Source organism: Ostrea edulis, chromosome 2 (genome assembly GCF_947568905.1).
Source record: "Ostrea edulis chromosome 2, xbOstEdul1.1, whole genome shotgun sequence".
In the NCBI taxonomy this organism is placed as follows: domain Eukaryota; kingdom Metazoa; phylum Mollusca; class Bivalvia; order Ostreida; family Ostreidae; genus Ostrea; species Ostrea edulis.
Window position 1 is genome coordinate 61,525,359 of NC_079165.1, and position 72,089 is coordinate 61,597,447.

At 34.9% G+C, this 72,089-nt stretch overlaps 3 protein-coding genes and 1 long non-coding RNA gene across 14 annotated transcripts in view; 2 read left to right on the forward strand and 2 right to left on the reverse strand.

The window, feature by feature from the left end:
* Positions 1–10,543: 10,543 nt before the first annotated feature.
* Positions 10,544–31,563, reverse strand: LOC125682378 (serine-rich adhesin for platelets-like). Of its 3 annotated transcripts, none has more exons than XM_048922909.2 (7): positions 31,432–31,563; positions 31,214–31,308; positions 25,762–25,897; positions 24,806–24,897; positions 19,720–19,932; positions 17,908–17,996; positions 10,544–17,017 (listed from the first exon to the last, which is right to left on the reverse strand). In XM_048922909.2, the coding sequence occupies exons 2-7, from the start codon at positions 31,298–31,300 to the stop codon at positions 14,116–14,118; spliced, it is 3,519 nt and encodes a 1,172-aa protein (XP_048778866.2). In that variant the 5' UTR covers positions 31,301–31,308; positions 31,432–31,563; the 3' UTR covers positions 10,544–14,115. The 3 variants fall into 3 exon arrangements, with proteins under 3 accessions (XP_048778866.2, XP_056010683.1, XP_056010684.1); XM_056154708.1 differs by having other exon boundaries at positions 31,428–31,558; XM_056154709.1 differs by lacking the exons at positions 24,806–24,897; positions 25,762–25,897; positions 31,214–31,308; positions 31,432–31,563 and adding an exon at positions 23,323–24,795.
* LOC130051838 (uncharacterized) lies at positions 16,440–17,552 on the forward strand. Its single transcript, XR_008800105.1, has 2 exons — positions 16,440–16,576; positions 16,683–17,552. It is a non-coding gene; the product is annotated as an uncharacterized LOC130051838 (long non-coding RNA).
* Positions 31,503–60,168, forward strand: LOC125682381 (sodium/bile acid cotransporter 7-like). 8 transcript variants are annotated; one of them, XM_048922917.2, is made up of 13 exons: positions 31,503–31,628; positions 31,997–32,079; positions 35,022–35,158; positions 38,952–39,027; positions 40,807–40,845; positions 41,030–41,065; positions 42,364–42,385; positions 44,412–44,556; positions 45,210–45,310; positions 45,651–45,776; positions 46,783–46,933; positions 47,764–47,837; positions 59,994–60,168. In XM_048922917.2, exons 1-13 carry the CDS (start codon positions 31,526–31,528, stop codon positions 60,053–60,055), a joined length of 1,155 nt encoding a protein of 384 aa, XP_048778874.1. In that variant the 5' UTR covers positions 31,503–31,525; the 3' UTR covers positions 60,056–60,168. The 8 variants fall into 8 exon arrangements, with proteins under 8 accessions (XP_048778874.1, XP_048778871.1, XP_048778876.1 ...); XM_048922914.2 differs by having other exon boundaries at positions 47,764–47,833; XM_048922919.2 differs by lacking the exon at positions 47,764–47,837.
* A 4,788-nt stretch (positions 60,169–64,956) lies between these two features.
* LOC125682379 (RNA-binding protein 26-like) overlaps positions 64,957–72,089 on the reverse strand; it is a 34,095-nt gene continuing 26,962 nt past the window's right edge. For both annotated transcript variants that reach the window (XM_048922910.2, XM_056154710.1), the window contains 7 exons: positions 72,005–72,064; positions 70,441–70,545; positions 70,016–70,120; positions 69,475–69,693; positions 68,231–68,317; positions 67,935–68,057; positions 64,957–65,902 (listed from right to left, as the gene is read on the reverse strand). In XM_048922910.2, coding sequence (XP_048778867.1) covers positions 65,810–65,902; positions 67,935–68,057; positions 68,231–68,317; positions 69,475–69,693; positions 70,016–70,120; positions 70,441–70,545; positions 72,005–72,064 — 792 coding nt within the window. In that variant the 3' untranslated portion in view covers positions 64,957–65,809. The remainder of the gene's footprint in view (positions 65,903–67,934; positions 68,058–68,230; positions 68,318–69,474; positions 69,694–70,015; positions 70,121–70,440; positions 70,546–72,004; positions 72,065–72,089) is intronic.

Below are 72,089 nucleotides of genomic sequence, written 5' to 3' on the forward strand. Positions count from 1 at the left end.
CCTTGTTATACGATGCATTTTCAATCAGTATTGTTATAAGCCAATTCCAGACCAATGTCAATATAGAAATCCTTAACATGTGTGTATATGGTATGCATGCGTATATTGTATCATGTAGTTATGATGTTTAATTGTTAAAATTGTATATGCTAATCTAATGTGTGAAATTAGGTTAATTATATTACCTATTTTAATACCTTTTACCTTTTCATTACCTTTTATAGTTTTATTGCATGTATTTCTACACACAATAAAAACAAGTAAGGTGAGATTGTATCCCCCTGTCTACAACCACGCCTATTTTGAACCCACCTTGATAAATTTCCACCTTGGTTTACTGTTGTTGATATATTATTGTAAAGTACTGTGATAGTTTTGACAACCTATCAGATTAACATTATCTTGTACATATGACAAGCCAGAGTAACTTAATTCCTTTCTATATAACCCTCTTCCTCTTCTTCTATCTTTGAATGAATGCCTATTAGAGTGGATGTGTGAGTAAATGGTAGATAAAATACCCTGTACCTCCTAGTCAGGCGGGTCTGTAAGGGCATGATGTTAAGACCCTGACTGTCATTATGTGAATAAATGTTGTGTGAACCTTTAAAAAAAATGTATATGCCCCTGAGGGTCCTTGATTTGTGAATAAATATAATATTGTATAAATGTTTAAAATGAACACGCATTCAAATCGACTTATTTTCATAAAAATATATATGAATAGATGAATAAAAATAGAACACACAAAGAGAAAAAAATAGAAAGACATTTATACATTATTACTGATTTATATTCTCTATAATCATAATTAGGATTGGAAATAGTAAAATTTTATCATCGTAGTATCCAGGAATACAGATAAGCAATCTATTAATTCATAGAAATATATTTGTGTATATAACGAAATAAAAACACCTTTGAACTAGACATTTCCTCGTGAGTTACCTCTGAACTAGAAAGAGGGTGTTGCACAGAATTTCCCTAATCGGAGCTCCGTGCCAACATTCGTGACGTAGAACTGACCTTCATTCATATTTATACTCATTGCGCATTTAAATACCTGAAGGATTCCCCAGTACTAGGGACAATCCTAATACATTTTATGTGTCAATACATTATACATGTAGTCTAAAGATAATTTTTGAAATCGTGAAAATTAAATTGTCTTCTTTTTTCCCTGAGTATCAGATACAATGTATACGGTTACATGTTACGAGTGTATCAAGTATTTGATATTCAATACTACTACAGTCCAAAAGCTCTTATACTCGTATGTTTTATTTTTTACAACCAACAATTGGCAACTGTACATGACTCTGGCCACAAAATAATATATGGGATGTTTAATACGCATTCATAAAATTCAACATTATTCAAAGTACATGCACTTGTAAAAATTGATTCAACATAGCAATTTGCTACTGGAATACATATAAACTTAATTTGTTTAGCGGTTATTTACCTCGTTTGGCCTTAAAGTTTTTCTTCCAAAGCTTTGCAAAGTTCACAACGGTTTTTCGTAAAAGGCACCATGCCTTTGTCAACAACTTTCAGAAAAACATACAAGTTCTCGTTAGCAGCCTTGACTATCAAAACACAGGTATTGCATGCTGTATTCGGCGTGTTTGTTGAGAGTCTTATTCACAAACTAAACAATGTCCAGGTTGGGAGCTTATTTCAAACTCGGAACATGGTAATAAACAGAGATTTGACATGAAACATTTATAAAAACTAGAAGCGTGTTTCAATTAAGAAAAAAAAAATCTAGATGGAAAAGGAATATATAAAAAAAAATGTGTTCGTGAGGGAGTCGAACCCGGTTGTTTTAAAAATATAAAACATCTTTACATATATAATAGTCAACGACCTTATCCACTGAACCACGCAGTAAACCATACATTACTAAGGAAAATTAACGTACAGGTGAAGTAGAAAATAATACTAGTGAAGTCGTTTCGATTTTTTTAAATTAACAACAATAACAAAAAAACAAAAAAAAACAACAACAAAAAATGCCCTCGTGAAACAAAATTTCAAAGCGACAGTTTTTTTTAGAGGAAAACTCGAAGAACGTGCTAAATTTATTTTGTTTCACGGAGGCGGTTTTTCTGAAATTCGGGGATACCCCTCCATTTTAACGCTAAAAATCATATTGAATCAAGAGATACGTTCCAATTGGTTTTATCATATATTTGAATAACTTCAATTTTTCGATCTTTCATGCAACACCTTTAGGGAAATTAACACGAGACGTGCAACACTTTGTTTCCTCGTGAGTTACCTCTGAACTAGACTCGTGAGTTACCGGAGACTGCGTACTCACGACATAGTAGTACTTAAAGACCGAGAAAATAAGCACCGCCTTCAAATTTACCTGGTCTGTGAACTCTTGTCAATCAGGAAAAACCAAGCTTCAGATTGGATGCTAGTAATTGATGGACATTTTTAAAAGTACTAGTCTTTGTGTATAACTGGCGATCGAGGCGTCCGTGCAATCGTTTGATGCTTACCGCGTAATCCAGCTCGATAAGGAAACGGTTTAGGCTTTTTCATGGAGAGAGAGAGAGAGAGAGAGAGAGAGAGAGTCACACAATAATAGTAGTAAATTTTGCATCCAATTACATAAATTATAATAGAATATAGTAAGTAATGCTTAGAAATGGGTACCATTGATAATAATTATTGTGGATTGTTGAATATGATTTACACGCACATCGATTTTATGCTAAACAGATTAATTATGAGTAAATACATTGTATGTTAATGAAATCTTGTTCACACCCAGTTGAAAACCTCACTAAAGCCGACCGGTTGAAAACATCGGGCAGAGCTCAATTAAGGCAGGTGTGACAGATTATATTTATAGCATACAATTTTAACAATTAAATATAACTACATGATATAGTATGCACATGAATACCATATACACGTTAAGGATTTCTATATTGATATCATTGGTCTTGAATTATGAGCGAAAAATTCTCAAGCGGTACGTTAAACAATAACCATCTTCGTGGCTGTGTATTTTCCCCCCTCCAATCCAAACTTAATTAAAAATTGACGATGATAGAAATTAAAATAAATAAAAACGTATTTACCTGGATAAAACGGCGACCTATCAGAGACACCGACTTGTATCATAATACTTCAAACGAACCACGCTAATATAACCTCGTATCATATGTACTGAATGTTCAATTTCTATTTTAAGACATTCCACTAGAATGTAAAAGGGGAATCCCTTTTTCAAACAGCATTTGAGTTTTTGTGCATTACATGCATTTATCAAACTTCGTATACAATTTATAAAATGTAACCACCCCCCCCCCCCCCCCCCCCCCGTTGGAAAATATTAACCAAAGAAAACAGATTGTTATGTGATATCTTATCACCTATCCCTCCCCTTTCGGTTTAAAAGGTACCATCTATATAGTCGCACCTTATGAAAATTTTCTATCATTCTCTTTTTCTTCTAGAAAAAAATATATCACAAATCTTGCTTCTCATATCTAAGATATCCAAAAATTTAAATCTCTATTTTAGCAAACAAAATAACTTCTAAAACCATAGAAAAATACTCACAATTTTTTTTAAACCGGTATCTTTATAGGTGGGGAAAAAGCCGTCAGTAGTCGTTAAGATAGGGATGCGAATATGAAGAGATTTGATACACCTGTCCCTATATACAGTATCACGTATGCGTTACTATGGTACCATATTAACAGATTAAATATCAATTTTTACATCATGTTAAAACAATTGTGCATTTTATTTTACCCTTTCAGAATGACATCTGATAATTTTCACGCAGAATTCCGAAGAGTTCAGTACAAAAATCGCTGTCATACTATGCATATAAGACTAGTGATATGACTAGTAATATTTGATGAAAAATACTGATCACCTAACCTAAGCATTTCGCCGTGTTGAATAGTACATGGTTGAGTATGACGGGGAGTTATGCTAAAATGTGTGTAGTAACATTGAACACGTAATGACATATAGGCAACAACCAAGAATCATGTGCTGCATAGCTCCTTATAAATGTAGATTGTTCATGGCAAGACTGCGCATGGGCGGATCCAAGAATGCGCCTTTAAAGTTGCAAGAGTTACTGCTCAAGAGCAAGACTGCAGGACGGGTAGCTTCAGTCTTGAGCTTCATTAATTAAAACGGTTTAGTCAAGTCCAGGCGGTTTCAGACACCAGGAGGAGGCTTTGTGGACTTAATACTCTAATTAATTGGTAGCGCCAGTTGATAATCATATTGATATACATATGTGGTCATGTTTTATTATTTGAATTTCTCAGTATGGAATCATAGTTTGATCAATATTATAATTTACAATTACATAATACTACATTGTAAATTGATAACTTTTCAATTTAGACATACATATAGTAAAACTCTGATATAGCGAGTTTCTACGGACACTATAAAGATTCGATATAAGCGTAATTCGCTATACGTTTATAGCGAATTCATAATTAAAATATAACAAATTCATTATAAAACTGATTTGTTCTACACGTATATCAGTTGTATAAGAAAGCAGCAATCGATGTACTTGCGTTTGTATTGTCTCTAAGAGAAATTAAGCCTATGTATTTTCGAGAAGAACTATTCTATACAAGAAATATACACACCGATTTATATATGATAATTTATCTTGAGGGATTATTAAGTCACGCAAGAACATGTCAAAAGAAAAATGTCAACAAAATTATGTGCAATACGTACAAACAGTCTATCTATTTAAAATGAAAAAAATATCGTTATAAAAGGTGATTTTTACGTTCATTTTAAATTCAAGGGGAATATGAATTTACTTCGTTATATCCGTAAATTCGCTATATCCGTGTTCGTTATAAACGTAGATTTTTATATAGAATTTATAAAGAATTTGCCGGGGAAATCGAATTCACTTCGCTATAGCCGTACTTTCGCTATATCTGTGTTAGCTATATTCGAGTTTGACTAATTTTAGTAATTAAATTCACTCTGGTGACAAAGTGCATATATTTTGACTTGTTATTTGTATTTCATAAGTAGACCTATAAGATGATCAACTGACAAACGAGTTGATGGTGCAGGGGTTTCAACAGTCTCGTTTAAAGTCAGCATTTCGCAAATTCTATGGTCGTTATAACGATCTAGTTTGCCAATACAACCTATCATTGGGCAAAAGCCGCAAATGCTGTCTGACGTGTTTCATACCGATTGTTAGGCCGTTCTTGGCACACTGACTTTGACTACGAATAAATCCGTTTACCTGTTTAAGATGTAGGACTTACGGCAGGTGTGACCGGTCGACAGGGGATTCGTACTCCTCCTAAGCACCTGATCCCACCTCTGGTGTGTCCGGGGGTCCGTGTTTGCCCAACTCTCTATTTTGTATTGCTTGTAGGAGTTATGAAATTGATCACTGTTCGTTATCTTCACCTTTCTTGGAAAGGCATTATTAATACACGACGAACTGTCATTAATCTGCTTATCAGGTTTCGAGATCATCTTTAGTAGGACAGAATCAATTATGAATAGAGATAGTTTGCACAATTTCAGCATAATGAAAAATACAAAAAGACTGGTTAAAATAACAAACTTAATTTTAACACTTTAAAAACAATGCTACTTCATATAGATTGTGGATATATGGAAAATCATTGTATAAAAACAGAGAATATAGAAAATATCGGCATAGGATTTATTGCTCTTGACAACAATTTTTAATAGGAAATATAAACTTTTCAAGTATAAAATAGTTTACCAAATGTTTTATTGTACTTGTGAATAAGAGCCCTGTAAAAGATTAATAAAACTTTTGCAAAAAAGAAAAAAAACCGCACACATGACGTCACATGAGGAGAGAGCTATCTTAAATTCCACAATATCCTTTTCAAAAAAAATTTCTTAACATTTTTGTGACTGTTTATAATACTGACTTTATATTTTTGCTTGGGGAATTTCATTTTCACATGTTTGTTTCTGTTTATAGTTTTGTTTTCACAATTCAATTTCAACATTTTTATTTCTGTGAATAATCATTATTCCGGTTTCTTAAAAGTTATGTCGAAAAAGTTATTTCTAAAGTTATTGTAAAAAGTTTATTTTGAAGTGATAACCCATATAAGATCATTTTCCGATCGACAGGGGGCGACGATCAAATCGGCGTATTAAAATATTTGTAAGTGCAGTGAACCATAGTCATTGATATTCCGTCTATGTCCAGATATATAATCAAATAACTTGTAGTCTATTCAAATGATAAAATCCTAGTGCTATTTTGGGTCATATGTGGGTATTCTAGTTATACCCGCACTTTCTAAAGAAAGTTCGGGTATATTGTTGTTACATACCTTGGTCGTATGGAGCGCCAAATTAACATAAACTCAAATAATTGAAGATATCTTCAATTATTTGAAGATATCATCAATTCAATTACATGTATTGCTCTCTTTAATTGAATTAATGCGCGCATTAATTCAATTATTGCTCTCTTCAATTTAATTGATGAGAGCATCAATTTCGTAGAAATATTGCTCGCAATAATTAATTTAGAGCTCGGTATAAATAATTTGATGATCTCTTTAATTCAATTGAAGATATCTTTAATTATTTACAATACTTTTGTATAAGGAATTAATGCGCGCATCAATTCTTTTAAAGAGAGCAACAATTCAATTAAAGAGATCATTAATTCAATTGTGGATATGTTGAATTGAAGATATCTTTAATTATATAGTTGCTCTCTCTAAAAGAATTATTGCTCTCTTCAAATGAATTAAAGATATCATTAATTCAATTGAAGAGAGCAATAATTTAATTAATGAGCGCATTAAATCAATTATTGCTCTCATCATTTGATTTAATACGCGCATCAATTCAATTATTGCTCTCATCATTTGATTTAATGCGCATTATATCAATCATTGCTCTCTTTAATTGAATTGTAGCGCGCATCAATTCAATTGCTGATATCATTAATTCATTTGAAGAGATCATTAATTCAATTAAAGCGCGCATCAGTTCAGCTGAAGAATTAATGCTATCATCAATTCAATTAATGCGCGCAATAAATCAGAATTGAAGATATCATTAATTATTTGAAGATATCTTTAATTAAAATTGTTGCGCGCATCAAATGAATTGATGATATCTTCAATTATTTGAGTTTATGTTAATTTGGCGCTCCATAGGGTCGGAGTGGCCCTAATCTCAGCGAGATTCGACGGGGCTGGATAGCGTCAGTCCAAATATCCAGCCTCGACGACTCTCGCTGAGATTACCCTGGTCCGTCCCTCTGTCACATTTTCTTCTTCCTCAAACTCCTCTTTTATTTTAAACAGTAACCAATTAATCTTTTGGAAAATGATAAGTACTGTCCTGTAGATGTGCGATGCGATTTTGGAAGTTTCAATTTTTACCTGACCGCCGCGGTGGTCTGGCGGTAGAGCGTTTGCCCCGCATGTACATGGTCGGGGTTCGAATCCCGGCCGCGACAGACCTTAGTCGTTAAAACAGTTCCATCGCCAAACGTTCTGTATCGGGTGTGAATGTCACGGGTCCTCGGAGATGACCTTAAAAACGGATGGTCCGTGTCACAGTAGGTGTGGCACGCTCAATGGCCGTAAGCCCCGATCATAAGCCTAAATTTGAAACCCTTCACCGATCTTGGTGACGTCTCCATATAAGTGAAAAATTCTCGAGAAGGACGTTAAACAAGTTTAATCAATCAATATAAACTTGCATGGAGGTTAAAAAAAAAACCCCAAAACAATGTTTTTCTACAAAAACCTGGTTCAAAGAACTCTTACATTTTACCCAGTAGCCAAATTATCTTTATCTGTATGTCAACTTGTCAGATTTATATATGTCAACTTGCCAGATCTTTGTGTCAACTTGTCAGAAATTTTTGTCAACTTGTCATTTATTCAATATCAAGATTCAGGTGGAAATCTGAATTTAAGTAAAAACATGTTAGGTGGACCCCTTTTCGATCCAGTTCGCCTCCATGCACTTGCTGACGCCCCTGCATGTGGTGGCGGAACTATGCCACCATAACGGTGTCCTGAAGATTCAGAATTTTCATTTTCCTACAAACACCGCTGTGCTTAGCCAAATCATCTTTTGGAAGATGATTGGTAGTGTCCTGTTGATGTGAAATAACAAAATTTTCATTTTCACTCTGGGGCCCAAAAATTGGGGTGGTAAAACGACATTTTAACTAAAAAAGAAAGAACCCTGGTTCCCAGAACTCTTCTAACAATTTAAGCATTATCTACATCATCTTTTGGAAAACGATTGACGGTGTCCTGTAGGTTTACAATAAATATTTGGTATTTTCATTTTCACCCCCCCCCCATTCCTCTTATATCTTACACAGTAGCCTAATCATATTTTGGAAGGTAATAAGTGGTGTCATATAGATGTGCAATAAGGTTTCAGGATTTTCATTTTCACCTAGAGGCCAATTGGGGGTTGTAAAAAGATTTTATCTTAATAAAAAAACCTCTTACCAGTAGCCAAGTCATCTGTTGGGAGATGATTGGTGGTGTTCAATGTAATTTTGTACCGTTTGTAAGCTACATGTTCTGGATTAAGATTTTTGAAGATTAAATGTACATGTATATTGTTCAGTAGTGTATCATATGATCGACATGTCTGGGCAGTGCCTGAATCTTTGGACCAGGGGTCATGGATTTTTCAATATCAGTAAAAGCCTCCTTGCTTATCATACCCATGTATCCTGTTTCACTCCTAAAAGGAATGAAATCCTGTTTCAGTTCCACTCCTAAAGTCTATGTGGAGTGCCAAATGTACTTACACTCAAACAATTGAAGATATCCTCAACAATTCAAGATCTCTTCAAATAATTAATGATATCTTCAATTCTGAATTATTACATGCATTTATGGCAAGCCCTTTTACTATTTATTCGAAAAATAAGATATCTCTTTGAATTAAAGAGATATCTCTTATTTTACAGAGATATCTTTTTAAAATGAGAGATATCTCTTAATTTTAAGAGATATCTCTCTAGATAAGAGATATCTCTTTCACTTAGAGAGATATCTTTCATTTAGAGATATCTCTTTCACCTAGAGAGATATCTCATTTATCTTTAGAGATATCTCTTACACTTAAAGAGATATCTCTTTCACTTTAAGAGATATCTCTTTCACGTAGAGAGATATCTCTTATACTTTAAGAGATATCTCTTTCACTTAGAGAGATATCTTTTACTTTGAGAGATATCTCCTTCACTTAAAGAGATATCTCTCTAAGAATTCCTAGAAAGATATCTCTCAAAGTATAAGAGATATCTCTTTAATCGTTGAAAAAGAGATATCTCTCAAAGAGAAAGAGATATCTCTTTCCAATATTCTTATTAGTTTGAATACTTAAGTACTCCTCCCTAAAACGGAAGCCCGCCAAAGAAAATCTTACCATGATGGCTGGGATGTTGCTAAAACGCGGATCTAAAGAGATATCTCTTTATATTAAAGAGATATCTTTTTGAAAATTTAAAGAAATATCTCTCTAACTTAAAAGAGATATCTCTTTTTACATCAATAGAGAGATATCTCTCAAAGAGAAAGAGATATCTCCCAAGTGTAGAGATATCTCTTTTGTTTAAAGAGATATCTCTTTAGACAACAGATATCTCCCTAGCGTAAAAAGATATCTAACTTACAGAGATATCTCTTTAACCAATAAAGATATCTCTCTTATTTAAAGAGATATCTTATTTTATGAATAAATAGTAAAAGGGCTTGCCATATGCATTAATTGAATTGTTGATAGCATTAATTATTCTGCTGAATTGATGAGAGCTAAAATCACATTGTTGCTCTCTTCAAATGAATTTATGATATCAACAATTGAATATTGATGCATACTACAATTCAATTGAAGAGAGCAATAATTCAGTTAATGCAATCATCAATTAATGTGCACATTTAAAAACTGAATAATTGCTCTTGATGTGCACAACAATTCCTTTATAGAGAGCAACTATATAATTGAAGCCATCTTCAATTCAACATATCCACTATTGATTAATGATATCTTTAATTGATTTGTTGCTCTCTTTAGAATTGATATGCACATTGATTAATTCATTATACAAAAGCATTGTAAATAACTAGAGATATCTTCAATTGAATTAAAGAGATCATCAGACTATTTATACAGCTCCAAATTTAATTTTGTGAGCAATAATTCCACACATTGATGTGCGCATTAATTCAATGATTGCATCAAATCAATTATTTTTCTCATCAACTGAATTAATGCATGCATCAAATCTGATGTGCAAATATCTCCAATTATTTGAGTTTATGTTAATTTAGCACTCTATAAGGCTGAGAGGGCCTCAAGAAGGTCACTTGCATATCTTAGGTGATGTAAAATTCATATATTGAATTCAGATTTTGATTTTCACATGTAATGTCACAAATAGAGTGGTTAAACAATTCTATGACCAAATAACATACACCCACTTTTTGTCATTCTGATATTTGTATTCACATAAAGGAAATGATGTTTATCTACAGTATTTATTAAACATTATAAACAAGCAATAATAAATTAAATATCAAAGTACATACATCTAGCACGTGTATAATACACAGTTAATACTGGTATGTCAGTGAGTTATAAAATGTATAAAATCTCTAAAACATGATACAAGTATGGACAAAACAGAAAGAAAAAGAAAAAACCCATGTAAAACACAAAATTGGGTCTACGAGGACCATATTGTTTGGTTTATAATAACTTGTGTTTTCTTTATGCTCATTTATATAATTTAATTAACATTTGATATCTAGAGATGTAAAAAAAAAAATAAAAATTAAAATACCTCCTGCCAATAAAAAATCAGGATTTTAGGTCATCAACTTTATGAAAAATATTAACTAGGATTCAATAAAAAACCATCCAGTAACCAAAACCTCTCCTTAAAAAAAAAAGGGGGGGGGGGTAGTTAACAAATTAAATGTACATTTGTTCCTTTCACAACATATTTGTAAATTATAAGATACAAATTCTTTATATTAATCATAAGTAAAATGAAAACTGACACAGGACAATTTAAGTACAAATATTCAAAACTAAAATACTGTACATTTTACTACCGAATTTCTTTGAACTTCTAAATTACAAGCACTGCAATGTTACTGACAGAAGCAAATTAAAATTCTTATGACTTTGACAAATGATCTAGCATTAGAGTCATGTCACACCCCAGGGTCAAACCAATTGTTTGAATGTTGTTTTGTGTCCCCTTCACAAATTTTTCATTAATATTGACTATTGAGACATCATCATTATTTAGATGGAGTGCCACAAAATTTGAACTAAAGGCTGGTGTACTATCAGTGAGGGTTCTTTATGGTGCCAATGCTTACTTTGACCTCTGTTTTAATATGCCATAGCCAAAGACCCAATGGCGTGGCCTTTACTTCTAATGCTGGCAACTTGACGAAGAAACATTCACTACCTATTTTGAACGTTTTAAGTTTGATGCAGCATCAGGATTGAGAATCAAACGCCTGCCTTTTGGTTGCACACCAACCACTAGGCTACAGCAACCAGTTTAAGGTCTTAATGAGCTCTAGATACAATAATTCTAACACTGCAAAGATACAGAGCTTTAGCATGAATTACAAGTGACCTTGAAATTGTCAAGATAACCTTGGTATAAGATCAGGTGATCACATGCAACCTTTATTTGCAGTGAAAATGTGTATTAGTTTCTCCTCTAAAAATATTGAATAGGCGAGAATGTTCTATCTTTTCTTGACCTTGGACCAGAATTAGAACAATCTTGTGTTATTAGTAGCCATTGAGTAAAGTGTGAACACTTTATCTTTTTTTGTTGTAAAGATATGGCCTGGACAAAAATGGCATACTTTTTCTCCATAGACCTTGACATTGTCCAAATTACTTTGGAAAAGAATCAATTCATCCACAAGGCATAAGCAAGCTTTGTGTCATGTGTGACAGAGTAAGGCTTTTTCTGCTTTAAATACATGTACATGGTCTTATTTTTCCCAGTGATCTAATCAAAATGAACTTGCACTAGGATCAGGCCTCATTTTCATGTCACGAACAACCTCTGAGTCAAGTGTGAATCTCTTCATGCTACAAACTTGTGACCTGAATTGTTTGCATGCATAGAAAAATTATAAAACAGAATCTTAAAATACTCCTAAATTGTTTAAGAATTCAATGAATAAATCTGGAAATGCTAAATGCATAGGCATACAACATTTCCACAATTATTTTTTTTTGGGGGGGGGGATCAATCAACAGCACTGAATTCTTTTTTATATTCAATCATTAATGTCAAAATATCTCATATAAAAAAAATTCTAGAGTTCAATCTTATATCTACCCTCAAACTTCATTGTGGTATCACAGCTTCAAGAATTGTTTCAAGGATAAATTACAGGAAGAATTCTGTAAAATAAGACAATTTTTCAAAATTCCCCATTGATTTTGGTAAAATGTGATATTTCACTAGTTCATAATGGATTGAAAAACTCAAATGTTTATGGTTTTAAACTCGCCAAATAAATCTACTCATGAATGGTTTATACTTGGTCTAGTAATTGCGCTTACATGAAAATGATTTCACATAAATGTAGCTAGGACAACTACAGGTAAAAAAAAAACACTAATAAAATATTCAAAGCTTTTTTAACATAATATTAAAAAAATAATAATTAGAAGTCCTTAAACTTCATATAACAAAAAATTTAAAACATCCTAAACACTTTATAAAGGTTCCTTATGAGCTGAACTTATACTTCAAACTGCTTATGGAGTGTCATTTAAAATGTATATACATGGAACCTAACAACTAAACTAAACTGAATTACAATAATAAATAAATAAAAAAAATTCTAGCCATTTGATGAAGGAGAGGGTAGGGGGAACGAAGTCTTTACAATTCCAAAAGAATTAGAACATATCGTGAGCAATTGCGTAGACTGTGAACATTGAATCACAACTTTTCTTTGGTACTTGCATGATGATTAGGCAATATTTGGAATTTTTCTTCTAAATCAAATAAAACGCGGATACCATTCTGCAGTAATGTAGACCCTTTTCTTCAATCAGTCAAATACAGTAGAAATATTAGTGTTAAAAAGTGTAAAGTTCCGACAAACCCTATCAAAACATACTTTGTATAAAAAAGGGAAATCACTTCCATCATGACGGTATTCTAGAATGAAATGTAGAATATATTATCACTCTAATCCACCCTCTGAAATGAGTGTTTCATCAATTTGTCTGTTGACACCAAAGGTGATCATAAATTTACCATAATTTACAAAACCACAATTTACTATGTCAGCACAAATGAAATGAACAAAAAGCGGAATGAATTAAGTTTGACATGGTTAGGAAATGTTAATTATCCAGCTGTGTGTGCACCTTGCACAAAAATGTATAAATATTTGTCTGGATACACAATTCACTGTAACAAATGTGGTTAAATCACTTTATATTCCATTCAGATTATGGAAAACTAGGCATGTGTTATCTCTTGAATACAGTACATGTCTTTATCAGAGCAAGGTATAATATTGGATGTTTTAAAGAGCGGAGTTGAAAATGACAGAGAAAGACAATTTCATCTAAATTAAACTAATGATGTCTTCAAGGCACAATAAATATCTATCTAATGAAATGTACAATTCATCTATTGTATGGGAGATGGTGTATTCTTGTTTCATATTTTAGATGAACTCCATCAGTCTAAATAATATTTTTATACCTAATACATCCTATTCAAAAGGATAGATTAATTATTTTGAATTATATCGTCATGTAAAACATCAATGACTCACTGTCTGAGAGAAATGCAGGTGTTTGTAATATTGGAATTATCAAACACTTTCAGACAAATGGCAGCACAGTTGCAATCCAGGAAAAAATGAAATTAGTAAAAGTCATCTATAAAATACACTTCATTCATCAGATCATTATCATGAAGAGCTATGAATTTTTTTGAAAGAAAACAGAACATTCACATAAAAATAATTGAAGTTAAGCACCATACATTACAATGACTGGAATCTTACACCACATATATCACGTTCAGTACTTATCAGTTGTTCTTGTGGTTTTTATAGGGCTAAGTGACATATCCAGGTCATCTGTGGAATCAAAAAGCCTCTTTTTCGGTTCAGGCAGGAAGGAGTCTGACCGTGAGATGTCGCCTACTGTGGACGTATTGGAGAGGTAGCTGTTGCCTTTGGCACTGGACTCTCGTACTGGATCCAGGGACTTGGACACCTGGTAGGAGGGGTAGGAAGATGTTGGGGGCAGAATGGTAGTAGATGATGTGGTAGATGAGTGTGATGATGAGAATGTAATGCTCGAGGTGACAGAGGTCTGTGATGATGTCATGTAAGAGGAGGAATTGTACCTTCCCTTGCCCCGGTCATCCAAGGTTGAACCACCTGTCAATGATACAGAATTAGGTAAGCTGCTAGATACATAATTGGTGGCGACAGTTGAGTCATAGCGACCCAGGTCGTTATCATAGGCATGCACAGGTCTGCTATCAACATTATAAGAAGCACCGGCAGAATACTGATCACCCATTGAAGAAAACCTCTGATTGGCTGTGAATGTGTCAGAATCTTTATCATTTAAAGGAAAATCTACACTGTTTGACCTGGTATGAAGTCTGTTTGACAATGGAAGATCAGTTATGTTTGACTTGTTTCTGGGATTTACTCCTATGTCAAAATCAGTGTAAGAAAAACTAGCCTTGACTGGACCCCTTGTACCAACAACACTTGTGGAGTTAGTAAATTTATTAGTAGAAACAGCATCCAGTGCATCTTGTCTGGGAACAAATGAGCTGGTGTACTTATTATGTTCCAGGAAAGGAGGGGGGTTAGCAGTGGAAGATGATAGTCCCATTTCTGATGGATAAGAAGATGATGAGGGATGAGGATAGGATGGTGGTCTCTGTGAAATCACTGTGCTCTCAGATGTGAAGGACTCTAGACTGGCAGTTGCAGATGGTGCATTACCCTTAGCTTGCTGGTAGGGAGCAGAATTAAGAGCAGCAACAGATGTTCCCAAATCTGACTGTGACCTGGTTCTTACTGGTTTTGGTGGCAGAGAAGAGGGTAGATATCGACTGGATCCAGCTGCATCAGAAGAAGGCACACTAGACATACCTTGTCTATCTCCTGGTCTGTATTTACCAACAGCATCCATATTGGAGGAAAAGGCTGGCAAACTAAGCCTTGATTTGTAGCTGCTGTTTGGAATATCTTCTGCTGTGGCAAATTTACCAGACTGTGTTGAGGACTTGGACGGCATAAAAAGATTGTCAACAGATGGGCTACGACTAAAAGCACTTTGTGACAATGGACGTAGGGAAGTTGGCATGGTTGAAGTAGAGATGTCATCAGAACTTTTCAGTCTGCTTGAAGTTTGTGTGATGGAATTGTAAGTGGACGGATAAGAAGCAGAGCTATAACGGCTTGATAAGTCATTCTGAACGCCAAAACGATCATTTTGGGATAAAACGTCTTTTGATGAGGAGTACTGGTCTGCTCCAAATTTGTCATTTTCTCCTGAAACTGTATATCTGTCGTTGACTGTGGACTGGTATCCACCAACTTTGTCCCAGTCTGAAGTTTTCAATGAATCTATAGCACTGGGTTTGTAGGTGGAGATGTTGGAATTCGTGATTGTAGAGTACCCACCAGAAGTGGATGGTTCTAAAGATGATGTTGGAATGTCACTGTAGGCAGAGGAACTGCTTGAATATCTTGTGGACGGAATGTCTGACCGTGAAGCACTGGTTCTTGGAATGTAATCATCAGATGAAGAGTAAAACTTTGATGAGGTGTATTTACTGTCAGGAAGTGACCTGACCTGATCAGTTGATTTTGTGTCGGAGAAAAGTGGATCTGACTTGTATGTGTCTTTCACTCTGAAATCATCCAAATATTCATCATCCACTTTGTAATTGTCTTTTCTGGAACTTGAGTAAGTTGTTGGTTGGGTTCCCAAACTGACTTTTTTTTCAGCCCTGTTCAACAGTTTCATACAATCAGTAAAATCTGGAGTGATGGAAATATCCAAATCATCCAACTCGGATTGAATGGCTTCAGTATCATCCAGTACTTGATCATAACTATCACTCTTTCTGTATTTAACTGGATAGTCCAGGTCAAAACTTTCATTCCTCTTAAAGGAGTCTGTTTCATACTTTCCAGATGAATACTTGTAGTTGTGGTTGTCGTCCTTGGTTCCTTTGGAATCTTGGGAATACTTGGACAAGTAAAAGTCATCTTCATCTTCTAGTCTTGTAGATTTTACTTTTCTGCTTTCAAGGTAACTGTCATCAAGAGAACCTGGTTTTGAAAGACTAAAGCTGTCATCCCCATTGGACAAGGTGGTCTTCTTGCCATTCTTTAGTACACCTTTAATAGGAGAGGGCGATCTCCCATTTGAACTGTTCCGATTTCCTTTTAAGGGACTCGGCATTTCCAAATCGAAAGACACAGTTTCATTTCTTGGCAGATCAAAGGTAACTCTTTTAGCATTTTTTCCAGCACCATTTTTGTCATTTGTTTTATAATCATGCACATCAGAGGTGCTATAAAACTCACCATTTAGGTAATCTCTCTGACTAGATTTATACTCTCCTTCATCTGAGAACAGTTGTCGCTTGGAGGGAAGATTGATATCCACACCATGCTGTGAGGACAGTGGGTCGTCAATGGAACGTTTAATGGATAACGATGAAGTCCTCAAGGACGGATCATCAAGACTGTGTTTGCTAGACAGTAAGGAAATCCGGGACTGGGAGGAGTAGTCAGACTTCCGTTTACTCCTGTAGCTGTCCAGCTCTTCATTCAGTTCCTCAATCAGTTTGTCACTTTTCTCCAGAGCTTTGTTCAGCTGATTGACTTCTTTCTCATAAGTTTGGATCTTGGCTTCAAGTGTTGCAACAGTGTATCTGCCATACCTGTAAATAAATCCATGATTGTGTAGTAAAACTCAAAATTTTATTTCCTTGTTCTTAAACCCAAGAAAAGTCTTTTCAATACAAACAAGACTTTGCTACCGGCTGAATTTTTATCATCTTCGAAATAAAGGCTGACCTTCGATCAAGCTCCGGTGAAAGCATGCACTAGTGCATGCTTATCAATTAAAACTTTTTTTATAACACCTGCTGAGAATCTAATATGGATTTTTGATAATGAATACAAAGAATTTTTGCTCTTGCTTGGAGAATTCATTTCTGTGAACAGTAAAAGAACATATCTATAATTAGATTTATAGATATGTACAACATGAACTTTATCATTATTATCGAAATGAGACACAGTATAACCTAGTAATTGTTTGTTTATGATGATTTAAAATACTGTTGTGGTTTAACTGTGCATTAATGATTATCACGAATACATACTTTGTTTTAAACCAGTGTTTAAAATATATACTTGTAAGTCAAAATGCCTTCTGGGCCCTTGGTTGGTCAATAAAATATCTTGTGACTTTGTTTTTTAAAGTTTTTTTCCCTCAGATTAAGTGTAATACTAATAATATTATTTTGATATGTAAATTTTGAAGACACTACTTGACTAATTTTCGGAGACTAGTACATTGTATTACTTCTGCAGCTTGTTTCAGGGTCTCACATTATTTGCTGATAAAACAAAGTGAAAGATCTGATATGCACATAATTACAGCTTCAAAGGTGAAAAGTACAATGCATTTTTCTTCTGAAAGTGAATGTGAGAACTTCACCTGTTAATTAGAATGCCAGAAAAAGCTAAGATCTATGACTATCATGACATCATTTGCTGTGGCATGCATTTAATATGTTCCCTCATCTGACATGCTGAACCTTACCTGTGTGGTGATCGGTTTCCTATTTCTTGTCGTAGTTTTTGATTCTCTCTGTTTAGGTTTATATTTTCGTCTTTCAGTGAGTTGTTTTCCTGTAATTGTTTAATATAAAAGGAATTAAACTTTATAAACAATTACCACATCAGTACTTATTTTAAGGTAATTATAATCTATAGTAATTGGACCAGATGCACTTTAAATTAGCACTTCTGCAAGGTATGATAATTCATAACAGAGAATTCCATATTGAAGTGTAATAAAAATTAGCACTATTGTTTCAAAACTAAAGGATTCTGGCAAAAATTCAGTACACACACATATGCCATACAGTATACAGGGATTTTCCACACCATTTTGGGAATGGGGCCTGGGCCTTTGGAATTGGGAATTTTAACGGCATTTTGTCCACATTGGGAATTTTTAAAATTCCCAGTACAATAGTGAATACAACATATTTCTTAAAATACACTAGATTTCATGGAAATTTTACTTATCTTACATTTTGTTTTTCATTGCAATCTGGGTTAAATAAACACTTAAAACTCTTTTTCAATGGTTCATGAACTGACTGAACACCAGCTTTCCAATTTCCACGTGGACCATCCAGATCTCATGTGGCTCTTAAAAAAATGTCAGGAAGAGAAAATAGAAAGCATTGTCCCCGTTTTACTTACATCATGGCTAATAATATTGTGTATTTATACTTTTGAACACTAGTTGATAAAAAAATTCATAGAAAAAAAAAAATCAATGGAAATGTCAAAGTATAAGGAAATTAAATTAAAGTTGAATCAAATTTAGTTTTAATCATAGAGTTTCAATACATATTGTATTGCTGTGAAATTTAATTGACATAAACAGTCCAACCATATGTATATAAATTTTTTAAATCATGATCTAATTCATCATGAAACTCTCTGTGATACTATCTATGCCAATACACTTCAGTATGAAAAGCACCAGGCTTGGGAAATTATATTTTCATATCCAATAGAATCATTTTGTAAAGTAAATATATCTCTGAATATACATATATGTTAATATTATTGATAATAGTAAGCTAAATCTTAACTAATGCTACTCTTTACAATGCAGCATACAATATCATCTTTTCTGGTGATTAGACTCTCCAAACGAAGTTCACACTAAAATACATTCTAACTATATGATATTTACCTAATAACTCTCAGATAGGTTAAGGAAATGGATACAATAAGTAAATCAACATTATAGCACGTATCAATCAAAAAGAAAAATGGAGGAAATTCGGATTTATCGAAAAGTTGCCGGTATTTCTAGAGTGTTTTAAAAAATGAACAATGATGGTAGTGCTGCTATACTATTTATATGGAGAAAATTTGAAGATAATAGAATCATGTAACTTGTAATTCTCGAAGACAATGATCAATTTAGTTAATTACTGCACTTCAGGTGGACCGACGGACCAACATTTCAAGCAGGCTAGACCTTCCGACCTTTTGGTTATCATGGGCCTCCAGTCGAACCAATAAATATATTTTTTCCTTTAATAACTCATTCCCTGAATCTTCCCCTTTTCCTTTCACAATGTTGCAAAACGAGACAATTTTTATTTGACTAAAATTGGGAATTTTTGGTGACAAATTGGGAAAAAATACTACTATTTTGCTTTGGGAATGGGACCGAATTTTGGCCCCCTACAACAGGGTGGAAAATCCCTGGTATATGAAAATGTATATCAATTCATATTTCAAAATTTACACTTCAATGTATACGTTTGCACATTTTGCTTCATAGTCAATTTTGATACATGTGCCTCCTTAATTAATTAAATACCTGTTTGACCCGACTGAGTTCAGACTTGACTTTGTCGTACAATTTCTGTGCATCCTGTAGTTTCTTGTTCAAAACAAGTACTCCACTGGCATCTGAATGCTTCAGCTCATCTCGAGGTCCTAACTGTTTTGTACTTCTTTGAACCTGCTGTTGTAAAACTTCATTTTCTGTCCTGAGCAGCTGTACTTCTTCTGTTAGTCTTTCAAATTCCTCCTGAAAGTTTTTGATACATTACATCTTTTAAAGTCTTTTTGTTGGACAAATTTTTGTACTTTAATTTATAGCATAACATAATCTGTCAAAATTGCAATACATGTGTGTTTATAAGGCTATAAAAGCAAATTACAGTACAGATTAAATATACAATGTACTAGTACTAAGTTTAAATTCAACAAGATGTAAATGTGCTGTGAGTCTGATATGAACTTACTTCAGGTGCACAATCACTTGACATTTACCCTTAAAGTGTACCTGTATTGTTTAATTCAAGAATAGCCATTACATGTATAAAATTTCAAGAAGCCCATAGGCCTTAATGGTTACCTAAGTATGCATATTTTTCACTCTTAAGAATTCAATGTGTTAACTATGTGCTTTTTACACTTCTCCCAGTCTGACTAAAGCCAGCATGTTCTATGGTATGGTCTTATTTAAAAATCCATAGCAATTGGTAACTGCATTTACACCACAAATAAGAATTTTTTTGATTTTTCTGTATTTTAAAAGAAAGAAGTGAAGTTAAAAGCATACATGTGTATCTAATTATATACATGTATTAGTGCATTTAAATCTGTGCTTCTTTCACTAAAACAAGTGTGTTGTTACAATTGTAAATAAATCAAATTTGTTTGAAAACAATGAAGTAGAATATAAATATCATGACCTTTTAAATTGGCCTAAAAAAAACTAGTAATGACCAATCTATCTTTCAAGAAGGCATCAACATGGAGACAATATGTTTTGAAGTTGTTACTGTTAAAATTTGTGACACTTCATCAAAAGCTGGTGATGTACAAGTGACTCTCAATGACTCGAACTTCGATCTCTCTAAGTTCTTGACCTCAATTTTTTTCTCTTTATATAACTAAGCAAACTTACTATTGATCTCTTGAACATTCGATCTCTTGAAGTGAAATTTGGGTCTCGTAAAACATATTTAATAATTATCGTTTTTCACTCTCGAAATCTCAAAGTGGTGGTAGCATATGTGTACCTTCACTCAAGCATATAATTATTTCCGTATTTGATTTGACTTTAATCTCTCGATCCCTCAAAATTTTATCAAAGTCCCTTGAACTTCGAGTTATCAAGAGTCACCTGTATATACATGAGTGAAAAATTCTCCAATGGAAAAATAAAACAACATCCAAACATCTCTCTCTCTCTCTCTTTCTGACACATAAACTTTTGAAAATTTGTACTTGTTGTTTTAAATGACTGTCAACTTGTCAAGTGTAGAATCTAACTTTAATGAATATATCAGTGAAGTTCCATCGAGATGTGATATCAGAAAGTTCTAACAACACCTTCGTAGCGAGTCCATTCATATGAACACATATCAGACAAAGTAAAGCTTTATACGTGACCACCAAGCATTTGGGCAAAATGAAACAAAATGCATTTACAGAAAACCTTGTTTAATCCTAATATGCTCAGTACCAAAACAATCCATAGATTGTACACAGTTTAAAGACCCAAAAATAATACTGTATGGTTTCTTCACAGATTACTGGATGTGACTGGAGCTCATCTAAGGTCATTGTTATTTACCTGGACAAAAGATCAGGGTGTTGTCTATACTTTTGATATACACATGGTTTCTGTGGTCATAGTGTTTGTATGGTGGTTGTATCCCTAACAGTAGCTGACACACAGTCTATATGCATGGTTTCTGGTTTCATGGTTTCATGGTTTCACAGTCTATATGCACACCCATGGTTTCTGTGGTCATAGTGTTTGTATGCACCCCCATGGTTTCTGGTTTCACGGTTTCATGGTTTCACAGTCTATATGCACACCCATGGTTTCTGTGGTCATAGTGTTTGTATGGTGGTTGTATCCCTAACAGTAGCTGACACACAGTCTATATGCACCCCCTTTCTCTCTTAATCTCTCTCTTATTCTCATTCATTGGCTGAATGGAATAATTCCTTTTATAAAATATTATAGATCGAGCTATCATAAAGTGATAATATAAATTGACTGCCATGGTGGCCGAGAGATTAGAGCATTCACCCCATATGCGGAAGGCCGTGGTTCGAATCCCGGCGGCGACAGACTTAAGTCGTTAAAACAGGTAGTGACAGTTCTATCGCCAAACGCTCGGTATCATGTGTGAATGTCACGGGTCCTCAGAGATGACCTTAAAAATGGATGACCAGTGTCACAGTAGGTGTGGCACGCTAAAGAACCCTCACTGCTCAAGGGCCGTAAGCACTGAGCATAGGCCTAAATTTGAAGCCCTTCACTGTTCTTGGTGACATCTCCATATGAGTGAAAAATTCTCAAGCGTGACGTTAAGCAAGATACAATCAATCAGTATTAAAGTTACAAGTGTTTAGAAATCAAAGTGCAAATTATTGTTTGATTTCTGATTGTGTAATTTATAATACATGTACATGTATATAGAGGAAAATAAATACAATTATATTCAAATTTCATAGTTCAGGGGACTTTAAAAAAAATGAATTACTAGAAAATAGCAGTTATGTACAAGTCAATGCTATCAAAACTCTGGTATACTGGGCTTCCTCAAGATCTAAAGAATGCTAGTAATTATTGGTCGATATTGTTATCATGGGTAGTTGCAGACCACAGTCTCTGCAGATGTCACTTTACCCGAGATCTATTGTTACATGTAAATGTTTGAATGACAGGCGAATTACCATTGATCACAATACAGGTAAAATTTGGGGGTCTTAACTTAGAATTGGGTCTTTATAACAACAAAATTCAACAATGGTGTTGAAATATGTTCATGTTTTACACAACATTTTGATTAGACTGATGACAAGAGTTACAATATTGATTTTGGAATAAAACAATTTACTTTTGAATTGATTGATTAATTGTATCTTGTTTAATGTCTCTCTCGAGAATTTTTCCACTCATATGAAGACGTCATCAAGACCGGTGAAGGGCTTCAAATTTAGGCATTGCTTGGTGCATTGAGCAGTGAGGGTTCTTTACTATGCCACACCTACTGTGACACGGAACATCTGTTTTTAAAGACCCAAAAAAAAACACCTTATGGTTGCTCCACGGATGACTGAATGTGGGTGGAGCTTATCCATGGTCAATGCTATTTACCTGGAATTTACCTGGCCAAGAGATCAGTTGTTGTGTATATTTTTATGATATACACAGGACATTTCTCAGGTTATTACAAATTATGCTTAGTGTCTTGATTTGTGCAAAAAAAAAAATAATTAAAATTTCTACCTACATGCATACCGCATTTCTATTTCCTGTAAACCTTCAAACTTGGTCATATTTATGTATTGCAAATGACAGGTTTAGCCCATTTCTAAACCTTTGCTTTTTAAAACTTCTAATTAAATTGTTATATATCGTATATAAATAATTTCCTAAATATAATATTACCCAGCGTTTCCGGGCACTTCCTGGTGTCCTGGGAGTTCGCGGTGTCGTGGGTGTAGTAGGTAAAATATCCATGTTTCGAGAGAATAAATAAATCCAAGTAGATCTGTGTACATGTACAATCAAATGAAGAATGATCAAGATACCCCTCAATATGGGCCGTCTGTAGGGTTTCTGTAGCTGTAGTGTTTGAGTAATGGTGGTATCCCAAACAGAAGCTGACACGAAGTCTACCCCCCTCCCCTTCTCTCTTTCTTTAGGGTTTCTGTGGACGTAGTGTTTGTGTAATGATGGTATCCCAAACAGAAGGTGACACATAGCTAGTCTATCCCCCCCTTTCTCTCTCTCCCTTACTCTCAATCATTGACTAAATGAGTAATTATTGTCATACGTATGCAACACTATTGCCATGCCATATTATTTCATCTATATTATTGCTAGTTTTACACATCTCTCTCTCTTTATAAATGTAAAACCGTGATAAATTATAAATAGCTCAATAACTCTCTCTCTCTCTCTCTCTCTTTATCTTTATAAATATAAAGCCGGGTTAAATTATAAATAGAAGTATCTCATTAACTCTCTCTCTCTCTCTCTTTATAAATATAAAGCCGTGATAAATTATAAATAGAAATATCTCAGTAACTCTCTCTCTCTAAATATAAAGCCGTGATAAATTATAAATAGAAATATCTCAATAACTTATTTATGCTTTTTTACTATTGTTTAATTTCTGATTGTGTAATTTATAATCCATGTGGTATCTCAAACATAAGCATTTTTTTTAACTACTGTAACAGTTTTACGCATGGGCAATATAACCATTATACATGTTGATGTGCTGCGCCAATAAAGAATAACTTGTGTTTGTTTGGTTTGTTTTTTATTATTATTGTTTGATTTCTGATTGTTTAATCTATAATACATGTACAAAGATGGAGAGAGAAAATACGATGATAAATTGCATTGTGTAGGGGACGTTAGAAATTAAAATATTCTAGGTGCTAGTCAATGCTATCAAAACTCAGGTATACTGGGGCTTTCCTTCAGATCTGAAGACTGCAGGTCATCATTAGCCATGATTGTTATCAAAACATCTTTCTCAGGTAGCTGTAGACCATGGTCTCTGCAAATGTCAATCAACCTAAGCTCTATTGTTAAAAGTTTGATTGACCAGTGGCTTATCATTGATCACAACACAGGTAAAATTTGGGGGCGTTAACTTAAAGTTGGGTCTTTAAGGTAATCTCCTAGGACCAGTGACATTCACACCTGATGCCAAGTGTTTAACTATAGAACTGTCACTACCTGTTTTAACAACTTAGGTCTGTCGCAGCTGGGATTTGAACCCAAGCCTTCTGCATGTGGTGTAAATGCTCTAACCTCTTGATCACTGCGGCGGTTCTTTTGAACTGAAAGTTATGTAATTGAATAGGAATTAAATAATGAAGTGGCTATATCATTCCAGCTTAAATATTTTTCCTACCTCATATTCTTTGAAGAGGAGATCAAATCTCGCTTTCCGCAGGTCTGGATTACTCATTTTATCTTTCTCATCAGGACCATGGCTTACTCCACCTGTAGAAATAAAATGAACTAGAAAACTGAATCAGTCTGGAAGGGTCTTGCTGAGAAGTTAATTCATATACATGTACCGATACTAATGACAACATTGCAAAATGAGTATATGATGCAAAATACGAGGAATATAATCTGATGAAAAATATCTGAATACAATTGTAAACTTGACCTTTGACCTAATCACCCCAAAATCTGTAGGTGTCTTCCTTTAGTGGTCAACTACTTTGTACAAAACATGACCAACTACTATAGAATATGAAAGCTTGTTGTTGAAATCTGTTCAAGACAATGAGTCACCACAAAAGGATGACAAACAGAGAAGCAGACACCCACAATCTATCTAGATGTCCTCCTTTAATAAACAACTGACTTTCCATGCAGTGTAAAAGCTGCGTGTTAAAAACTTTTCAAGATATTGTATCACAATGAAAATGTATCAAACTTGGATTGAAGGTACATGTATGCTTTGACCATGACCTCACGACAACAAAATATATCATAACTGTCTTTCTTCAAACATCAATTACATAAAGTATAAAAGTTCTATGCTCAACTTTTTTTGTCACAATGAAAACATACATATAAACTGAATGAGTTGAAGGTCTTTTGTGACCTTGACCTTTGATTCATGACCACAAAATAAGAAGATCTCTTCCTTTGATAGTCAACTACCTTTCAACAAATTATGAAATCTCTATGTTGAAAGATATTCAAGATATGGTGTCACAATGAAAGAAATGATAGATGGATAGACAATGCGATTCCTGTAGGACATTCGAGAACAACATGCAAATTCAGTCTGAGAAACAAAGACACCTTACATTTGGCAGAAATGTATGATAAGATATGGAATAATCTTACCAGCAATTCTTTTAACAGGGTTTGCTGGATTAATGGGTGTTCTGCATGCTGGACACTGCTTATTTCTTTGTAGCCAAACATCCATACAACCAGAACAAAACACATGGTTGTTCGGGCATAAAACTGGTTGTTTTACCTGAAATAAATTAATCTCAACTTTGTAAAAGATTGCATAATTGTGGTATGACTGATTTCTACTCTAAGTAAAGAAAAAGATTTCCAATACAACTATATAAATTATACACATCAATATAATTCTAATATACACCTATCATGAAGACACAATACATGGAAGGATTGATTGATTAAATAGTGTTTAACGTCCCTCGCGAGAATATTTCACTCATGTGGAGACCTGCTGTGACATGGGGCCTCGGTTTTTGCGGTCTCATCTGAAGGACCACCCCATTTAGTTGCCTCTTACAACATGCAAGGGGTACTGAGGACCTATTCTAACCCAGATCCCCATGGACTTACATGGAAGGAAGTACATTGAAGACCTATGAGTCAAGAACCTCTTTAATGGTTTAGACACAAAAGGTGACTTGTGGGTTCATTGATATACATGTATGTGACCTGGATTTCCTGTAATAGCATTTGATAATTAACACAATGGAAAACCATTCTAAATCTAAATGTTTTCAGTTAACAATGGTGGTGTTGTACATGTATCTGGTTGGTAGGTGACAAAATGGACAGCTGGACCTCATTGTACTTTGAACCTTTGCAACAATACTGATCCCAATTAATCTGAATCGTTGTTCATCTCCTGAGTCCATGGAAGTACATGTGCTTGACAGAAAGAGAAAAGGGTCACATATATGTGTTAAAAGATTCTGAACCTTGAGTCAGAAAACAAAACATATATAGGTTTATTTGTGGTATTTCACCAGCTTGTGACATCTCAATATGAGGGGAACATTTCTGACATTTCTGATGGGACATAAAACAAACAACTTGATAAAATTGTTGAACTTGGACCACTTAAAAAATTACAAAGGCTTCTGTGGTGTTTGTGAGTTGCAAGATGGTTGGAAAACTGACCATGTTTGGCTGGATATGAGTGGGAGATGAATTGTTGTTAAAACAATAAAAGATATTTTGGTGCAGTTCTGTTTTTTCTTCTTTCTTTCTATGCAATACAAGGTACATGTATCTGGCCTGACAAAACTTTGTCTGGTCTAACAGAACCTTTAAGTTGCTTTAACTTTGTCAAACCAAAGGAGTGATTTAAAAAAATTGACAACTCTGGCTTAACATGTGCAGAACTGGCATTATGATGTACTAAATAAAACAAGTTGTAATGGCTCAATTTTAAGAGCTAAAACATTAGTCTGCAACCGATATATATATATCAGTTGTGGTATTTAATTACAGCGAGTGCAGTAAGCCAGGGAAAAGTGATGGTTTATACTCTATTACTCTAATGACTAAAGTGTGCGAAAAGGTCCGAGCTGAAGCTGAACATTCCATTAGAGATGTTTTCTTGTCACAATCCCAGAAGTCTCTCATAAAAAATGGCAGTTATCTCGAAAAGTCACATCTCCTTCATATCGGATTACGAATTTGCATAAATTATCTCAATTTCATCCTAGTCATAATGAATTGTAATATTGTGACAAGACAATAGATGCACAATACCAAACTCTGTTTTGACGTCATAATACAACTGAAGCAGTGTTGGATCTAAATTAGTAGAAGACTGAGTTTAGCATACACGCATATGATCCAAAATTCACTGTCAAGGAATTTGCGTTAGGTCAGCTAGATAGCTGTACTCTAAATCGCCATTAATTTCCCATTGTTTCACAATTTTCACGAATAAACTAATTAATCAATTTTGTAATGCTCATATTTGATAACTAATGATGTTTCAAAGATTGTCAGTTAAGTATTTAACTTTTTTACGATTGTTTTTGTTGCAAATCAGTGGACATTATCTGTGACATTTTTTCTCATCACCTGCAGAAATGACACGTCACCGGCTTCACACAAAATCATAGTACCCAATTTTCTTAATTGTATTTTCAATATAAAAATATCTTTCATTTAAATGTGTCTGTTAAAGAGATTTCCAATATTTTTTTTTTTTAAATTAACGATATTTAAAGTTAATGCTCAGGGATGTAACATTTCGTGTCAATTTTGTTACATCTCTCTTACCGCTTTGTTTAGATATACAAGGGAAAATTTCGATTAAGCTGTTCTATTTATAGCAAGTATAGATGTCGTAATACTGTTTTAAGAACAGTGGAGTATCAAAATCTAAATTAATTGTTTAAAAAATAATCAACCTCATTTAATCTACGTTTTCGTGTCAAAACGTTACGTCTGTCTAAACATGCCAAATATGACACAAATGAACGACCAGGTGACAAACACCCCTGTTTTTACAACATTCTCTGGTCTTCACTTTCATTTTCAGTAGAGACATGTGCACGTATTGGATCAGTTCCAAGAAAACGATGGACGAGACGAAAGTAGTAGGGGTGTCCTCCACATGTTACATCACTCATTTTTGTGATTGCAAACTTTGTCGTAGATTTAAAGATGTTTCCTGAAACATTTATAACACAGATTCGGGTTGTTTAGAAAGGAATAAAAATTGAATTTCTTTTAAGTTGTAAATATTGAACAACGCTACATTGACACTGGGTTCATGTCTATCTATTTGGATTGATCGTGTCCATAGTTACATCAAGCTCTCCAAACAATTGCCTAAATCTGTGTATTCAAAAATGTTCTTTTACATATGATTAAATTTTTATTTGATTGAGTGAAACTATATTACGTCAAGAAATAACCGTTAAGTAAATTCTATATAAAATTTCTTAAGAATTATGAAAGATGTAACGCGGACAATATTAGAAGAATATATCATCGTAACATAGCCGCCGTCTGGATATTATGGCCTGATTGAAATATAACTGAAAATTTGTAAAAATGTTTACTTATTTTTTTTTTAAAGTTGTGCATTCCTTGAATGAACATTTTCTTCAATTTATTTCAATATTGGTGGTAATTTTCTTATATTTGTGTTGAAGTCTGTATCCTGTTACATCTAGAACAGATGGGAAGGTGTTGAATTCATATAATAGTATTAAGATTTTACAGTATATAAGAATTATAAACATTATTTTTTTTATAAAAGAAGTAAAATGAAAGTCACATTAAAGATTTTTATATGATCTCTTACTTATAAATTTGATTTAAACTTGCAGTGTCCCTGTTACATCACTCTGTGTTAATGAGTTTAATTTTCATTGTATTTCAATTGTTTTAAGTGACACTATCTCGGCCTGCCAAGGTAACATGATCATGATACCAATCTTCAATTTGTTAGAGTGATATCTTTAGTCAATCTAATTAAAATTAGATGTTGGATACGCTCGCATACTCGCTACACAAACATCTAAAAACATCCCATAGAGGGTCACGTCAGAGGTCAAATTCGGTATCACTCTAGATTTATCGGCTTCAACAAACATTCAATGATTTTGCCAGTGGTGATTTCATTGGTCAATCGAATTTGACCTCTGACGTGACCCTCTACGAGATGTTGTTAGATGTTTGTGTAGCGAGTATGCAAGCGGATCTAACATCTAATTTCAATTAGATTGATCTTTAGTTTGAAAAATTGGACACAAAAGCTTTGAGTGATGTAACACAAATTCCTTGACAGTGAATTTTGGATCATATAATGGTGAGCATTCATATATATATATAATAATGGCAATCAACCTTTGCCACTTATACTATGATATAGAAATTCATTATTGTTAAAATATGTAGACTTTTTTTCACCATTATGCAAATGCTGAAGAAGTTAATTATCATGTTAAATAAAAACACCTCATTGTTACACTCTATACATGAGGATTATTAGATAAATTCTTTTGGATAATCCCTGCTTTGCCATGAAACAGTGACTTTTGATGATTTTATTATCCTATTGTGCAATTATCACTACAGATTTCTCCTTTCAAATCACGTATCTAATTCCATTGGTTGAGGCTATTTGTCAGGTGCGCATATATAGGGCGATGGAGGTAGAAAATAAATTTATTTGCCTATTTGTATGCACCTCCAGTTGTAAAATAACACGTTTGTCCATAGTTTCAATTGGACCCCTAAAAACTGCATGGGGTGGAACCCACATCCCTGGCGGAAAATTTCTGGATCCGCTCATAATTATAATATGTAGCTGCACTTGCTCTAACTGTGGTTGTCAACATATAAAGATATGTTTACAGAATATGGCCTAAAAACAATTTCACCTCCCCCAGCCATTCGATTTCTTTGCGCATGACGTCAGCACACAAATACATAAAATCCCAATTGGTGTCAAAGTCGGTATGACTGAATCCTTGCGTCATGGAAAATAAAGTTGTGTAAGGTAGACAAAGCAGTGATAACAGCTGATGTCACTGAATTTCCATTTTTCAATAAGGAATCCACTCTGACTCTCTCATGTCACAACATAAAAGAGTCAGGAATTTTCAATTAGCACAATATTTGCAATCAAATTGCAAAATGTAATTAAGCACATAGAAGATAGATACATGCTTAAATGCTTGGAGCACCATCAAAGTTTGACAGACGTCATTTAGGAAGAACACGGGAATTGTTCGCGACATGAAATGCTTCAGGGAGTTCAACTATATATTTTGACACCCCCCCCCCCCCCATACCGATCTTAATAGAAGATGTTAACAGAAAAACAGATCATTTTTAAGGGCCTTTTCACCTTCTTGCTATTAAATGGAGAATTTTGATGATTTTTATAATCTTATTACATGCAATTTCAGCACAACACAGAATTTCCCCAATTCCTTATGGATTTATTAGCCTATTTGTATGCATTTAAGCTTGTAAAATACAAATAGTAGTCCATAGTTTCAGTCAGACCCCTAAAATGCATGTTGTGGAACCCAGTACGTCCCGGGGGGGGGGGGGGGGATTTCTACATCTGTTCATTATACATGTAGCTGTGCTCGCTCTAAGGATGGAAGCTCCATCAACATTTCATCAAATCAAATCAAGTTTTTAGAAGGTTTAGTTCTGGTTGTATTTGTATAAAGTTTGATGCAAAACGTTCAGGAGCAAAGAGAAGAATTGAATCCACTAAATGAATGGAAGTTTTTTAATTTAAAAAACAAAATCCTCGTAAACATATTTCGTTTTAAGTAAAATTTAACAATAAATATGAATATATAAAATTTAATCTCTTATCAAATCAATTCAGTTCACCTGAACCAAAGGCTTAAGCAAATTGGTTTGCTCGCGATAATTTAAAAGTGGGTTTTTGATGTAAAGTTAGTACTATACACGGGGGTAAAAAAGCGAGTCCTTGGAAACCATTACCCAAAGGCTTTGCTGTAATTATCTTACAGCATTTATGATACATTTATCTTTTTGCAACTAAAAAGTATCTTTTAAAACAATACATTACCTTTCCTAAACATATTTGGCATGAAATCGGCAAAGTAAATGATATTGTTTGGTACTTGTCCTGTCTTGCTTTCACGTCAGCCGCCATCTTTTAAACTACAAGCGGAAGTGGCGCATTGATACATATGTATTAGAAAATCATACAAATTGAAAAGATAAACATAATATCATTCAGATTAAGTAGATACTTAGATTAATAATATAACATTCTCTACCTACTGAGATGCTTGTTCGAATATTCGGCCTATTTTAGGAGAATTTATTTTCCTATTGTGTAGGGAAGAGTCAGTTCCAGGGCACTTCCGGTGAAGAAATGATAATTGTTCCACAATTAATTCGAACAAACTGGTTTCTTTGTGGGATAGTGTTTGTTATTTGTCTTGCTAGTGTTGCACCAACTATAGGAGCAAAAGGAGGTTGTACAGCGCCAATTTGCATCCCCATGTTTAATTATTTACAGCAAAAAACATACTTTTACTCTGAACACAAATGTTACACGTTGCAAATCTACAAAATATACTTAGATCTACTCATCTTTTATTTTCTTTCTATGACTATGTGCGAATCAAATTTTCTGAGAAAACGCAACATTTATTTATCGCCTCACTTATTTATTGGAATACTTTCTTCATAATTGACATCATGAGACACACTGCATGGTAGCTGGCAGCTCCTGTAATATCATTGATTGCCATGCATGAACAGTTATACATTGTACATTGTTATATGTCATTAGAAAGTGTATATGAATTAATATTCACAGAAAATAATTATTAAATTACAGGTATTCTTAGACCAGAAATAACAGTCAAATTTGTTGCTGTATTCATCATCTTTTTTAATAGTGGAATATCTTTGAGAAGTGAGGTAATATTTTATTGATTTGAATTTATTTATTAAATGATGTTGATGCATAATGTTGTAAGAAAAGGAGAACTTTTTTAGCTGTACTGGGAATCAAGCCTGGGACCCCTGCATTAATTTAACATAAGTCAGGAGCTAGTGTAACCACTGAGCTATCCAGGCCGAATATCTATATAGTCCATATACATGTAGCCCTAAATACTACAGACTGCATTAAAGGGACTGGTTAACATTTTTTGAAAGAAATATTTTTCATTTTTTTTATGTTAAAAATTCAAAATATAATTCATTTAATGTTGACAACCAAAATTTGGACTGTGTGAATTCAAGGATGATGAGCAATATTTTAGCCTATTAAATCTGTGTTATGTAAACAAAGACTCAAATCTTTTTATGTAAACAAACAAACCAGTGAAACATTAATTTTGTAATTTAAAGCACTTTTATTTTGTACAATCACAAAGTTTAACTTTTAAATGATACATTTTACCTAAAACATACTTGAGATGTGATTTATATAATTAACTTGTATCAATATTTATTTATTTTGAAAACTTCGAAACAATAACACACCTCAATCTTTGTTTTCAAAACAAATAATAAACTCTCTATAATGAGCTTCTGTCATGATGAATAACCTTAATTTTTTTGTGAAACCTAAACATATTAGACTGTAGATTTTGATCATTTAAAGTGAAAAACAAAATTTGGACGAAAATTGTGAATCAGTCCCTTTAAATTGCCTTCGCTCTCAAAAACATTCAACCCAGACTCTATCACCCCACTGACAAGACAATTAACAGCAGTACATTCAAGTCCAGGGGTGGTCAATGGCACCAAATGTAGTATAGGAAAGGAGAAAAATTTAGGCTGGACTTGGAATCGAACCTGGGATCCCTGCATTACTAGTCAGGTGCTCTAACCACTGAACTATCCAGGCCAATATCTAGTCCTTATTGCCCTAACTATATTTGCCTTCCTTCTTAAATTGTCTTCGCCCTCAAAAAATTATTAATCCAATAATTCTTTCAACCCATGTAGGACAATAAAATTTGACCTTTAAATCCAAGGGTAGTCGCCAGCACCAAATGCAGACTACTGTATAGGAAAGGAGAAAATTTTGGGCTAAACATGGAATCGATCCCAGGACCCCTGCATTAATAGTGAAGTGTTCTTAAGCCACTGATCTACCCAAGCCAATATCCACAGTCCATAACAGCTCTAAATACATGTACTTCATGCTGATGATTTCGTACTACATGTACATGCAATTATAACTTGATGTTTTATTTAACTTGATCTTACATCCTTTGATTATCATGAATTTTTCCACCATTATGGGTGGCAAAATAATGAGATTTTTTTTAGCACTAAAAAAAAAAACTTTTTAAGATGGCAAGCTGTAATTGCATATAAAATTTGTTACAAATCATTAAAAATTATAAATTCACACTCATTCTTAGACATCGATCAACCCTATATAAGTGTCAGTAGAATTTGTTAACTATACCATCACTGGTTCATAATCAGCTTGCCAGTAAATAAAAACATTACTATAACTTTAATTATGTGATTGTCAAAATATACTTTATGGAATGCCAAATTAACATAAACTCAAATGATTAAAGATATCTTTGATTATTTGAAAAATTATTGCTCTCTTCAATTAAATTGTAGCACGTATCAATTCAATTAATGCCCACAATAATTGAATTATTGTTCTCTTCTTTTGAATTGATATCATTAATTCAATGGATGCTCACAATTATTCTTTTAGAGAGAGCTACTAATATAATTAGAGCTATTTTCAATACAACATATCCACAACTGAAATAATTATCTCTTTAATTTAATTGTTGCTCTCTTTAAAAGAATTGATGTACAAAAGCATTGTAAATAATTAAAGATATCTTCAATTGAATTGCAGTGATCATCAAATCATTTATACCAATTAATAAGCTTTAAATTAAATTTTGCAAGCAATGATTCCACCACATTGATGTGCGCATCAATTGAATTGATGAGAGTAATAATACGCCATTTTCGAGATACAAACTCTTCTGTATAGGAGGTGCATTTAGTGGAACTTTGAATGCCTAAGTGGGACAGAGTGGATCTACAGCCAACGAGGAAGACAATGAAATGTATTAAAAGTGGCTTCTCTTTAAATATGTAAATGTGGGAAATACACAATATTATCTACAGAAATGTTTTACCGAAGTGGAAACATACAAACAATGTCATATTTGCAAGAAATATCTTGGATATGGTACTTATGACCAACGAAATAACGTGATAGGATAAGAATTATATGTATTAATTACTCCCTAAATACTTGTCACTTACTTAGTTTGTGTATCAGTCAAATTCGGGTGATCAAACAGCATATGAGAAACTTACTGAGTACATTCACTTACGCAGTGATGGGTATTTGTTCCACCCCCGCGTGTAAATAAATTCTTTGGCGCCTTACTATGTACGGGAGGTCTCCAAAGGGAAAGAACTCTGACGTATCTCGAAACCGGCGTATTGATGTGCCCATCAAATCAATTATTGCTCTCATCAAATGAATTGATGCACACATCAAATCAATTATTGCTCTCAGCAAATGAATTAATGTGTGCATCAAATCAATTATTGCTCTCGTCAGTTGAATTGATGCTCGTATTAATTCAATTGATGAAAGCAATAATTGATTTGATGCGTGCATCAATTCAATTATTGCAAGCAATAGTTAAATTGATGATATCTTTAGATAATTAAAGATATCTTTAATTATTTGAGTTTATTTTAACTTGGCGCTCCATATACTTTAGATCCATTATTTCATCGCTTTGTATGCATATATCTATGCATTCATATAGAATAACTTTAAACATCTTTAGATAGATTTGTTCTATATCTATTAGCAAAGGTAATTAATTTTGTTTTGCCTTTTGTTTTAGGATTTGACAAGAGCACTGGTACAGTTCAAACTACACATCTTTATACAGGGATGGACATTTGTCATCTTTCCATTGGTGATTAATCTTCTGGTATCTTTGCTGAAAGATGGTCTGTTTGAAAAACTACTCCTTCAAGGGTAATATACAATATTGATGATGATCATGATGTTTATATGAGGGTCAATCTAATTAAAATAAGATCAGAGATCTTCTCTAACCCTTAATACACTGGAGAAGAATCTGACAGCATTGCATTTGAGGTAATGTTATTGACCCCAGTCTCATGAATAATTCAATAAATATTCGACCAATACCAATAGCTTGATAAAGAATCAAGGGCCACTCAGGAATCGTTTTACTAAAGCATATTCAGATTGTAAGTTCACAAGAAATGGTGACAATCCATGAAAAGTTTAAACGAATTCCACATCAGTGTTAGGGGAAGAGCAAAGGAAGATCCTAGCTGTTATAAATCCATTATTGTTGAATTTTATATTCTGTTGCGTTCTAACATCACTCATAGCCACCATCATCTTCTTTGGTAATTATTGACATGTGTATGATAATTACATACCTATCAAGTATGTATCGATATTGAGTACTGCAAAACTTTCATGTAGCGTCGGTGGCCTAGTGGTTTGGCTGTCAGACTCTCAACTGAAAGGTCATGGGTTTGAGTCCTGGCCGCAGCAGGGCTGACGTTGTGTCCTTGGGGAAGGCACTTTACACTTTACGAATTTCCTCGCTCCACCCAAGTGTAAAAGGGGTACCTGGCTATAGACAGTGAAAGATATTGTTAGAATGTTAGTGCTCTAGCGCTTGTAACGACAGTTTGCACTGTATGCTTCCCAGGAAGCTGAGAAAGTTCTAGATTGATATAAGGTCTTCCGGGGTAATAATGTATTGTAAAGTGCTTTGAGCAGCATACACTGGAAAAGCGCTATATAAAAACCAATCATTATTATTATTATTATTAGCGAAAGCCATCATTTGATTGGTTAGGTGTGAAAGGTGAAATGACATGACCTCAAACGCAAAGCTGTCAGATCCTTCTCCAGTGTAATGGTTAGAGAGTTTTAATTATATTGTATGAGGATTGTATGGAAACAAGAGGCCCATGGGCCACAATGCTCAGCTGTGTCACATTGGACCTGTTGTTTTTACAAGATTTTTTACCCTGATACAGGTTAGAATAGATCCTCAGTACCCTTTGCTTGTTGTAAGAGGTAACTAAATGAGGTGGTCTTTTGGATGAGACTGCAAAAACCAAGATCCCCATGTCACAGCAGGTGTGGCACAATAAAGATCCCCCCTCCTGCTCAAAGACTGCAAGCACTGAACATAGGCCTAAATTTTGCAGCCCTTCACCAGCAATGGTGGTGTCTCGATATGAGTGGGATGTTAACAATATACAATCAGTCAACCCTCTTTATTCCCACATAAAATATTTTATGACCACAGGGTCATGACTTAACTGAATTTGAATCCACACAACATAGGGTTGCATCTATAACAATGTTACTAAAATGGTCTTTCTGTTGTGTTCTAGAGAACATTTTTTAAAAGATTTTTTTTTTGTCTGTATATTTTATGTACTATCTAACATTTGATCCCCACTCTTAAAATCAGGGTCTGTTGAAATAAAAAACAAGCTTGAATCCACACAACTTAGGAGTATAGATGGTTTTCCATCGAAGCGATTAAGCAAGAGTTATTTCCCATTGGCCGCCATATTGTAGGTTAACATGCCCGGATTCCTTCATTATTCAACCAAAATCAGCCTTGTTATTCTGGTCACTGAGGTGGAGATAAACTGTTTTTCTTATTAATATACATTTGTTAATGCATCTTTTACTTCATAATTGCAATATTGCAAAGATTTCCCCCCATATATTTCTGCCTTACATGTTTGAAATTGGTTGCCCAAAGAGGAAAATCCACCAGTTTGACCTACAAGATGGTGGCCAAGGGGAATAACTCGGGGTTAAAATACGTCATACGAAAACCATCTATTACATACTGATATGATTTAGTGTGATCCCGCAACACACTGTAATGAAACAAATATTTTAAATTTTCTTATATATATAGTCTCATGTAAAAGTTTGAGTCCATATTTTAGGCCCACCCTAGCCTCAGGGACCATAATTTGATCAAATATGAATGTGCTCTATTCATTGGAATGCTTGTATGTTAATATGACTGTGGTTCTTGAAAGGATTTTTCCCATACATGTATATATTCCCATGTAAAATTTTGATCCCTATTGTGGCCCTAACCTACCTCCCAGGACAATGGTTAAAACATTTAACTTGAATCTGCACTACCTGAGGATGAATACTGTTCATCACCCTGTTGTTCTTGAGAAGATTTTCATCCCCCCCCCTTTATATTCCCATATAAAATTTTGAATCTTAATACTACTAAATCTGGTCTTGCTGCTTTCAGATTTTCTCATAGAGTTAAGTAAATTTTTTATCCTCTATTGAGGCTCCATCCATCATGAAAAACTTTTATCCCCCATTGTAACCCCATCTTAATCACCCTTGAGGATTATGATTGGACAAACTTGAATCTTCACTATATTGGGAAACTTCCAATTAATTTCCATAATTTCTGGTCCATTGGTTCTTTAGAAGATCTTTAAATGGCCCCTTTTCAATTTTTTGCCCTTTCTTGATTATCTCCCACTAGAAGGGGAGATGGCCCTTAATTTGAAAAAATTGAATCTCCTTCATCCAAGAACACTTTGTGCCAATTGGTTGAAATTGTTTCGAAAAGAAATGAAATTGTGAAAAGTTTACAACACCAATGCAGACTTGAATGAGGAATTCATTTTAAATTCCGACATGTAATTTAGTGAAAAGCATCACTCGCAAAATAAAATTACTCTTTTTTATTTTTATGTTGCTAGAATACATATAAAAACTCTGATTAAGAGTGTAGCGATCTAAGTGAGTGGATCTCAGGATTTGGTTTTCATCAGATTGGTGATGTTAGATTGTGAAATAATGCAGTTTTGTAAAGTGCTTCATGACATTATAGTTGACATGCCCTAAAAACCTAAATTATTCAGAAAGGATAGTATCATTTTGGAAGACCATTTAGAATAATAAGGATGACACCTTAGATTTATGGACCAGAGCTTTTTCAGTACAACGAAACCCAAAGGGCCAACAAATAGTCAGTAAAAGTAATGTTATTTTTATTCTCAAAAGGTAGCTCCATCTTCATTTAACATCATAGATTTTTGTAGTTAGACTAATCAAACTGTCTTGGGACAGGCCCCATTGGACATATATTACCACTTTAACGATAGAACATTCTATCTAAGGTTTTGCAAAATCTTTATTCAATTAAACTTTGTGCATGATAAAAATACTGTATATCTTTTAGAGGAATTTCATTCAGTGAATAAGATAGTAAATTTGGTAAACTATTGATCCTGAAAAAGTTTATATTTATAGAAAAAAAAATGTTGCCAAAGGTATAACTCCTAATTGATGCTGGTATTTTTTCTACTGTATGTCTATTATACAATGATTTCCCTGATATACACAATTAATCTTTATCAATTTATAAAGTAGCAGTTTTTTCTAAACTGTTGACATCAAAATTGGTCATTTTAACAAGTTTTTATGTATTTTTATTACTCTTTTTAATGAAATTGTGCAATTTAGTGATGTTGACATATACTATCCTTTATGTATGTCTATCATCTTTAAAAAGGTGACAACATGGATATTTTCTTTAGTTTATGATTATATCAAACTATATATTAGTAGGAATTTATACAGTATTTCCACTATCAACCCTTAATATTGATATTTCACATGAGGATGGAGCTACTACTTTAAGTAAACATTCTAGCCCATAAACCTACATGTAATATATATTGAAATTTAGATACTCTTTTTGATGATTTTTTAGGCTTTTGGTTCTTGGATGCATGCCTCCTCCAGTTTCTTCTGCTGTAATACTGACAAAGTCAGTGTCAGGAAATGAGGTACGTGACACTTTGAACAGAATTACCCGAGACTCTAGCTCACCATGTTAATTGGTTTCAAGCATAATGACTGCTACATGTAAGAGTATCAGCTATGTAGGACAGTACTTGTGGCTTTCATCTCAAGTAAATTTTTAGGTTATCTGAGTGACTCAGATGACCTATTGCTATCTGTTTTAATTTGTCCACCATTGTTCATCGTACACAGGATGGGGCTAAGTTAATCTTGCTTAGTTGATCATATGTTGAAAAATTTAGAAGATCTTTTCTGGAAATCAAGCAGACAAACTGTTGGGAAAATTACCTATAATGAGCAATGAGCTTACTTTGAAGTGTTGAAATTCATTTGCACTTTTAGAACTCAAATAGAAAATAGCATTTTGCAATGATGTGTTAAAACTTACTTAATTATATAAGAATTCTAAATTATCAATTGTGTATGATAGTACCGTTGAACCAATATATCTATAGAAAAGTATAATAAATAAAGTGCACCAGTGGACCAAGTTGCATGAAGGTTAGTTATCTAACAATTAACTTTTCATTAACTCTTACATTTATATAGTGTTAAGTAGACATTAACTGTCAGTTAAACTTAACTAACTTTTGTGTAACTGGGTGGAGATGTTTATCAATTATAATCATATTAAATAGATGACTGTGCATGGGACAAAATCATGTTAACCTTGATCGGTACAACAATTGACTTTGTCAATATATCTCTTGATATGTTTAAATAACTACAGAATTGATATTTCAAAACATATTTCATTATGTCCCCTTCAAAGAAGAGGTGCATATTGCTTTGCACCTGTCGGTCAGTATGTCAGTCGGTAGACCACATGTTGTACGCTCAATATCTTGAGAACCATCCCCTTGATCATAATGATATTTCATATATGGATTTGTTATGAGTAGAAGAGGACCCTTATTAATTTTCAGGTCAAAAGGTCAAAGCTCAAGAGTCAAACTGGACATAGGAATATACTGACCACTCGGTGTCTAGAGAACCCTTTGCTTGACAGACATCAAACTTGGTACACTGGTACATCATCAGGAGAAGATGACCCCTATTGATTTTCAGATCACATGGTCAAAGGTCAAGGGTTGAATTGGACATAGGAATATACTGTCCACTCAATATCTTGAGAACCCTTTGCTTGACAGACATCAACCTTGGTACACTGGTACATCTTCAGGAGGAGATGACCCCTATTGATTTTGAGGTCATATGGTCAAAGTTCACGGGTGAAACTGGACCTAGGAATATATAATGTACGTTCAATATCTTGAGAACCCTTTGCTTGACAGACATCAAACTTGGTACACTGCTACATCTTCAGGAGTTGGTGACCCCTATTGATTTTCAGGTCAAATGATCAATCCACTGTTGACATAGGAAGATATTGTCTGCTCAATATTTTGAATTGATGATACTACTATCAATTAAATGATGTGTGTGTATAACCCTTTTCAATTTTGCACTATGGTGGTGGTGGGGGGGGGGGGGGGGGGGGCATATGTGTTTTACAAACATCTCTTGTTACAACATAATTTTGAAGCCAAATCACATGGTTCAAATTAATCCGGACCAAGAATACCAAACCGCAGTAAAGTGTAAAGTATCATGAATCGAACCGTAGCATAATATTACCGTGATATACCCATGGTTAATCTTTGCACTAGCAACAAGGAATACTATCATTGTGTTACTCTGGTGATCATTTAGGCCCACAGGCCTCTTGTTAATTAACCTTGTAATTTATACTTTAATTTCAGGCTGCAGCAATATTCAATTCTGCTGTTGGAAGTTTTTTGGTAAGTACTAGTTGAGAAAAATACCACCACAACCTCAAATGCAGAGATTTTATCAGCTCACAAATGACTAGAGAGAGAGAGAGAGAGAGAGAGAGAGAGAGAGAGAGAGAGAGAGAGTACACATCAATATTTGATTACACCAATGTTAAATATATGCCTTAAATTGAAGTTCATTCCATTGTAGGGAATATTTATTACACCATCTCTGATACTACTTAATGTAAGTACATCTATCATGTTACTATAACATAGGGTGCCAATTTTTATATGCTGTCATCAATGGGTCTTTCAGCTTCTTGTAGATCATATAAAGCAGTACAATGTACTAGGCTAAGATCATCAAACTTATTTCCCTTGATGAGAGGAAGCCTATTGTTTTTCAAGGTCAAACTTGCAGGGTAGGGCCCAAAGCGAGATAGTAACAATAATAATTAGGCTATTATAATCAAACCTGATACAAATACTCAAATAACATACAGATGTGTGTCTGTCTGCACGTTTACCAGCATCTTGTAGGTCAGATACAAACAGTGCTGACGAGGCTGGGATCATCAAACTTGGTATTATTAGTTACCTAGTCATTTAGTGACCTGGTACGGGATGACACCAGGTCACTAAGTTTTTTACCGGGCGAGACTAGGTAACGAATTTACCCCACCGATGACCTATTTTGATAATATGCATGAGGCTATTGCATACCAGAACTACAGACAACACCATACCATAAATATTCCTTATTCAAAGACGACTGTATTTAAACGAGCTTTTGTGGTCAGACAAAATCATACCATAATTTTTTCCCTGCATTGCACATGTTGCATAGAGAGATGGGTTTAATTCCAGGCTATTGAGAGGAAATACAATCCTATAACCTAGCCAATTCATTTATGTGCTTCATGTCGCATCCTTTTTGAAGGAAGAATACAAAATTCAAATATAACAATTTAATCAGAACACTAACAGATATAGATATAACATCATTAAACAGATATCACAGTCTATTCAAATTGATATGAACGTGATGAACACAGAACTGGCAAAACATGGCACAAATCACTACAATTTTCAGTTATTATTTTGATATGTTTATGCTGAAGTTGATTGTCCCTATTGTGCATCCGTGGAAAGCTGGCATAATTTGCCTGGTCTGGACACTCGAAAACCTGGTTTCTGTTTGAGATTGTAGAGTATGATCACAGTTAAAGTCACCAAAGAGATCCGAAATGTTGATTCCCTGCAATTCGGCAACCGCTTCATGATCACCATGTTCCTGAGGTAATGTCACCAGGCTAGTGTCTCCAACAGATTCGGGTGGAGGTAGAGCAAGTGTTGCAGTGCTCGGTAAAGCAGCGACAGTTTTAAAACTCTGCGGTGCAAGACTCTGCCCCATTGCCTGTCCCATGGCGATTTTTTCCTCGGTGTCGGTTCGTTGGTAGACTGTTAGAGACTGCACTGATTTATGTCCAGTCACGGCCATTATTTGTGATGGACTAAACAAACATTTGGTTAAAATTGTAGCACCAGTGGCCCTTATTGAATGGTTGGTATAGATTTGTGACAGATTTGTGTCCTGGCTTAGTTTTGACATGAATGATGCTAGTTTTTTCTCACCCAATCGTACGTTACAGTACCAAGTTTCATCATCATCGTCAAACGAATCCCTTGGTCTTTGCCATAAACTTGAGCAACTGGGATGGAGTTTGCCAATATACTTTTCAAAAGATCTTACCGGACAGAATGGAGATCCCGGGGATTCTGGCATCACACCGGAGGTGGTTTCCCTGTCGTTACCTCTATGGTTTTTAGTTAATTCGTCTGTACAGTTCGCCACATATTTCAGTCCTGATTTTGGTTCCTGCATGACCTCAAACGTTGATTTTGACATAATATGCATGTTCTCTACAGATCTCCGGCAAAAGTATAGCCTTACATCAAATTGAACTTTATTCAAAAGTCCGTACGGTGTTTGGGGATTCATTTGCTTCGACTGGTACAGTTTTTGACGGTCACTCTCGTTAATAACAGGATGATGTTGTACACTCCCTTTCCCTATCCATTTTAGCTCAGCCAGGGCAGCCTTGAATGACACATTTGCATCGCGAAATTCGTCATCTTTTATAATATCAAATTTCCTATTAATATGGGGGGTCCCGCAAGTACCTGTTGATCGCATGCCTCATGTTTTCAAACGTTGTGGCCTTGTAAAATTCACCATCCTGTTTTCGTGCATTCATGTAGAAATGGCAAAGCACTTCGTTCAAGCGAACGGCATCGAATTCTTCGAAAAAAAATTTTTCAGGTCTTGGATCAATTAGGTCAAACTTGCATGGATAATTTATCAGCACAAAACATTTTATTTATTGACACTCTTCGATATTGGAGAAAGTGCCGAAAGAACACACTGTCAGATGCATTTTTAGCCGAGTTGCAATGAAGTTGAACTCGGCTATTGGTTTGGTGATGCGGGCGGGCGGGCGGTTGGGCGTCAACAATTGGTTTCTGGATGATAACTTGAAAAGTTTACAATCTAATCAAATGAAACTTTGATATATTGTTGGGTACCAGGTAAGGAAGACTCCTATTGAATTTGGAGAAAAAAGGTCAAGGTCACAGTGACCAAATATAGAATGAAAATTTCAGAAATATTTGGTTTCCGGATGATAACTCAGAAAGTTTAAATCCGAATCAAATGATACTTAAAGATATTGTTATGTACCAGGTAAGGAAGACCCCTATTGATTTTGGAGAAAATAGGTCAAAGGTCAAGGTCACCATGACCGAAAATAGATTTAAAATTCCAAAATATTCTGGTTTCCGGAGGATAACTCGAAATTTTTTAATTTGAATCAAATGAAACTTGGATATATTGTTGGATACCAGCAAAGCAAGGCCCCTATTGATTTTGGAGAAAAAAAGGTCAAAGGTCAAGGTCACAGTGACCGAAAATAGATTGAAAACTTCAGACAAATATGGTTTCTGGACAGTAACTCGAAAAGTTTAAAACTGAAATTAGTTCTTCACAATTATAAATATGCCACATCATTCCTGACTTTACAATATATCCCATGCAACTCGGCTTATGCACCCCTGGGTGCATATATTGATTTTTTTAACCAATGAATGACTTATTTGGATATAAATTCTTTCTTTGATTACTACTGTATTTCTGAATACCATACATTGGGACTATTTTATGGCATCTTTAAAAAAAAAGTAGTTTGAATTTTTGGTGGAAATTTATTTAAAATGTATATACATTGTATCATTTATATGATCTAGGAAGTTTGGTGCTTTTATTTAAGCAAACTTTCCTTATCCGTGAAGAAAGCAAGCCATAATTACCTGATATACGAGTATTACAGTATATTATGCAGTGTGAGTGATGCTCTTGTTAAATACATGTACACTGTATGTGTGATTCAAATATAAAGGCTGTCAAAGTTCATGTAAATAAGAAGATATATAAATGGCAATTTATATAAACAAATGGTTTTCAAAGTAGGTGACAAAACTTCTGAGGTCTCCTGCTCTGATAACTAGTGACCTCAGCACCTTTCTATATTCAGGTTGGGTCAGCTGTGGATGTTCCAGTCAGTTCCATTTTTGTGCAACTGTCACTGACGGTTGTACTGCCCCTGTGTGTGGGTCAGATCATCAGGAGACGACACAGGATGTGGCTAGAGAGAAATCCCATCCCCTTTGGGACCATAGGCAGGTATCATAATTATCACAGCAAAATTCATTCACAACACAATGACATTGTCAAGTAAATACATACTGACTGAAATACTGTAAAAGTGCTTATTTACGCGGGGGTTAAGTATGCATTTTTCCATGGCCAACATTACGCATGGAGGAAAAATATGCAGTGTAACTGAATATAATATATATTATATCAATTATTTACAACTATCCACGTGGAGGAAATAATTTACACGCTTGTTATGTGACTGTGTAATTTGTAAATCCCCCACCCCCCGCATAAACAACCACTTCTACAGTAGCACAAATAAGATTGTATTGAAGTTTAGTGCAAGGTGCATTTAAATAGGGAGAGTGTTCACCAATTAGCTCACTCACAAAAAGAATTGCGGTCTCTAAAAATACAATTACAAAAGAAACTGCCAAAATGGTCTGAGACAGTACACATGTTTACAGAGTCTGTGAATTCAAAAATAAGTTGAGTAAACTAATACATTTGTGAGGTTTCACACATAAAATGCCATATTGTCTGAGTTGAAGGTGAACTACATCAAGAGTTTGAGTGCATATTGTTGTTCAAACAATACTATTACTTTACTTGATCCTTGAATTTTACGAGTACATGTATGGTAGTTTACAACTGATAATATGTTTGCTTGTAGTGCCATACTTTTAATGATTATCTACACAACATTCTGTGACACATTCTCACAAGCTGAAATTGACTTGGATTTCATCAGTTTTATATCCATTGTCTTCATGAGTAAGTACACTTTGTGTATAATTATCAGCAAAACATTATTAGATTATCAGTAGGAAATTAACTGCATGTAATTCTGAACTAAAATGAAAATGCCGTTTAGATCCAGTATAAATATATTAAACAAAGTAGCTCAAACATATCTCTGTGCGGTGATCTATTTTTTATGCAGTTATGTACATGTATCTCCATACCATATTTCTTAGCATTAGAACACAATCATGTTAACTGGAGTTCCTCTCATGCATTTTAATGTACTGTACTTAAACATCATTCAGTCAGCATTTTAATAGCTTACCAGTGATAAAACCATGGTACTGATGCATCCAGATTGCTGTTTCAGTTGTCATCCTCCAGTGTGCTTTGCTGTGGATGGTTTTCTACATTACCACACGTTCATGGCTGAACTTTCACCCCAAAGATACCACCGCCATTATGTTCTGCAGCACTCATAAGTCCCTCACACTAGGTAAATTAAAACTGGCATATACACAAGGAGTTCTTGTCTGACTATTTCATTATATGACATTCTATCAGGGTTATTTTTATTTTCAAGATCTAAGAATGCCTCCTCAGTCCAGATGTTTTGTTTGAAAATTTGAAGAGCTCAACTCCACTTTTCACAAATTTCTTGACTGAGGAGGTTATTCCTAATATTGTCAAATGTGATGACACAGTCAAAGGATACCTTCTTATTAACATTAGGAAGGTTTTAAATTCAAGGGAAGATCATATTTTTTTCAGAAGACCACATAATAAGACAAACAGTATAATTCAGTTTAAACTATTTTGTTTTCATCCCATCACTTCAAGTTTGGAGTTTGAGTGCCTAAGACTTAATATAACTCTTGATCATTATGCTAAATGAGGTCAACTTTTTTGTCGTCAGTGGACTTGTGCACAGAATGCTTGTGAAAGCTGGAATACAATCATGTTTGTTATAATATTTTATCATCAAATAAATTAGAAATTAATGGACTCGTGTGGGCATGTTTTTAATAGATACTTATATCATGCATGAAATCACAGTGAAATTTTTATTCTAAAATCTCTTATTGCAAACACAAGACCATTTCTATTATTCAGGAAAAAAACCCACACAAAAAATCATTTAAGATAATTGAGAGCTGGTGTCATTCTTTCGATGCTGAAATCATACTCCATGGTAGATGCTTTAATAAACCATATTACATAAAAGTTTGGGTTAGTGATCCACCATAAGAGTTGAAGTTCAGAGGAGCCTTATTCTGATTGGATAATTTCCTAGGTGATACTTCTCATCTTTACATATCTTTCATGTTAAACTTGTGTGATGTAGCTTCTACAAATTCTTCCTACATATAGATATATATGCACCTTTCTTTTGAGAATATACGATAAATTTTAGTCGATGTATACTATTCTTGAATAAATGATCATTTCCCCAACACAGTTTGAATATGACATAAATTAATATATATTTATGACCTTCACAGGCATTCCCATCATGAAAATAGTGTTCAGTGGAGATCCGGGGCTGTCAGTAATAACGATTCCTCTGTTGGTTTATCATCCAACACAGATCCTGCTAGGCGGACTGCTAGTCCCACCTCTTAAGGAGTGGATGTTCTCTGTTGGCAGAAAAAAGTGAGAACAAATTTACATATTTTGTTTTAAGAATGAGATATTCTAATGGCAGAAACAATTAATGATGGACTTATTGATGTAAAATGTTGATTACATAGAGAATAAATAATACGTACATGCACCTTTTTCCATATCACACCCCATATCAAACCAAGACCCCAATACCCACCTTAGAGTAGATATGGAATGGGCAATTTTTGTTATGTTTATTGCATATCTAAAAAATACAAACAGTAAAATAAAGAGAAACAAAAGAAAAAATCCAAAATCAACTTTATTTGAAGTATATAAAAATCATCTTCAATGAAAATAGGCATCGTCGCTAGCCAAAGGTTTACGATCCGCTCCGCTTCTCTACAAACCCTTAGCAGATTTAGTGCGATTTCATAGCTTTGAGTGGCGCCCTCTAGCAGATGGAGAAAACAACCCTGTTTGGATTACATCATGCTTATCCAATGAAAATGTGTGTTTCAGCTACTGTTTAAAAGTTGTTTAGAAATGGCTGCGCTCAGAGAGTAACGCAATGTGGTATGCAAATCATTCAAAATATTAATAATAAATTTAACTATCTCTTAATTGCATACTTGAAAAAGAAATCAGTGAGAATATTATTTAGAAAATAAACATGTGTCAACCCATGAAATATATGTAGCTGTTGAGTCTACGTCTAAAAATAACCCCACATGTGTAAGGTGAATTCAAAATTGAGGAAAACAGCTTGGATGCAACTGTCTAAATCTGGGATAGATAGAACATAAAACAACAAGAGATGTTTGATATTAAACTTATGGTACGGTACTGTAGTAAATAAAATGCACTTCTTTACGCAGATACGAGTCTGAACTGCGCACGTGGCATCATGGTTTGGATATGTATTTGATACACGGCCAAGTGACAGTTGTAGGTATTTAAATTCCTTTGTTTTGCACGTGATCTAACGTAACACGTTCTCTGATTGAGCAGTGGACTTTCCCTGCATCCAATCATATGCTGAAAGTTGAGGCTACGGAAAGCGCACTAAATCTGCCAAGGGTTTGTAGAGAAGCAGAGCGAATCATAAACCCTTGGCTTGCGAAGATGGAAAATTAGTCCAGTCATTCCAGCCAAAAATATAGCGTGACCTCAAACTAATTGTAACAAAAATGTTTTTGTTTTCAAACGGTGAGTCAAGGGATGCTCTAGCGTACATAGAAAATCAAGAGCACAAAACAAAGGGGAAACGTGTATTTTGGGGCAAAAACGTACATTTTGATTAAAAAAATCATTGAAAACTGGGAATTATCATTTATCTTAACACATGAGAGAAATAAATGAAACATGATTGCTATAATTATTGGGAATGGTGTTAACATTCACAAACTACTTTATTCATACCAAAATTTCAAATGAATGAATGTTTTTTATGAGGCGCAATACCTTATTTTAGACGAAAAATCAATGAAAATGAGAAGAGTTAATATGAAACTCGTAAACATTGATTCTGGTACAATATGAGATACTATTTATATGAGACGTGAGTTAAAGAAGCGATAATTAATTAAAAAAAATTATTCAACAGTTTGAGATTTTAAGATCATGAGAGCGTATCAGTAGCGGATTTAAGGGGGAGCAGCCGGCGCCACCACCCCCCCCCCCCCTAAAATTTTTTAAATTAAGGTAAATTGTAGTCTTTTGTTTAGAAAAATGTAAACGATAAAAGAAGCAATTTCCACTCTCGGAGAAATAAATGACAAAATGTTTTGATTTTTATTATTAATTACTTTTATTGGGAGAACCACAGGGGCTTCTTATCCATTATGTTCTCAATCTATATATAAATATCTAGATATTTATATATAGATTGAGAACATAATGGATAAGAAGCCCCTGTGCTACTTAGGAGACATATTCCAAGCTCTATAAAATCTGTAAAATTCAGGAGCTCAAGGCCACCCCCAGACCCCCTGTCTTATAAACTTGTGCACTCCCCGCTTAACTGCAGTTCCTGGATCCACCCCCGTGTATGATCCTGTAATCGTGTTTCCTCTGTTCGTTTGTTTGTCAGTCCGCAAAATGTTTAACTTTGGCCATAACATTTGAATGGTAAATGACAGATTTTCATATTTGTATTCTTTGTGACAAAACCTTTAGATGGTACCAAACATTTTGACATGTGACCTTGATCATTCTTACAATTATGGAGCAACTTGTTTTCAAATCACCAGTGTCACACAATAGTATCCTATTACATGTATATATTTTCTGTAGAATTTAAAAATTCAAATATTGACTTTATTTGTGATGTCCAGTTAGACTTATTATATTGATTTACACATGTTTAGTAATGTTGTCCATTGATAGTATCGTATAGTTTATACAGTGTCAGTGGTAAGGAATCTTCCATCCGAATTCGCCATGTACATAGTGCAGGTAAAGGAATGAATCTGATAATGACGAAGTGCGCAATTCTGAACCATCTCAATGGTAGTTTCGGAGACCCAATACTTCACTACAATAGTTCAAAACAGTAGCAAAACAAATTTTAAAAAAGTTTTTCCTAAGTTGAAATTCCTACAATGTTTGTCTTTGTAAAAACGAATTTTCGAGACCATCCTTCCCATTGCATGACCACCAGCTTTCGATGGAATATAAAAGTTATGATGGAGTCATTTTTGACGACACTCGTCCTGTTCACGCTTATGCTCCCTTTTTCTCTTAGTTGCACAATATCTTAACTATCACCAAGAGATGTATAGCAAAATCAAGTGTTATATCACTACCTGAAAATTAAAAAGTCAATGCAATTCACATGTGAGGGACAAAAACCTAATGCTTGGAAAACATTTGATTTTACTAAATCAGCTGGAAATAATTCTCATGTATGTAAAATTAGGAGCTAAGTTCAAGGCTGCTTGTGCCATGGCCGCATCAAACCTAAGATGCAATTACACTTTCACCAAATGCTTGACATTTCGAAGTAAAAATCACAGGTCTTTTGGATATGACCCTAAAAACGGAGATCCCATGTCGCGGCAGATGTTGACACGTTAAAGAGTCATTACAAGTGGTATTTCACCCACAACTGGCGATGTCTCATTATTACACACACACACATATATAATTATAATATATCTCGCGGCCTTACTACACTTTTAGAAGTATTGAAAATACTATTATGCAATTTTTACCATAACTGCGTTCCGTACTTTTATTTTACATGATAGAATTCCTTCAAACAATTGATATATATCTCTCATATATTTGTTCCCTTAATGTATATATTTTGGCAGTGTTTTTGTCTTATTTTCATTGTAGTAAGTATATGAATTAAATGTACATATTAAATTGCTGGTATATTGAAAAATAACACACCAGACCGATACTTTAAGACTGATCGAACATCTCGACTTCAAAATGCACAAATATTAAATTATATATCCTAATTAGCAAATAGAATAAATTCCATCATGCGTCTGGGCACCCAGCCGTAAAACTGCCCAAACAAACACATGTCCAGTCGAAATATAAGAAGAAAACAAAATGGTGCCAGTAGCACTAATACTGCTGGTAGTGTCTCGGGCTTGGCAGACCTCAGGGTGCTTGGGTCAGCAGGGTTCGACTACGGCAAATCCTACGAACGCCCCGAACATTTTTGCATCGGTTCTCTAAATGTTGGAACCATGCGAGGAAAGGCTAATGAAGTGGTGGAGACCATATCCAGAAAGAAGGTTGACCTGTGTTGTCTTCAGGATACCAGATGGAGAAATGAAGGTGTCAGAAAGGTAGTGGGAAAGGATACCAACTGCAAGTTCTACTGGTCTGGGAATGATAAAGGGACAGGTGGAGTGGGAGTCCTAAGTGGCAGAAAAGTGGTGGGAGAAAGTGTTTGAAGTGAAGCGAATATCAGACAGGATAATACTTGTACGTCTGATTGCTGGTAAAGTAGTGTTTGCCATTGTATGTTTCTACGCTCCACAGGTTGGGCTCAGTGATGATGAAAAGGACAATTTCTATGAGCAGTTACAGAGCCTTGTTGCGACTGTACCTGGTACAGAGGAACTGTTTGTATGTGGGGATTGGAATGGACATATCGGTTCTGCTCCTTGTGGTTATGAGGAAGTACATGGTGGCCATGCTATTGGCAAGAGGAATGCTGAAGGAGAAAGACTACCTGAGTTCTCTGTCGCTAATAATTTAGTGATTGGCAACTCAGTGTTCGAGATGAGGCCTAAACATCTAGTCACATACCAATCTGGAGGGAGCATGACACAGATAGACTACATACTATTTCGGCACAGCTTTAGGAGAAATGTCACAAATGTAAGAGTCATCCTGGGTGAAAAATGTGCATCCCAACATAACCTGCTCCTGTGTGATCTTAAGGCGCAGAGTCCTCGCAAACGTAAACATGAGTTTTCTCCACGCATAAAACTGTGGAAGCTGAAGGATCCAATCATTCAAGCTGAATTTGCTGAGAGATTTGCTTCATCAAATAAAGATACGCAAGCAGTCAGCGTAGAGGAACACTGGAAGAGACTCAAGGATGGGTTGAATGAGGCTGTGACTGAGGTGTGTGGAGTGTCATCCAAGCACAACTGGAAGAAACAGACTTGGTGGTGGAACGAGACAGTCGACCAAGCTGTTGGAGAGAAGAGGCGATGCTACAGAGCATGGAAAACAGGTGGTAGCAGAGAGACATACAACGGAGCCAAGCGCGTTGCTAAAGTTGCTGTACACCACGCTAAGTCAGAGGCCGATAAAGAGGTTTTTCTTAAAATAACCCCCAAGTCAAGTGACATCTACAAGCTCGCAAAACAGATGCGCCGTGACAATCAAGATGTCTTGGGTGAGAAACCAATAAGGAACGACTCTGGTGAACTCTCATTGGATGATGAAGTGAAGAAACAGTCATGGAAGCAGCACTATGAGCGCCTACTGAACGTTGGATTTCCATGGAACCCCGATGAGCTGTCAGATGAACCTCCTGTGGAAGGACCTAGTAACCCTATTACCCGGGAGATGATCACAAAAGCAATCAGTAAAATGGGTGTTGGCAAAGCAGCAGGACCATCTGGTATAGTTGCTGAGATGCTGAAACCAACAGGTGAACTGGGGGCAAGTCTGGTGCAGGAACTGATTGAAGCCATCATCAGAGAGGGGTGCATACCTGCGGAATGGGAAGAGAACTTTATAGTCGGCCTGTACAAAGGTATAGGGGATGCGCTAAACAGAGGTAACTACCGTGGACTCAAACTTATTGATCAGGTCATGAAAGTCTGGGAAAGAGTTGTTGAGCAGCTGATCAGCAACAAGTACAGATTGATGACATGCAATTTGGCTTCATGCCCGGTAGGAGCACCACAGACGCAATCTTCATCATACGCCAAGTCATGGAGAAACATCAGGCAGCAAACAAACCATTGTACATGGCATTTGTAGACTTGGAAAAAGCTTTCGACCGTGTCCCAAGAAAGGTCATCTGGTGGGCCCTGCAAAAGTTGGGAGTTACGGAATGGCCGGTTCAAGTGGTGACGTCTATGTACACCAATGTTCGTAGTAGGGTACGAGTCGGTAACAGCTACAGCGATGAATTTGAAGTTAGAGTGGGCATCCATCAAGGATCAGTCTTATATCCCCTTCTATTCATCATTGTCTTCGAGGCTCTATCACTAGAATTTCGCACCAGCTGCCTGTGGGAGCTCCTATATGCTGATGACCTGGCAATAATTGTTACCTCACTTGAATCACTCAAGGAACGTCTGGACAGATGGAAGAGTAGCATGGAGGAGAAGGGTCTCAGAGTGAACATGGGTAAGACCAGGGTCATGATCGCTGGTCCCAACCTCGACTTATTGAGGAAAACAGGCAAACACCCTTGTTCTGTATGTCTGAGTGGAACAGGCAGCAACTCAATCCTCTGCACACACTGTTCAGAATGGGTGCACAAAAAGTGCAGTGGCATAGAGGGCCCTCTCAAAGCAGATCCTCACTATAAGTATTTGCGCTGCGCTGGTGCAGAATGATCAATAGATGGCATACCAATAACGGAGGTTGGTATTGGTGACAGCACGCTTGAAGTAGTGACAGACTTTTGCTACCTGGGTGACATGCTGTCATCAGGTGGAGGCTGTGAACTCACAGCAGCTACACGTTGCAAGGTTGCCTGGAAACAGTTTAGAGAGCTGCTACCAATCCTAACCAACAAGCACCTACCAACAGCTACTAGAGGGTGTGTCTACTCCTCATGTGTCAGAAGTGTGCTTATGTATGGCTCCGAAACTTGGGCTGTTTCTGTTAACACTAAAAAGAAATTGCAGTGTAATGACAAAGCAATGATAAGATGGATCTGTTTGGTGAAGCCTGAGCAAACCATTCCGTTTGAATCCCTCCTCGCTCAAGTCAACTTAAAAAGCCTCACAGACATCATGCAGAAGAGCAGACTGCGTTGGCTGGGGCACGTTGAGCGCAGCACTGGCTGGATTGCTCAAGTCCGACAACTGAACGTACCAGCGGAGAGGACCACTGGCAGACCCAAACTGTCTTGGGAGGATGTCGTGAAGCGGGATAGGAAACCCCTGGGTATGGATTCCATCAACCCTCATCACAGACAGGAATGGAGAGGAAGACTTAGATTGAGACTGGACAGTCAGGCCCCACCCTCAACAGAGGATTAATTGATGGCCTGATCAACAAATAAACTGGATATGATGATGATGATGATCTGGACTCTAAAATTCATTACTTATTCAACAAATCATCAAAACACATAAACAATGTTAAAAACATTGCATTGTGCACTTCGTGTTGACGTCAAATTTTCAGGTACGATACCCCACGTATGCCATTATTGTTACATGTAAAATGTGGAATCTTCTTGATTAATTTCTAAATTAAGTGCTCAGTCGATTTTTGATATGTTGTCAAAATATACACAATTGATTATAACAAAATTTATTTTTGTTGCTATTTGTTTGAGGTTTATTTTTATAACGACTGGTCGTATTAGGATACTTGGAACAAATACATACTTAGATTTTGATATATATGTGAATCGAGAAGTTTGAAGTGGAGTTCTGTAAAACGCGTAACACAGTGAGTGCAGCTGCTGGCATTTAGAGTGGTTAGTCATCAGTGTGTGTTAATCAATGCATGTCATTTATGTGTTAAATGTGTCTGTCTTGTTATTAATACAAATAATTATTACCATTGTATAACCAATCTAACCTTTTGTTTCCTACATGTACAGTATTTCACCGGCTACAAGATATAGGAAAGGGATAGACAGTTATGAAATATTTCAGGTTATAAATTCTTAGTTACATAAATTTAAGAGATTGTCCATGGAGATCAGGCAGTCACTATAATATGGCTGGCACATGCCATTCCCCACAATTTTATTCATACCCAATAAATATATATTATTACTACAGTAACTTGATCTGAAGAGTCGGATCACGTCGAGTTGAGAGTCGGGGATCATCAGATCACATGAGACGCGAAGCGTCGAGTTTGATCTGATGATCTGCACCTGTCAACGAGACGTGATCCAACTCTTCGGATTAAGTTACTGTAGTAATGATAAATTTATTATATACCCCCTTATGCATTTTAAATCCACACTTATAAGATAATAAATGTAATCCAAGTTATCAAAAACAGACAAACCATGAAATTATGTTTTGTGTACGCAGTTTCGTTTGTGACATGGTCAATATTTTCCACAAATAACGTTGCGTTGATGCATTGTGACGGCATCAGTTTCAGAGGATACTGATACGGAATCAGAAAACCACAGGATGGTGATACGGAAAACCGGATCACATGCTGTGAAATCCACAGTATCAACAAACGATACATCGATGGGTATATAATAAAAGTTAAGATCATATGCCAATTTTATCATATGTTAAGTGAATTTCACAACAAGAGGCCCAGGGGCCACATTGCTCACCTGAGTCACCTTGGCCCATATCTGAAGACTTTCCATATATATTTGCATGTAAAACCTTAGTCCCTATTGTGGCCCCAACCTACCCCCTGAGGCCATGATTTTTACAAACTTGAATTTGCACTATGTCCGAAAACTTTTATGTAAAATGTCAACTTCTTTGGCCCAATGGTTCTTGAGAAGAAGATTTTCCCTATATATTTCTATGTAAAACTTTGACCCCCTATTGTGGCCCCAACTTACCCCTGGGGGCCATGATTTGAACAAACTTGAATCAGCACTATGTCAGGAAGCTTTCATGTAAATGTGAACTTCTTTGGCCCAATGGTTCATGAGAAGATTTTCCCTATATATTTCTATGTATAACTTTGATCCCTTATTGTGGCCCCAACCTACCTCTGGGGTCATGATTTGAATAAACTTGAATCAGAATTATGTTAGGAAGCTTTCATGTAAATCTTAGCTCTTCTGGCTCATTGGTTTTTGAGAAGATTTTTAAAGATTTTCCCTATATATTTCTATGTAACTTTGATCCCCTATTGTGGCCCCAACTTATCCCCGGGGGCCATGATTTGAACAAACTTGAATCAGTGCAGCACTATGTCATGAAGCTTTTGTGTAAATCTCAGCTCTTCTGGCTCAGTGGTTCTTAAAAAGATTTATAAAGATTATCCCTGTATATTTCTATGTAAAACTTTGATCCCCTATTGTGGCCCCAACCTACCTCTGGGGTCATGATTTGAACAAACTTGAATCAGCAATATGTTAGGAAGCTTTCATGTTAATCTTAGCTCTTCTGGCTCATTGGTTCTTGAGAAGATTTTTAGTTCTTCTGAGCCGAAGGCTCAAAGAGCTAATCATATGGCCATATGTCTGGCGTGCGGTGTGCGTCAACTTTTTGGAAAAAGGGCTATACCTCAAGAACCCCTTGGCCAATTTTTTTCAAAGGGTATCCTTAGCCCAAGGGCTTTCATTTGTACTAAAACTAGGGTTGTGACCCTTTAACAAGGGGAGATAATTAGGAAAATGCAAACAAAAGTAGTGGTTGCTAAAAAATCATCTTCTCATGAACCACTGGGCAAATTATTACCAAACTTATATGCATAAGGATGAGGATAGGTTGTAGATAAAAAAAATTTCAAGGCATCATCCTGGGGCAAAGGGTGTGGTCTCAAGGTCACTTCAAAGTTGACCTTAAATTTTGTTTTGTTAAAACTTTGATATTTTGCTTAGTATAAGGACTAGGATCAACAAATTTTGTCAGTTAATGCATCTTAGGACCTAATATCATGTTGTCTCAAAAGTAGGTCATGGTGACCTTCTTTTTGAATTTCGCAGGTAATTATTATTGGATTTTGATGCATATCTTGGACACTTTTGAGCCTATGATCATCAAAAGTTGTCAGTTGATGGATCATGGAACCTTGAACTGCGTCATATGAAAAGTATGTCACCATGACCTACTTTCTGAATTTTATGGCTAATCATTTATGAATACATTTTAGGTTGTTATTTCAGATACCGAGAGGTTTAGAATCATCAAACCTTGTAAGTTGATGCATCTAGAGGCCTTGAAACATATTTATATATAAAAAAGTAGGTCACAGTGACCTACTTTTTGAATTTTGCAAACATTCAAATTTCACATTTTCAATTTTAGATGCATATTTTGGACACTATGAAAGCTAGTATCATCAAACTTTGTCAGTTGATGCATGTTGAATCTTCAGAGTGTGTTGACTAAAAAGTAGGTCACCGTGACCTATTTTTGGATTTTGACGGCTATATTTGAATATTTCAGATACTATTTGACTTCAATCATCAAACTTTGTCAGTTGATGGGTCTTGAGTCATCAGAGTGTGTTGACCAAAAAGTAGGTCACTGTGACCTACTTTTGGAATTTGACCTTTATATCTGAATATTTCAGATACTATTTGACTTCAATTATCAAACTTTGTCAGTTTATGCATCTTGAGTCTTTGGAGTGTGTCGACCAAAAAGTAGGTCACTGTGGCCTTATTTTGGAATTTGACAGCTATATTTGAATGCTATTTGACTTGTCAGTTGATGCATCTTGAGTCTTCAGTGTGTCGACTAAAAGTAGGTCACTGTGACCTACTTTTGGACAGTTACATTTAAATTTTCAGGTACTATTTGACTTAACATCATCAAACTTTGTTAATTGATGAATCTTGGTTAGTGAAAATTTTTGCCTATTCTACAATGTATCAGAAGAGCGATTCTAGGCCCATGGGCCTCTTGTTAAAGATTTTCCCTATATATTTCTGTGTAAAACTTTGATCCCCTATTGTGGCCCCAACCAATCTGACTAAAGTACAGACCTATATTATTATATATATATATAATAATATAGGTCTGTACTTTAGTCAGATTGTGGCCCCAACTTACCCCCGGAGGCCATGATTTGAACAAACTCAAATCTGCACTATGTCAGGAAGCTTTCAGGTAAATCTCAGCTCTTCTGGCTCAGTGGTTCTTGAGAAGAAGATTTTTAAAGATTCTCCCTATATAATTCTATGTAAAACTTTGATCCCCTGTTGTGGCCTCAACCTACCTCTGGGGACCATGATTTGAAGAAGTTGAATCTGCACTATGTCAGGAAGCTTTTATGCTCTGGCCTGGTGGTTCTTAAGAAGAAGATTTTTAAATGACTCTACCCTAATTTTGCATTTTTGTGATTATCTCCCCATGAAGGCATGGCTCTTCATTTGAACAAACTTGAAAACCCTTCACCCAAGGATGCTTTGTGCCAAGTTTGGTTGAAATTGACCCAGTGGTTCTGGAGAAGAAGATGAAAATGTGAAAAGTTTACAACGACAGATAACGGACAAATTTTGATCAGAAAAGCTCACTTGGCTTGGGTGAGCTAAAAACATTGTTAGTTGTCAAAACTTGGCCTATTTCATGAATCCGAGGATCCTATATAATCTATAGAAAACTATCATTTTGTAAAGTTAAATAATATCCAATACAATAAAATTTGTCCACAAAGTAGACAATATTTGAAGGAATCCCTTAATAATTAAGATGAAACAATAAAATTGCTGGGAAACTATGCTATTGTTGTGCATTTACTGACCGAAGTAGCCAAAATTTGTGTGCACCCAATATTCCTGGCCAGTAATATTTACTTGATGGCATTTGATGCTGCCTATTATGTAGAGAACAATAACGTAGATATCGCATCCCATATCAATCCGATAATTCCCGGGGCAATATTGTCAAGGGTTGACATGGTGTAATATGGAAAAGGATATGTTTTTTGCATACTGAATATTAAATACAAGAACTGAATAAACAGAAATATATCATTTGATTTTGTTTGATACGCACACACACAGATATACATACCGGTATATAGTAAAATGTTATTCGAGTTTTGTGTTTTTTGACTTCTTGACTTTTATTATTGAATATATCTATTGTATCAAATACTGAATTCTTTTTATAAACTATATATATATATATATATATATATATATATAAAAACAAGAGGCCCATGGGCCACATCGCTCACCTGAGTCACCTTGGTCCATATCAGAAGATTTTCCATATCTATTTGCATGTAATACCGTAGTCCCTATTATGGCCCCAAACCTACCCCTGGAGGCCATGGTTTTTGCAAACTTGAATCTACACTATGTCAGAAAGCTTTCATGTAAATGTGAACTTCTTTGGCCCAATGGTTCTTGAGAAGAAGATTTTTAAAGATTTTCCCTATATATTTGTATGTAAAACTTTGATCCCCTATTGTGGCCCCATCCTACCCCAGGGGGCCATGATTTTAACAAACCTGAATCTGCACTATATCAGAAAGCTTTCATATAAATCTCAGCTTTTCTGGCTTAGTGGTTCTGGGAAGAAGATTTTTAAAGACTTTTCTTATATATTTGTATGTAAAACTTTGATCCCCTATTGTGGCCCCATCCGACCCCTGGGGGCCATGATCTTAACAATTTAGAATATGCACTATATCAGGAAGCTTTCATATAAATCTCAGCTTTTCTGGCTCAGTGGTTCTTGAGAAGAAGATTTTTAAAGATTTTTCCTATAAATTTGTATGTAAAACTTTGATGCCCCCCTTGAGGCCCCATCCAATCCCCGGGGTCCATGATTTTAACAAACTTGAATCTGCACTATATCAAAACAAAAAAACAAACAAACAAAAAACAAAAAAAACTTTGACCCCCTATTGTGGCCCCATCCGATCCCCGGGGGCCATGATTTTAACAATTTAGAATCTGTACTATATCAGAAAGCTTTCATATAAATCTCAGCTTTTCTGGCTAAGTGGTTCTTGGGAAGAAGATTTTTAAAGTATTTCCCTATATATTTGTGTGCAAAACTTTGATCCCCCCTTGGGGCCCCATCCTATCCCCGGGGGCCATGATTTGAACAAACTTGAATCTGCACTATGTCAGAAAGTTTTCATGCAAAAATCAGCTTTTCTGACTCAGTGGTTCTTGAGAAGAAGATTTTTAAAGATTTTTCCTATATATTTGTATGTAAAACTTTGATCCCCTATTGTGGCCCCATCCAACCCCCGGGGCCCATGATTTGAACAAACTTGAATCTGCATTATGTCAGGAAGCTTTCATGTAAATCTCAGCTTTTCTGGCTTAGTGGTTCTTGAGAAGAAGATTTTTAAATGACCCCACCCTATTTTTACATTTTTGTGATTATCTCCCCTTTGAAAGGGACATGGCCCTTCATTTGAACAAACTTGAAAGCCCTTCACCCAAGGATGCTTTTGGCCAAGTTAGGTTGAAATTGGCCCAGTGGTTCTGGAGAAGAAGTCGAAAATGTGAAAAGTTTACGGACAGACGGACGGACAGACGGACGCCGGACAAAATGTGATCAGAATAGCTCACTTGAAACTTCGGTTCAGGTGAGCTAATAAAAGATAATAATGATATATACATATACGTATATATATATATATATATATATATATATATATATATATATATATATGCAAGTTTAACATAATTCTGCAATTTTCTGTATTTCATATAATGTCCTAGGACACCACTCTTTTCATGCATGCAATTTATCTATGTTGGTGCGAGGGGATCATAAATACTATACATGAACTATTTAATCTTTTTCAGACAAACAATGGCCAAGAATGTGTAGAATGGACAGAATTCAGGTTAAAGGTGTGCCAAATTAGTCACTGTAAATGTTCATACTGAAAATTATTGTACCTGTCATATCAATGTAAATCATATCAATCTGCAATGTTTTATTTTCCAAAAATAAAAAATAAGACATACATATATCATAGTTTGATTATTATCATTGATTTGATGGTCATGGTGTCAATACATGTATATCGATGTTTAGTGGGGTAATAATCTTCCTGTACTGGGTCAGACAAATGTCCACACTATTTGATACATGGAGCAATTTATGCTATACGGAGACATGACAATATCTGATCCAAATGCAAGGTGTCAAGAATGACTCAAAGGTTTCCCCAATTGATCCATGTATCATCATTCAAGTTTCAAAGAAATAAATCATAAAGCAACCAATCACAATTCAGTGCCATTATATAGCATGTGCATTCACCTGGCTGTGAACTTTAACTAATAATACATACAACTGTATATATAATGAGCCTGCACTTTTAAAGTTACATCTTTATATAACTAGAAATATCTCCAATTAAGACAAGCCTCACTCGCAGCCTACTGTGGTTATTACAAACACAATACAAAATCCAGAATTGCAAGGTCAAAGGTTTATATAATTATGTACATGTAGAGGGTCATAGTAAAAAATAAATAAATAGCGAACATAATCATCATGCGTCCACCAAGAAGTATCGATCTGTAAAAAGATTAATGAAGGTATCCTCAATGAATGAGCCCGAGTGGATTAGCTATGTCCACCACCGCTACAAAAAAAGTTGGAAGCACAAAAGTTCTATAACACCTGTAAAATTTGAACAAAGTCCATTGAGCAGTTTTGGAGGAGTTGTATCCACAAAGTGCACTTATAGTAGATGTAGCATGTACAAATACCATGTACAAATTCAACAAAGTCCCATAACTCCTATCAAATTTGTCAAATCAAAATGAAGGCGCAGTATCATCAACTACTCATGGTGACTAACAATCCTTCAAATTTTGAACAAAATCCGTTGAGCACTTTCGGAGTTGCGTCCACAAAGTGCTCCTATAGTGTAGCATGTACAAATTCTACAATGTCCAAACACTCCTGTAAAATTTGTCGAATCAAAATGGTGATGTAATATGATCAACTTCATATGGTTACTAACAATCCTACAGAATTTGAACAAAATCCATTGAGTAGTTTCGGAAAAGTGAAGTTGGACGGATACCAGTATTTCTATGTTCCCTCCCGCGTTGCAGTGGGGTACAAAAAATATCACACATACAGTGTAGTTGTCATGCTCTCACCAAGATGTCCGTGGAGGTTGGGCATAATGTTTTATGAGGGCATCCTCGACAATTTCATTAGAAACCAACAAAAAAAGCTGTAATCTCTCTAATGGAATGGAAACAATAACCCATGGTTTGCAACGATGTATTTCAGGGTAGTTTTTTGAAATGGAGAGCAGATTTTAAGTTAATTTTACGTTAACTAGTAATCAAGTAAAATTTGATTATAGCTTACAGACTTCATCTTATACATGAAATAATATATAAGGTGCAAGCAGTAACTGGAGCAAGCATTTCAAAGTTTCTGGAGATTTCCATATGGCTGATTCACGACTACATCTATGGATTACTTAAAACAAACTGGTAAATTTCATTTGTTCATAAATTATAAAAACCTATTTTCTCTGTAAGATCAAAGTCAAGCATCGATAAATATTAGCACTATTTATGGATTTTATTCATATTGTACATGTATTACTTAAAAGCTGTCATTAAAAGAAATCGAACTTCCATTATTTTTTTTCCCTTCTTTTTTTTGGTTGCAATTTCGAGGTTGTTTATAGAAAATGAAAGTATGTTTTTAATCAATTTCAAGATAATCAAGTAAAAGTCAATTATAATTTACGGAATTCACCACATATTAAAGATGTTAGCAGTATCTCTGGAGTAAGCGCGTTTCAGAGTTTATTGGCAAAATGTATTCATATTCAGCAGTATATATAAGTATAGTACAAGATGTTTTCTTAAAACAGAAATGCCCCTAAAAGTGCATGCCCATACTGATGAATGACTTTACATAATATAATCCCATGTATATTGTCACGATTTATTCATATTTTTGTTATGTTTATGGCAGAGTTAGAATCCCTTTGTGGAGCCCTTAACATATTTGCTGAATTAGCAGTTCGATTACTTTTTGTGTACCCCAATACAACCTTTTACAGACATTGGTCAGTTTCAGGCTATTGTCCTTTTTAGCCGAGTTGCAACGAAGTTGAACTCGGCTATTGGTTTGGTGATGCGGGCGGGCGTTAACAATTGGTTTTCGGATGATAACTCAAAAAGTTTACAATCTAATCAAACGAAACTTTGATATATTGTTGGGTACCAGGTAAGGAAGACCTCTATTAATTTTGGAGAAAAATGGTCAAAGGTCAAGGTCGCGGTGACCGAAAATAGAATGAAAATTTCAGAAAAATTTGGTTTCTGGATGATAACTCAGAAAATTTAAATCCAAATCGAATGATACTTAAAGATATTGTTGTGTACCAGGTAAAGAAGACCCCTATGGATTTTGGAGAAAATAGGTAAAAGGTCAAGGTCACAGTGACCGAAAATAGATTTAAAATTCCAAAAAAATTTGGTTTCAGAAGGATAACTCGAAAATTTTGAATTTGAATCAAATGAAATTGGATATATTGTTGGATACCAGCAAAGCAAGGCCCCAATAATTTTGGAGAAAAAAGGTCAAAGGTCAAGGTCACAGTGACCGAAAATGATTGAAAACTTCAGACAAACATGGTTTCTGGACAGTAACTCGAAAAGTTTAACTCCAAACCCTTTTAAAAACGTATTCACAAAAATTTATTACATTATATCCAACAATTAGTTCTTCACAATTATAAATATGCCACATCATTCCTGACTTTACAATGTATCCCATGCAACTAGGCTCATGCACCCCTGGGTGCATATATTGATTTTCTATTATATAAAATGCCGCATTGCAGATCCTGACAGAGCTGACCACGTTTTTTATGATGTTACAACATAGCTAGATAGTGGGTAACCTTTCTCCTACTAGTAGTAAGTTGATTTTTTTTTTTATATTTGTAGTGAGTACATTTTTATAGTCATTTACCGTGTCAGTTAAGAGCTAGGTATTTCTATGTATTTTGTCACTTTTGCGTATGTTTATACGAGGTGATGTTTTGCCATGTATAGTGTCGTGTATGGAATATATATGCACAAGGTTTTTGAGCCTTGCTTGTATAGTGCTATGTACAGGGGTGTTGCTAAAACGCGGAATGGAAAATGAAACGGAAGACAGAATAGAACGGAAAACATTGTATGCAATAATGTTATAAGGAGGTCATTAGTTTGCAAAATAAAAGGTTTATCATGAACGAGGGAAGCAGAAATTACATAGAGTGGGAAGTCATCCACAGAATCTAGTTTCATATACTTCATAATAATGCATATGAATTTTAAAATCATTAACTAATTGCCATGAAAAATATTAATAACAAATAAATAATTTGAAAGAATAATCATACTGAAAAAGACTTGAATTTTCAAATTTTATATCCCACCCCCACCTCCCATGTATTAACACTGTATGACTATTTTGGACCTGCCCTACAGTCAGAACCCTGGGGTTGTAAAATTCACAATTTTGGTACATCCCTTCTCTGCTTTTCCTAAATATGCATTTAGGTTTTATATAGTATCAGCACAGAAAAAGAAATCTTTCATGTCATAAAGATAATAATCACCACAATCAGTTTACCCTCAAATGTATCTGGGTATGAAGATTGATGAGGGCATCTGTAGAAACAAACTAAATTAAAATCAACAAGATGTGTTTGTGAAACACAAATGCCCCTGATAATGGTCAATTCCAAAGATGTCCAAGGTCACAAGGACAAATATCTTAGTACCAGTAGAAAGATCTTGTCATGAGAAATGTTCATGTGCAATATGTAAGCTCTAATATTTACCATTTAGAAGTTATGACCAATGTCAAATTTTTTAAAAGTATGTCATTTGTCAAGATCAAAAGGTTTAGTACCCATGGAAAGGTCTTGTCACAAGGATTACTCATGTGAAATATCAAAGCTCTAGCACTTGCTGTTCAAACGTTATCAGCAAGATAAAAGTTTTCAAAAAGTAGGTCAAACTCCAAGGTCAAAGGTTCAAAAATGTTAGTACCCATGGAAAGGTCTTGGCACAAAGAATACTCATGTGAAATATCAAAGCTCTAGCACTTACTGTTCAAAAGTTATTAGCGAGGTTAAAGTTTCAGACAGAATGACAGACAGGACAAAAACAATATTTTCAGATATTACCCCAAAAACAGAGATCCTGTGTTGCGACATTAAAGAACCCTCACTGCTACAGTTGTCGAGCACTTAAACTGTGGTACTTCATCAAAAGCTTGTGATGTCTCAAAATGAGTGAAAGATTCTCAACGGGACTTTAAAACAACCAACAAAACAATCCAACTCACCTTTAAGTCAATCCAAGCATGAACATTTCATTGTCTGGTGACCTTAATGACAGGATCTCATTTCTAGATTTAAACTCACCTTTGAGTCATGGGCAACAGCATACTAATTTGGGAGCCATTCCAAGCAAAAGCCTCTAAGCCAGGAATCAATTGTAACAAAGGCAGACATCTAAGTCAAAACTATGTCTCAGTCTTGTGGAGACTAGAAATAATGATTGACTTGGTTTGCTAAACAGAACTTTGGTCTCTTCGTAAAGTGTTACTGTGATCAGAAAAAAAGGATAGTTTCACATCAACACTTTACTCGGGATAAGTTCAGGTGGATTTAAACATTCTACATCTGCCTACTAGCTATATAGCATGAAGGCAAATGGAAAATGCATGTATACACTGAATGTTTCTTCAACATTGTAATAAAAGTGTCTTTTCAAAAAATTTTGTGGTGGTTTCATACCACATCTTTTCGTTCTATTTATTCTCCATATTTTGTAACATTGCATCTTATTCAATCACATGTCTTTTTTTTTAATATTTCACTTTCAATCTCTTTTCTCTTTTGTTGCATTTCTTTTTTTTTCTTTTTTCTTCATTCAATTTCATTGCTGTCTTATTCCTCAAATAACATCTCACAGTCATAATCAGAGTCTGGATGTATATGAAAAACAAGTGGATGTCATGAAAAAATTCATCTCTTTTTCAAGTTAATGTGCTGCATATTGTAATGTTTTATTACATCTTTCAAACATTTTCTGAATTGCAGCCAAAGTTTTTCAAAAATCAAGACTCTGATTTTACAATTAAAGTTCTGTCGTATACATAAATTATATTTATGTTAAAAGATGCACCATTTTACATCACTCTGTGATACAATATATACAAAACTATTGCAAATCTCAGCAAATCAAAACTATAAACACAGTAACAAATCTTACATACATGGTACAATAATTTTGCAAAAGAGCAGATTTTTTTTTATGTTGACCTGTTTACATGTATATTAAAGTATCAAATTACATGAAATTTACATTAATGCTCATCTTCACAAAACTTTATTTCAGTCTTCTTTACAAACAATTCTTTTTTTTTTTAACTTGTACTACTGACGTTACTGAACACAATGATAAAACTGAGTGGATAATATTCATTTGAAACGGCTAGTTACACAGATGACTAGATATCTGCTGAATAATTAAAATGGTGGCAATGCTATAGCCAATTCACATGATAAAATAGTCCAATGTACATGTATAATTAAGGAGGACTCTTTGAGGACCCAGAAGCGTCAGTGTCACCTCCTCCAGGACCGACTTTCCTCATCTTCCTCCTCCTCGTCATCACCAGCGAGTAAGGCTTCCTCATCTAGATCATCCTCTCCATGACCCTGAAAATTCAATCCAGCATATAGAAGTTTTCTCCTTGACAAGTTTAGGACAACAAATCTAATTTGAAGTTTGAGCACCTACATGTATATGCAACAGAAGCTTGCATATATACATATGTAATCAAAGATCAGTTATTATGCCAACTTAGTGATATATCTAATTAAATGAATAGATTTTGTTTTGCATAGTGATGTATTGTTTTTATCATGTAAAAATATGAATTGGATTATTTCTTTATAAATATAATGGAATTAATTATTCTTGTAATAATATGGTAATGGGACATAATAAAAATTTCTAATTTTCCCCTTTCCTGACCCTACATTTTGAATCTGGTTAGGTATGTAGTATATAGAGGTTGTATATTTCTTTTTTCACATATCAGCATTTAATGAAAGATATCAAAGAAGACAAAGAATGAATATTTACAAACTTTGTTAATAACAAGAGGCCCACGGGCCACATCGTTCACCTGGACTCATATTAAGATTTTTTTCTATGTATTCGCATGTAAAACTTTGATCCCTGTTGTGGCCCTAACCTACTCCCGGGGGCCATGATTTTTCAAAATTGAATCTGGACTATGTCAGGAAGCTTTCATGTGAATGTAAGCTTTTCTGGCCCAGCGATTTTCCAGAAGAGGATTTCTAATGATTTTCCCTATATATTTGTATGTAAAACTTTGATCCCCTATTGTGGCCCCATCCTATCCTCAGGGGCCATGATTTTTACAAACTTCAATTTGCATGATGTTAGGAAGCTTCCATGTAAATGTCCACTTTCTTGGCCCAATAGTTTTTGAGAAGAAGATTTTTAAAGATTTTCCCTACATATTTCTATGTAAAACTTTGATCCCCCCCTTGTGGCCCCATCCTACCCCCGGGGGCCATGATTTTAACAAACTTAAATCTGCACTATGTCAGGAAGCTTTCATGTAAATTTCAGTTTTTCTGGCTCAGTGGCTCTTGAGAAGATTTTTAAATGATCCCACCCTATTTTTGCGATTATCTCCCCTTTGAAAGAAACATGGACCTTCATTTGATCAAACTTGATAGCCCTTCACCCAAGGATGCTTCTGGCTAAATTTGGTTGAAATTGGTCCAGTGGTTCTGGAGAAGAAGTCGAAAATGTAAAAAGTTTACAGCCAGACGACGGACAACAAGCAATCAGAAAAGCTCACTTAAGTGTTCAGCTCAGGTGAGCTAAAAAACAATGTAACTACAGACTGTACTACAAAATAGTGTACAAGCTAAGATTAAAAAAAGGCAGGGCACTATATAGACTCTCAAAAGAGCACATTCAGCACACAAATCAAGTCCTGAAAGGGCATGTTTAGTGAAATGATACAATGTATATGTACTGTGCACATTAAATATGAAATTCAAATTTAAGCACATGATAAATTAATGTTTGATTGATTAAGGTTTTACATTGTTTTGGCAATATTTCAGCCTCTTTACGGCAGTTAACTAAATGAAATATACAAGTATTCAGTATTGAGTGTCTGAGTTTCCCTGATGGCTCCCAGTGAGCCTACTCTTTTTTCAAAAATCAGGGAAATGAACTTTTGCGTGCCAAGGGGGTTGTGATCCTCCACATGGGATACCCTTTATTGTCCGATCCAACTGACATAATATAGCAAATTTAACTGTATCATGCAGGACATTGTTGAGTTAAAACATCCTACAGCTGTAGTTTGACTTTTTCCATGAAACAGATACTGCATGTCTAAATCTTCAGACAAGCTCCATATAAAGTCCAGCTCAGAAACCATATCATTTCTTTCATTGGTTGCTCTATCATACATCAAAGTTTGACTGAAATCTTTATTGAAGAAAGATAACTTCAATGAAGAATTTTTCCTCCTAAACAAGTATGCTGTGTTCTAACAAACAAATACATGTATACACGTACATCCATCACACACGCTACTCATTGTCTTAGACTATCACAATCAACATGCTGTCTAGGAATTCATTAATTCAATTATTCTGTGAATGAAAATCAGGACTTCATAAGTATTCAGCTCACCTCCACTTCAGTATCTGCTGTTTCCTCATCCTGGTCTACAGTCTGTCCAGGCTTAACCTTCACTAATGTATGCCATTTCATGATGAGATTTTTGCCATTTAATTTCCCACAATGCAACACAGCCTATAATTAAGAAACATCACCAAATTCATATAGTGTATTTCTTCTGTTAATGTATAAAGTATTTCAAAGAAACATTTCCTACACAGAATCAGTACAATCTACATATGAATCTACATGTAAATTGCACCTGGACACTACAAAAATGTCCACCACCTTTTCGTAAAACGACTCACCTTTTCTGCTTCGTCTCTGGTATGAAATGTAATGACTGCACTCTTGTCTCCTTCCTCAAAATCTATTTTGTCCACATTACACACTTTCTATAAAAAAACAAAAACAAAAAGCAAAGAAGAATCAAGAAATTCCATCTTTTATTTTCCTGTATCCTTCTTTATCATAATGATACCACCACTGCAAAGAGAGAGGGAGTCATCCGAGAAGCACATATAGAAGATTATTTAGCACAAGTGTTCATTTAATATATACACTTGTGTATACACATGATTAGCAATTCATATATGTATGTACTTGTTTCCCCAACATGCTGCATCCACATGCAGTTTGCAGTCTATGTAACCTATAGTTAATGTTGTAAACTTTCTTTCTTTTTTGAATTTCCTTCTTTATAAACTGTCTTACTGTTGGAAAATTGGAATAAACTTATCTTATCTTATCTATACAACGATCACCAATGCCCTCACTGGCAACATGCATTCAGTGCATGCTATGGTATGGTACATGTACCACTTTCAGTTAAAATGAAGAGGAGTTTAGGCCAATTCAACTTAATTAGTAGATTATCATCCAGGGTCAGCAAAAAGTATGGGGCGGGTGGGAGGATTTTATTTTTTAATTTTTATTTTCTGAGAAAAGAGAAACGAGGTTTTTTCCCCAAACAGATCCACATCATTTAATGGCAGATGGATATCAATCTTTGCTATTTTCATACACTAATTCCAGGTTAAGCTTCAATTTAAGGATATAACAGAAATATACCTAACTTCTTCAAGATTTACGTCTGTAAGAACGCGAGAAATTGAGAAAACCATATCAATCTATTTTCTTCACGTGACTTTTCATGTTCCTATACCGGAAATGTAAACAAGAAATGTAAATACCGGAGTCAGACATGAAAATATTCTGGAAATTGCAAGTTTTGCAAAATAAAAAAATTCGGGGCAGGCCAATTTTTGAGGGGCGCGCGGGGATGATAATCTATCAATTAAGTTGAATTGGCCTTATATTAGAGAGGTTTAATTCAGACTTCATTATCTCTCTCTGCATATCATTGTTCACTTTTTCACCTACTGTACCTTTAAAATTACTCCCTTACATAATACAGTGTCTACTGTATTGTGTAAGGAAGTAATTAGTTAAACTAATTACTTCCTTATACAAAACAGAGTCTAGTGTGCAGTATTTTCAAAATACTCTAAAATCACATGCTTCATATAAGAAACAATATCTGTCAACCTACTGTGAAATGCTGGTTGAGCAGTTCCTGATCTTCCCAGTCAAAGCCCTTCACCTCCAGCTGTTTAGGTCGCTTGTCTAACTTCCTACTTCCCTGACTAGGAATGTGCATAGGCTTTCCCCTGCCTCGCAATCCAGCTGCCACCCAGGTGTTGGCCCCTCTTGGCCTAGGTGCTGCCCGTCCTCGACCCCTACCTCTGCCAAGCAATCCCATAGCTGCTGCCTAAATTACAGTGGCACTATCAATGAACTCTTATCTATCCACAATGCATATAGCTCAGGCACCACAAAATAGAGCATTCTCCATATACGATTCCAGCTGTACGATTCACCATTGCATTGCTATCAATCTACCTCTATGGTATAATATTTTCACATACATTGTACATGTATATAGCCATGTACATGTACATTGGAGATTTAAAACTATTCATCTAGATGCCTCATCTTCTTTCTAATGAAGTGGTTAACAGCTTTCATAAATGCATGTTGCACTTTTCTCAGACACAAAATTTATTTTAGCAGGCTTCTTTATATGATCATACCTGTTTTGTGAGTTCACTTAGTTTAAGTTTCAGGGCTGTTGTGTCTTCTCCGGAGTGTTCTTTGTTAAAAAGCTCTAATTCGGTATCCAGAATCTCTTTCCTTGCCTACATATGTGTACATAAACATAACAAAATGTTGATTCATAAACAAGTACATCATTAGAGTCCTTTCATCTTCATTTCTGAGCCAAACAAAAGTTTTATATGCACCATAAATCACCTTTTAAAATTTTATAAACCCATCAATTGATGGGACTGTCCTACACAAAAATAAGGTTCTCAAGAATAAGTTTGTATGAATACACAGTAGACAATAACTGTAATGAAGAAATATAGGAAATAAATTCAATAAAGGCAAGATCACAGAAATAAAATCATGCAGGATAAAAGTGATTTACAAAATTGACAGTACTCCGAACTTTTACCTCCTCTGGTGTGGAAACCTTCTTAGTCACTCCAACTGCCGTGGTCTTGCTGGGCATCAACTCTGATTTGATCTTCTCCACTGATTTGGACAGCACACCAATCGTCTACAATGCATCAGATTTGTAGTCATTTACAATAACTTCAATGATATACTGTGTATGTACCTTGAAAAAGGTTGGGATTGAAATACATTTAGATTACTTTTACAAAAATGTCACTACAAAGTACATATTTAACCATGGAGAAAGAAATACAGTGAAACTTCTCTAAACCGGCCAGCTGTCGGACCCAAAAAAAAAACCGGCCGGTTTAGAGGGGTGGCCGATATACCGAGAATTTAGCATTTAGAGACGTTTCAGCTCAATTTTTTTTTTAGATATTTCATTGACATAACACAAACCATATAATATGGTGTTCAAGGACTATTATTTCACTATTGGAAATAAAACAAAATAATTTACTAACATGTTTATTTTCAATTTATACCACTAAAACTATTTAAACATGAATAAACATTTTTACATTGACATGCATAAATAATGGAAAACATTCTGTTTAAATAAAACTGCATTTGATATATGTATAGAAATCTGTAGACTAGCAGCATTTATGTAGAATTTCAGCTTATGTTTTCATAAACAAAACAAACACATAGCCATTTGATTGCTGCAATTAATACACAGAGTAGGTACTGCTCACTTTGATATGGGGATCTCTGATCAATTATCAGTGGAGATCAAACTAGTTCCCTTGTACCTACAGGTAATTATTATGAGAAATAGTCTTGCTGCAATCATCTAATTTTAACTAAAAATTTATAACAGGATACATAAAGAAAACACAGAGCCTATTATTGGAATTCCTCTTACCTATAAAAACTTTGTTTACATCCATTGCTTATATCGTTAACAAATTTGTTTTGACGTTTTTGAAAAGTACAGTAGAAAATATATAATTTTAATTTTGATGTTTCTTAGGAATTTTAAGTCTATGGAAACCCCCAAAAATCATTTATCTATTGAAAATTATCATTAACAGTCATGGTTTGTTGTTATTAACTGTCACTTATATCCATGGTGCAACAATATGGCGGATTGATTGTATTCATTCAATATGTGCATATCTGTTTATTACATTTCATACAGAAATTTGAAAGGGTCACTTGGATTAGCCAAGCACCAATTAACACCCTGGACAATAGGTAAACTATAGAACTTATAGAGGACACTGGTGTTTTTTACACCTCCAGTAGATAATTTCCCACCTGGCCAGTAGGTCAGTCATTTTTCACACCTGGCCGATCTTAATCATCCATCTGGCCAAAATTTTCTAGTCTTCAAATAGTGGCCTGTATTATAAGGGTAAATTACACATGTTTGTTAACAATTGTACTTTAAAAAGTGGCCGATGTCCGGTTTTCAGGGGTGGCCGGTTTTGTGAGACTTTCTTTGTAAGGAAATGTTAAGGTTTCTGCCAGGACTTTGAAAATCGGCCGATATTCAGGGAGAACCGGTTTTCTGAGGGGCCGGTTTGGAGAAGTTTCACTGTAATATATTTCCATACCTTCATTATGGATGCTTTCTCTTCAGCACTTTTTGTTTTCTCTAGCTTAGAAATAAGCATCTGAAAAAGAAGTAAGAGCATTTTA

Excerpts from the sequence above, each read along its gene's own strand:
- LOC125682378 (XM_048922909.2), bottom strand. The coding sequence starts at position 31,300 with ATGGCGGCTGACGTGAAAGCAAGACAGGACAAGTACCAAACAATATCA. Across the intron at positions 17,997-19,719 it reads AACTCAGTCGGGTCAAACAG|GAAAACAACTCACTGAAAGA; the intron begins GTATTTAATTAA and ends AAACAATTACAG. Across the intron at positions 17,018-17,907 it reads GGAAACCGATCACCACACAG|GTATGGCAGATACACTGTTG; the intron begins GTAAGGTTCAGC and ends ATTTATTTACAG.
- LOC125682381 (XM_048922914.2), top strand. The coding sequence starts at position 31,526 with ATGATAATTGTTCCACAATTAATTCGAACAAACTGGTTTCTTTGTGGG. Across the intron at positions 32,080-35,021 it reads GAATATCTTTGAGAAGTGAG|GATTTGACAAGAGCACTGGT; the intron begins GTAATATTTTAT and ends CTTTTGTTTTAG. Across the intron at positions 40,846-41,029 it reads CTGCTGTTGGAAGTTTTTTG|GGAATATTTATTACACCATC; the intron begins GTAAGTACTAGT and ends ATTCCATTGTAG.